General features: G+C 39.7%; 1 protein-coding gene across 1 annotated transcript; it reads right to left on the bottom strand.

Annotated features, from left to right (window-relative positions):
- Positions 1 to 47543: 47543 nt before the first annotated feature.
- On the bottom strand, positions 47544 to 56618 carry SLC35G1 (solute carrier family 35 member G1). Its single transcript, XM_049646441.1, has 3 exons — positions 56409 to 56618; positions 51514 to 51694; positions 47544 to 49514 (listed from the first exon to the last, which is right to left on the bottom strand). The coding sequence occupies exons 1-3, from the start codon at positions 56578 to 56580 to the stop codon at positions 48776 to 48778; spliced, it is 1092 nt and encodes a 363-aa protein (XP_049502398.1). The 5' UTR covers positions 56581 to 56618; the 3' UTR covers positions 47544 to 48775.
- Positions 56619 to 72089: the final 15471 nt, after the last annotated feature.

Here is a 72089-nt window from a genome sequence, read left to right as displayed (position 1 = left end):
AGGAAACCTGTTTTACTCTGTTCATTGGTTAAACTAACAAACTTAATTTTTTTAGCACAACTAGTAACACGTCATCCTCCCCAATATTTTCATCTTAACATCAATTTGGGTAGCTCCAAGGTAGTGCACAGGTGAACCAAAGTATTTATGGAATTTCACTTTTTCTTGTCGGGGCAGCTGAAATTTAAATTCCATTCAAATACAATTTTCTTTCTTTGCTAATAACATACTGAGTTTTAAATGTGCAAAGCAGTAATTCCCAAGGTGTGGTCCTGGGGCCATCAGCATCAGCATGACTTGGGAACTTGTTAAAAATGCAAATTCCCAGGCCCTACTGTATTGGAAACTCTGGGGGTGGGGCCCAGCAATATGTGTTTTAATAAGCCCTCCAGGTGCTCCTGATGTAGACTACCTGGTGAGAGCTGCTGCAGAGACTCCTCAGTGGCTGTGCTGGATCATACTGAACCCAAACAGGCCTCTTAACAGCCCTGAATCCTAGAGCAAAACAGTTGGCTGGGAGTGACCAGCCATTCTGACACTAATAAATTTTTTAGGATGCAGATCTTTCAGCTAAAACTGAGTAGTCCTGGACAAGCTGGTATGGCTGATCACCCTCTTCCCCTCTGTATCTCCCATTTTATAGATAAGGAAACAGAGGTTAAGGGACTCACCTAAAGTCCTAGAGCTGGTACATTGTAGAGGTAGGACCCCTAAGTAGGAAGTTAGTTCAGAGACTGAGCTCTTATCATCATGTTACACTGCCTGCTAAATGGCTCAGAACCACAGCTGCTTGCTGCTCTGTGGCATAGTGGTGGCTGGCTGGAGCTTTTCAGACCCCAGATCCTGAGTCGGCCTCCATCTGAGGATACCTTCTTGGGGTCGAAAAGAAGTTCTATTCATGGAGATCAGAAAAAGACAACCCCTCTCTCATCTCCCACTGATTATAATATAGTATAGCATAGTATACTATAGTATAGTGGCAATGGCTTGGCCTTGAATTCTAGCTGCACTTACTAACTAGCCTTGTGACCTTGGACAAACAACATCCTCTACACCTCAGTTTCCTTATTTATAGAATGGGGATAAAGATAGTACCAAAGGATTAAGTGTGCAAATGCACATGAACTGTCGTATGCACAGTGCTTGGCATACAGTGAGCAGTCAATACATGCAAACAAGAATAGTGAAGGAGACCACTCTTGTCCTTTCCATTCATGCCTTCATATCCAACCCACCTGGCAAGCTGTCTTTCCCACTGCACTGCAAAAGATGGCAAAGAACCAAAGGATGGGAGACTATTCATTCAACAAGCTGTATGCTGATTGGCTGAAGCACCCCACACAGTACTAGCACACAGTAGGTATCCAAAACATATTTTTGAATGAATGAAATGCCTGCTATAAGCAGAGTGTGATATCAGGTCTTGAGGATACAGAGGTAAGCATGATAAGCCAGACCCTGTAGACACAATCTAATAGGGGATATTTTTAAAGAAAAGGTAATAACAGAGTACAACAGTGATCATAATAGGAGGATGCAGAAAGGGACTGGGTGGATACTAAAGGAACACTGAGGGAGGACCTAACTGGGATTCCAGACAAGGGGGATTGGGAAAGTCTTCCCAGGAGGACAGCCCAAGTCGGGTCTAGGAGTACAAGTGGGGAGACTGTCTTGAGAGAAGCGAGGTGTGGATATTCCAGTACAGTGACAGTACGGACCAAGAACAAAGATGTGAAACCACCATGGCTTTGTGAAACAAATAGAAGGTGAACATCTCTGTGTTTATTGAAGTATAGTTGACATACAATGTCATATTAGTTTCAGGTGTGCATTCCCGTGAGGGGTCCCTTTGCTCCACATCCTCACCAACACTTGTTATTGCTTGTCTTTTTGATACTATCCATTCTGACAGGTATGAGGGGATATCTTTTTGTGGTTTTGATTTGCATTTCCCTGGTGATTAGTGAGGTTGAGCATATTTTCATGTGTCTCTTGGAGATGGTGAATGTCTTTTAACTGTTGGTTGTGAGAGAAGCCATTAAGCTCTGCATGTCCAGGATGGAGTGAGAAGGACTGTATGTTTTCCCTCCTCCCAGCATGTATGTGCACTGGGTTTTCTGATACAGATGTGGCTGCGTGGCCAGAAAAATTAGACAGGAGTGTGAAGGCCCCTGTTCTCAGCTTCAGGGAAAATTTATTCTTTATTCATTTTTGTTCTCTAGAGCCAAGTTCAAGCTTATGCAAAGACTGGGTGTTCCCCAAATGCTTCAACAGACTGGCAGAGCAGTGACACAGGCAGCCAAAACTGAACAGGCTCCCCAATTGTTCTGGGGACTTGGTGTTCTCCAGCCCTTTACCCTGAGGGGCCCTGGAGGCTGGGATGCGCAGGCCTGGTGTTATCCCCATTGACAGAAATAGACTCCAATGAATGAAAAGCAAGCACACAAAGGGAGATACATACCCGGCTCTATGGGTGTGTACCCCTAGATGTGTTTTTACCCCTAAAGTAGAGATTGGATATTTCTGAATCTTTTCTACAAAGCTGAACTTGGACAAAATTGCATGTAAACACATTCATTTCTCCAAATCACTGTCTTTCATCATTTCCCAATTAGATTGGAGTTTATTGGTTTCTAGAATTAGATTAAAGCAGCCGGTAGGCAAAACTCTTATTAGCATAATATCTGCCAGAAAGAAAGGCTCCAAGTTGGTTTGAACTCCAAATGAATCAGAATATAATATCCACATCTTCCTCCTGACGTTTCTTTTCTAATCCTATTGAACTCTGAATTTTGTATAAGGTTTATTTGTCCTGTTCAGAAGCTTAGTAGACTAAAATTGAATTACTGTACTTAAGACATATGGGTCTGAAGGGGACTAAAACTAGTTTTTTCCTTAGATTTATAAGAAGGTCAATTTCAGCTCAATTGACTTAACTTCAGTAACCATTTTTTCCTTCCTGGGGAGGTCAAGCAGGTTTCAGTTGCAAAGAAGTATACTGATCTCTTTCATTAAGAAAGCATAATGTTAACAAAATTAAAGCAAGCCATGTCCAAGTGAACTGACCTCTCAGAACAAACCAACGCTCTTTGTAAATGACTACAGCAATTTGAAAGGGTTTTTTAAACCCCTCTCCCATCTACAGTAGCAAACAAATATAATAACTTGAGGAAATAAACTGGGTATGAATATGTCCACAAAAGTGAGTCAGAAAGTTTTAACAGGTTCTAATTTTGGCTCTAGCATCTCCAGAAAACCTTAAGAAAGCCAGTAGAATCTCTAGACCTCCTTGTATGGGGAATGAAAGACCTGAAAGTAGATTCGTGATTGCTAAGGGCTGCGACCAGGAGGAAATGGGGAGAGACTTCTAATGGGGATGGAGTTGCCCTTTTTGGATCATGAAATGTTCTGGAACTAGATAGTGGTGATGGTTGTACACCTTGTGAATATACTAAAAACCACTGAGCTGTACACTTTAAAATGGTGAATTTTATGGTATGTCTACTATATCTCAATTCTTGGAGAAAATATGCATACTATTTCATGGGGCTATCATTAGGAAGCAGAGACAAAGTATATAAAAAGCCTCCATAAAACTATAAAGCGCCATTTTTAGTAAGAACCAGTTGCATTAGTTGGGAGTTTTTTGTTGTCGCTTGTTTGTTTTGGTTGTGATTGATAGAAACCTAACTTGAGACTTTACTGATGTCATGTAAGTGAACTGCAGGATGCCACAGGTCCTGAAACCAGAGATTCCAAGTGGACCACATTCTCTCCACCTCTCATCTTGGTTTCCTGAAAATCACCTTCATTCCTTCGGTTGTGACAGGGGAGTAGGTATCTCTGGCTACCGGACAGGCAACTTCCATTTCGTCACCGGAAAATTCTCAGCGTCTCTTGTTCTCTGGTCTGAAGTTCAAAACTACTGCACAATTGCTCCTGTTGATTCAGTCTGGGTAAAATATGCAACCTTAGACCAGTCACAGTGGCCCGGGAGATGACTTCTACAGGAAGATTGGCAGCTCCCGTTAGAATCGCACAGTAGAGGTGAACTTCCCAAAAAAGGTTCACAGAAGGCTGTCTTCAGCAGACAAAACAGCAAATGTCCCACAGTAGACCAATGACCCAGGTTTCCCCATGTTGGAGACAGAAGGGTCTCAGAGTGCATCTCATCCAACCTCCTTATTTCACTCAGGCAGGAGCTCTGTTCAGAGAACTAGTTACCAGAACCAAGACTAGATCTTTTAACTGCCAACTTAGTGAATGAACATAGTGAATGGAATGATTCTCAAATCCATACCATAGCATAAACTGGGGAACTTCTTATTAAAAAAACAGACTTCAAGGCTCTCACCTCAGACCTAAAATAAAGAAGAACTGGGGGACTGGGGTGTATGTGAGTCTGGATTCAATTACAAGGGCTCCAGGTGATTCTGATGCTTGGGATTCACCACTTAGGAAAGAAATACTGGTACCTAGATCTCCACTCAGAGATGCTCATGTGCTGAACTGAGCTGTGAGGGTCTCTTGTGTGCAAGAGTGTGCAAATTTGAGAACCACTAACTTAACATAACACATGTTAGAATGACTGGGGAAGCTTTATTAATACTTCAAGTGGCTGGACCCAACCCTTAGAGATTCCAATTTAGTTGGTCTGGGTCTCAGGGCACAGATACTTTTTTTTTTTTTTAATTTTTAAATTTTGTTTAAATCCAAGTTAAACACATAGTGCAATAATGATTTCAGAAGTAGAATTTAGTTATTCATCATTTACATATAACACCCAGTGCTCATCCCAAAAAGTGCCCTCCTTGATGCCCATCACCTATTTAGCCCATTCCCCCCAATCAACCCCCTCCAGAAACTCTGTTTGTTCTTTGTATTTAAGAGCCTCTTATGGTTTGTCTCCCTCTCTGCTTTTAGCTTATTTTTGCTTCCCTTCCCCTGTGTTCATCTGTTTTGTATCTTAAATTCCACATATGAGTGAAATCATATATTTATCTTTCTCTGACTGACTTATTTTGCTTAGCATAATACCCTCTAGTTCCATCCACGTAGTTGGAAATGGCAAGGTTTCATTCTTTTTGATTGCCCAGTAATACTCCATTGTATATGTATACCACATCTTCTTTATCCATTTGTCAATTGATGGACATTTTGGGCTCTTTCCATAATTTGGCTCTTGTTGATAGTGCTGTTATAAACATTGGGGTGAATGTGCCCTTTTGAATCAGACACCTGTATCCTTTGGATAAATACCTAGTAGTGCAATTGCTGGGTCATAGGGTAGTTCTATTTTTAATTTTTGAGGAACCTTCATACTGTATTCTAGAGTGGCTGCACAAGTTTGCATTCCACCAGGGAAAAAGGGTTCTCCTTTCTCCACATCTTTGCCAACACCTGTTGTTTCCTTAGTTGTTAATTTTAGCCATTCTGACAGGTGTGAGGTGGTATCTCATTGTGGTTTTGATTTGTGTTTCCCTGATGAATGAGTGATATTGAGCATCTTTTCATTTGTCTGTTGGCCATCTGGATGTCTTCTTTGGAAAATTATTTGTTCATGTTTTTTGCCCATTTCTTCACTGGATTATTTGTTTTTTGGATGCTAAGTTTGATAAGTTCTTTATAGATTTTGGATACTAACCCTTTATCCAATATGTCATTTGCAGATATCTTCTCCCAGTCTGTCAGTTGCGTCTTAATTTTGTTGATCGTTTCCTTTGCCGTGCAGAAGCTCTTCACCAAGATAAAAAGGGGACTGATATTTTTCAAAATCTCACCAGGTAATTCTGAGGTTTTGTCAAGGTTGAGAACCATCACCTCAGATCTCACTGCCTTCCTTGCCCAGAGGTTGTGAGATATGGTTATGGAAAGTTCTTGTCAACGAATGTGTCACAAAGTGTGATGATGACAATGAAGAAGATATTTCTTGAATGCTTACTATGTACCAGGGACTATGCTAAGCATTTTATGAGCATAATCTCATTTAATCTTCATTAAATTAATATTAATAACATTAGTGTTAATAATATTCATGTTAGGGGCGCCTGGGTGGCTCAGTCGGTTGAGCGGCCAACTTCGGCTCAGGTCATGATCTCTTGGTCCGTGAGTTCGAGCCCCGCGTTGGGCTCTGGGCTGACAGCTCAGAGCCTGGAGCCTGTTTCAGATTCTGTGTCTCCCTCTCTCTGACCCTCCCCCGTTCATGCTCTGTCTCTCTGTCTCGAAAATAAATAAATGTTAAAAAATTTTTTTAAAAATATATTCATGTTAATTAATTAATAACATTAGCCCACTAGTGTTATTTTCCCTTTCCCTTGATCATGACATGCCACCAGTGGGAGACTACACATTTCTTAACAGTTGTTAGAGAGTGTCTGTTGTTACCTAACAAGAAAATATGGAGATTTCATCAGCCCTCCAGTGACAAAGGTTTGCTTTACTTAGAATAAATGTAAATGCAGAGTTATGTAAGACGAAATACAAATTAAACACAGGTGGTGCTATCAAATGCAAATAAGTCATCTAAAGTGAGATGAACTGAACAGATACCTTATATGGAGCCTGAGAAGTTCTCCTACACTCACAAATGGCATTTATACCCCTTACTGGGGCATCCATGGTGGGTCTGGAAGCTGGAAAATTTATTTAGACACGTCCCACTTCAGGGATAATAAAATGTGGGGGGAAATGTATATCTTAGAGTCATGGAAATGTGGTTTTATCTCTATTTTCAAATGATATTCTAAAAGACTGAGTAACCCAAAGTAACATAGCTCATTATATGGCCAAACCAGAAATACAATTCAGCTAGAGTTCTCCAGAAACTCCCCTACTAACAAACTTGCCACTTACAAACTTTCCTTGACAACGACAAAACCATTTGCCAGAACAAAATCTTGTCAGCTCTGCCTACAGCCAGCAGTCAGAATTAGGAGCCTGGAGCCTGTTTCAGATTCTGTGTCTGCCTCTGTCTCTGCCCCTCCACTACTTGTGCTCTCTCTTTCAAGAATAAATAAATATTTTTTAAAAATGAAAAAAAAAAAAAAAAAGAATTAGGAGTCCCCTGGGGCTTGCTAACGGACACAGTGGTGGGCTTTTAAGACCTCACTAGCCAGGAGGGTAGAGTTGGTGTGTCTTCCAGTGGAATGAAGGAACTAATTTTAAAGTATTTTAAAGTAGGTACAGTTTGTAAAGTATTTTAAATGAAAATTTGGAGCCCAACAAGATAGAAATGCATTTATCTTTGAAAACATTAATTTAAAAAGTCAAGACAGGGGCGCCTGGGTGGCTCCATCGGTTAAGCGTCCGACTTCAGCTCAGGTCACGATCTCACGGTCCGTGAGTTCAAGCCCTACGTCGGGCTCTGGGCCGATGGCTCAGAGCCTGGAGCCTGCTTCCAATTCTGTGTCTCCCTCTCTCTCTGCCCCTCCCCCGTTCATGCTCTGTCTCTCTCTGTCTCAAAAATAAATAAATGTTAAAAAAAAAAAAAGTCAAGACAATTAAAAAAGGAAAATAGAATGAGACTATTAGAATGAGGAGGGCAATGGTAAGTTGGATCGGTTTTACGTTTTGAACAGATCACTGTCAAATTGTCAGCGTGGCCAAATTTATCTGACATTGTTTGGTTCTTTTCTTTCTTTTAAAATTACTATTTAGTTATAAAGAAATTTAATGCCCATTAAAAAAAGAAAGCAACAAAGAACTATTCAGAGATAAAACGGATAAACATTAATCTTCCTCCCCACTGTTGTAAGACATAACCATATGTTCCCAGAATATACATGTCTACAATGATTTTTCTTGGATCATATGTGTGTAGTTTATAACCTACTTTTTTCCACTTAACAATATATAGTGACCATCTTACATTATTTTAACTAGAAAGTAAACTAAACAACTCACTATAAGCACATTGAATTGCTTGTGTAGCACCAAATGTTTGTTTGACATTACAGAAATGTCCCTAAAGGAAGTCCAACTCTCTCAGCTTTATTAAAATTCTATTTATAAATCAAGCCCAAAGTCACTGGACAAGATGGCACATTCTTTGTTCTTTGCTGATACAGAGAAGACTCAGTTTGTGACTTCCAACATTTGTAGGGTACCAAACAGTAACCCCCCTCCCTAATTCCTCACACCTCCTGTCAGCAGTGTGTGAAAAACGGGTTGCGGTGGGGGGCAATCTGATTTGTAGCAGTTTATTGATTTCCATGTTGTAAATACTCCCACTATAGCCAGTTTGAAATACCAAAAGTTTAACAATTGGCTCCCAAATGTCCTGAATATTTAACATTCAGCTCTGAGCTGCTGGAGCGCACCAGTGTCCAGCTACTCAATGATTAATTTGGGCACCTATAGGACACTTTTATCTTGATATAACACTATTGCAGGCAGATTTCCTATATATAGTCACTACACCGAAAAGAAAGGTGGGCATAATGGAACAAATGACCAAAGACCAAAAATGGGAGGAAAAAAATGAATTAGGGGACCACCTCTCTTGTATTTCCTTATTCTCTTGGACTTTCTAGAATTATAATGGACTTTCTAGAATTACTAGAACTATAATGAGGTTCTTCTGTAGATGTATTATTATTATAAATATTATTTTAACATGTTTTTAAATTAATATAATTATTCTAACATGTTTTTCTTTTCCCAGATAGAAAGTAGCCCACAAGTCTGGTTTTAGTGCCATTAGAGATTCTTTGTAATTTTCCCTTTCACAGATGTTAAATAGCTTTTTCCTCCAGTATTTTTTCCTGCATAATGATTTTTATGGAAGCGAATATAGTAAGCATTTCAAAGTCTTGCCAATTGTGACAATAAAATGGTGGGACTTTTAAAATCTAACCATGTACTTGGAAAGATAGGAAAACCATACATTTATTTCTTAGGAAAACACACGCTAATCCTAATGAGGATGCCATTGCTCAAAATGTTTTTGGAAATCCTCTTTTTGAATCGTCTTTAGCACAAGATTATGAAGTGTGAATTAAAATTAGTTAGGTTGCGGGGTGCCTGGGTGGCTCAGTCTCTTTAAGTGTCAGATTTTGGCTCAGGTCATGATCTCATGGTTCGTGATTTCAAGCCCCATGTCAGGCTCTGTGCTGACAGCTCAGAGCCTGGAGCCTGCTTCAGATTCTGTGTCTCCCTCTCTCTCTGCCCCTTCCCCCCTCACGCTCTTTCTCTCAAAAATAAATAAACATTAAAATTAGTTAGGCTGCCCCATAGTACTGCTTCACATGTTTTAAATTAAAAATAGAGCCTCTGATATGGAGTAAAAAGCAATGGATTTGGAATCAGATCTGGATTCAAGTCCAATTCCTGTTTTATAATTCTGCACATCCCTTAACTTCTCAACCTCACTTTCCTCCACTGCAACTTGAGAAGAATCAGGGGTTGTCCTCAAGATTAAATGAAGCAAGGCATTGTTACAGCACCTTGTGAATTGAAAAGCATTATCCAAACATAAGTTATTATTGGCCCAGCTTGATTATAACTGAATGGACTCGACTAGTTCCAAAATTCAGATGTAACCACTGAAAGCATAAATGTTCCATATTAAAAAAAATATTCAAATGAACATGGAAAAGGCTCTGATGCCTCAGGTCAGTTCTTTGAACCCAAATGAGAACTCAGCTGGGGTCCAGAGACATTATATCCTGTGCAAAAGCCCTCCTCACTCTCATTCGTATTGCTTCTGGATTCTTCAGCACCTACTCCATTGGATGAAAGTAGGCGATGCTGCTAAGTGCAGGGCATTTATAACAATGAAATTTGAAACGATCCTGGCTGGGCTTTTGACAAGAACATCGTCATCTCTCTCACACCCAGCAGCCTGAGCCAGCCAGCCCTCCTCCTTTTAAATGGCTGGCTCCAGTACTGCTGCTAATCTTGCCATTTTAAGATAGCCTCGACCTGAGGGAGGGACCACAAGTTCCACCATAAGCAGGATGTTCTGTACAGTCTGAAGCAATGAGTGAGAAATTAACCCCGAACCCGGCCAAGCCTCAGTCACCAGCAATGCTAAGCAATCCCAACCATCCACCCCCCAACCTGCTCGGTCACACGAGTGAAATATTTCACCAGGTTACCCCAAGTTTCTTGCTGTAAAACTAATCTTTTGTGGTCTGCTGTAGCAATTACTGAAGTTTGTCATCTGCAATACTCCTTTCAATACTCTGAAAGTATCTTCTCTTTTCATATTTCATGTTAATCAAAAACAATAAACAGCCATCACTTAGGTATTCCAACAATGTTTCACCACAGATAGTCTGCAAAATAGAACAACAGACAAAATATCAGTTTACTGTATTCTGTATCACTTTAAAAAAATTAGTTTTTAAAGTGTGCTTTCTTTACAAGAAAATAAGAGGGGAAACTGCTTAACATTCTGAGGGGGGAAAGAAACCCAAAACCTCTTACATGCGGCTATAAAGTTTTCATTTATAGTCATGAATTGTCCTGTATCATAACAACTTTATTAACGGAGGTTTACTGCAGTCACCTTATGTATATTCCACTGTCTCAGTGCAGAGTTTTGTAGTTAGTACAACTAGAGTATGAAGTGCCTTTAAAAAAAGAAGAATTTTTTTTAAACAGGCAAACACAAATTTAATAATGTTTGAAATAGTTTACAAGATACAACTGCTCCAGTAACAGATTAAACACAAAGAATACTCTGACTCAAAGTTTAGTTATCCTTGATTAGAGCCACTTCAAAACAAAACTCAGCTTTTTTTAAGGAATCCTTTGTGGTGGAGGAATCTTAATGTGACACCTCTATTAGTATTCTGTAACCATCAACTTAGAAACTGAGTATTTGATGTTTGAATGTAAATTAGATATTGAAGAAGCAAACCAAAGGTTCCCATGTTCTCATCCAGCAGTAATCAGCACCTCAGACCTATTTGGTAAAGCATTTAGTTATATGTGTCCTCAGTTCCTGTTGCTGCCTACAAAAATTTGCAAAATGTTCATAATTGCTCCTGTCGCTTAGTCTCATGAATGATTAGTTTCTCACACTCAAACTGAACCTTCGTGGTCTTGGTATGAATGTTAAACTACTTAATTGGGAAATATTTAAACAATGATGACATTAAGCATTCCTTTTTTTTTTTTTTTCCCTAATGGAGACTGAATAGTCCTTCCCAATGAGTATTTTAAAAAGATGTATTTTTTAACTTTAAAAGTAATTCATGTTCACTGTTGAAAGTACAAAAATGGAGATAAAAAATGAAAAAATTAAAGTCACCTATAGTCTCACTACCAAAAGAACAACTTAACATTTTGTTGTGTACCCTTTGAGAAATATTATGTTTGAACTGGAAATACATTTTATTGAGTGTTTAATATGTGCCCATCACTGTTTTGGGTGCTGAGAGAAAAAGAGATGAATGAGGCATGGTTCTTCATTCCCAAGGACTCACAAAAAGGGCATTTGAGTTACTGATCAGGAGCTAGTTTGTTGTTAGAAGGGTTAGTTGACATTTCAGTTTTCCAAGTTTTGAATATTTATGATTTTAAGCCTAATAAAAAACAGGACTAAACCCTAAAGTCCAGACTGCATCCCAAACTAGACTCTATTGGTGGAGCCGGAATCAACCTATTCAAGATTTCAGGTGATTCCAATGTGCAGCCATGGTTGAGAACCACTGTCTTACAGAAACAGCACCTTTTTTTTTTTTTTTTTTAAGCTAATGCACTTGCCCAATTAGAAATGGTTCACATTTAATAAACATCACTACCAAGTCTAAGGACGTGTTGTTTTCACCTGGAGAGTACTGCTGGAAGCAGAAGTCTGTTTACTGGCCAGTGCCCATTTTTTTTTTTTTTTTTTTTTTTTTTTTACCTCTGGGACTCTGGCTTCCAGCCTTAGACCCCCAGTTCCTGCCCATTCTGGATCAGGTGCCCATGGCCACCTCTTGTATTTGCCAATTTTCCTTTAGCCTAGCTCTACGTTACTAAATGATTCTAATTGGTTGCTAGACCCCCTGTCATGTGACCAGCACCCAATGAGAACAGGCTTTGGCTCTTGGGCTGTGTAGTCTAAATCCTGAACTTTTTCAAACCATCCCGCTTCCCACTGTGTTTCCAGGCCTTTTAAAATCTCAGTCCCTGGTCTCTTCTCTCATTCTTGACCACAGTCTCAAACTGACCTCTTGGATCTGGCAGCTGATATTGCTCCTTTGGTTCCAGTCCTTGGCTCCAAAGGCTACTGCACCCTATGCATCTATCATAGCAGTATCCTCCACCCCTGGGGTACCAGCACCTTCCAAACCAAACCAGGACCCCTCTCTGCTACCAGCTGTGTGAGCCTCAGCTTAACAATGGAAAGAGGGCAGTTTTTCCCTGCCTCAGCTAAGGTCCCTGGTCTCACCTAAATGTGTAGTTTGGGCGTGACCACTCTCACTTGGCTGGTCTGACCCTTTGACCCAGCCTGGCCATCTTTATTTTCTTGGACACCACAAAGAATTGCAATTAAATGAGAGAAAATGCCCGGATGTGCATTAGGCTGAAGGCATTGTATCACATTTCTGTGCTTTGGAGGGGTCGGTGTCTGCCCTGCATTCCATTCCACTGACCATGTGGTGCATTCTCGGTGCAGGCGGCTGGATGAAGTGCGTATCAGAAAATACAGCTGCTCACCCCTCAGAGCTCCAAGTGCCCTCTCCTATCATCCGCCTTTCCCAGCTCTGGCCTGCCCCTTCCTGGCCTGGACCATAGCTTTGATCCAGGGTTTATCCTCATGTCTATTCATGGCTTGTATTTGTCCCTAGCCCCAAACCCATGTCACAGATCCCTCCAAGGGGACAGAGAGGCCAAATTCCTGACATCAGGTTCATGGACATTTGTTGTTTTTGCCTGCCCAGCCTCCTCTTTCTTCTTCTGGTAACAGCACCCAACTTTTGCTTGGGGGAATCTGAGGTCATCTCTAATCAGAAATAACATAGATCCACCATGCACAAGAAGTGTCCCTCCCTTGGCCAAACCAGGGCAGAAGTCGCAAACTAAATCATTCAGGTGTGCTCTCTCTGAAACTTTACACTGGCCCCAAACAGTCAAACCTACTGAACAAGAAGGTGATGCCTTTTTGTTTCTACCACCTGAAGCCTCTGACCTTTCTAGTTCGTTCCCTTTTCTAAGCTTCATTCTATTGCTTTAACTTCAATTCCCAGAGTTTCTCTATTTTATTATTTGTTTTACAATAGCAAGAGCTGGTTCTGTTATTTGAAACCAGCAGATACAACTCGTTTACAGCCCACTTTTTTCTTTTTTTACAATTTTACAGAATTATTTTGAAAATGAAATTTATATCCCAGGATCGTGTTAAAGGGCTGTAGTGCAGAACTAGATTGCAGAGCCTCATACCCATACAGCCCTCACATCATGCAGAAGAGGAAACTGACATTTTAAGAATTGAAGTAACATGCAGTGTCCTGGTCGTCTAATTACTGAGCTCACATTACAGGAGGTGTCTTTTAATCAGTTCTGCCGGGTGGGGAGGGAAGTCCCCCCTGCCCATAGAAAAGGTGAACCTAAATCACAGTGTGCCAGTGATGCCTATCTCATGGAGACCCAATGCAGGTTGGGTGAGAAAAGCTAAATGAGAAATGAGAAAATGTTAACCACCTCCTGCTTGCAGGCTGAGACATCATAGGCAAATAAACATTTGTTGAATGAAGCATTTGTGTATTACTTTCCTAGTCCACTTTGTTCTCCCAAAATGCTTTCTTAAAATTACACAGTAGGCAGATGATGAAAAATTGTCCCTGGGACTTAATCATAGAAAATATCCCTGACAAAGTACATTTTGGGGTATTTGGTCCAGGAACATAGCCAGTGATCTTGCAAGTATATCTCTCCAGCAAAAACAAAGCCTTTGAACAATAGGACATCTTATTACTCTGGATTGCTCTCCTCCTGCAGATAGTCGTGTTCAAACTGAAAGAGACTGAGGTCTCAACTTTAAATCCACAATCTTACCATTGAGGAGGAAACCGAGGTTCAAGGGAGACAAAACATGTGGCTTACTCATTGATACAATGTCAATAGGAGTAGAAAAAGGCTTTTTGACTTCGTTACTCTCTCTGCCTCCTGACATTTGAGGGATTATGCTGTGTCAAGGAATACATGCCTAGAGAAGAAATTATCTCATTTCCAGTCTGACAGAGCTTTTTTCCCACCCCACCCTATTTACCCCCTCTCTGTTTCTGATAATGGATGCATTTTGTATCTGTGTGAAACTGGAAGACACTAAAATAAATAATAATAAACTTACGTTGATACTGATTTTTTCAGACTTCCAATTTCTGCCTATGTCTTCTTTAGAAACTTAAAATAGTTAAGAGATGGGGTTCATTTTTTAAAGCCCAATTCAGCTATATTTGTTGTTTAAACAAAATGAAAAAATGAAATCAGCAATGTTGTAATCATTGTCCATATAGATTATGAGTGTCGATATGCCAAATTAGGTACCTGCATTCTGTCTGACTCACGAAGGCACTTAATAAATATTTGTTGGATGGATGAATAAATGAAAGAGAAACACTTGTATGGGCAAATAAAGTCACTTGTTAATTTTTATGTTAGATTATGGAATATGGAGCTGCAAGCAGTCAGGAATACTGGTCCAGTCCTGACATTTCACACAGAAGGAACTGAGGCCACCGAGAGGTCATTTGATGAAGGCTGATGACAATTCTGAAAATGTTCTTGCTTCCTTGCAAGCTGTCATTCCAAACCTCGTCCAACAAATTGATTTATAATGTGTACACAGTTAGTTTACTGATTTAATAGATTTTCCTCCCTCAATTTGCCCTAATGATACTAGCTTTCTTTCATCCATGCAATGAACATGTATTGCATGTTGTGATGTGCCAGTACTAGTCTAAGCAGTGAACAAAACAGACCAAAATCTCATCTTCAGGCAGCTTATATTCTAGCGGGAAAAGAGCAGGCAATGAAAAGAAGTGAATAAATATATCATATATCATATGGTAATAAGTGCGCAAAATAAAGCAGGATAAAAATAAATAAATAATGGGGATCTACTACAAGGTATATACTCAAAAGAAATGATAACATACGTCTGCACAAAAACTTGTCCACAAATGTTCTTAACAGTGTTACTCTTAATAGTCAAAAAGTGGAAAGAACCCAAATATCCATCAACTGATGAAAGGAGCAATAAAATGGGATATTATCCAGCAATAAAAAGGAATGAGTTACTGATACATGGTACACCATGGATGAACCTTGAAAACATAACACTAAGGGGCACCTGGGTGGCTCAGTTGGTTGAGCATCCAACTCTTGGCTTAGATGCAGGTCATGATCTCACAGTTGGTGAGTTTGAGCCCTACATCAGGGTCTGTGCTGACAGTGTGGAGACTGCTTGGGATTCTCTCTTTCCCTCTCTCTCTACCCCCCCCCCCCCACTTGCATGTGTGTGCACATGCCCACGTGCATGCTCTCTCAAAATAAATAAACTTAAAAAAAAAAGAAAACATAACACTAAGAAGCCAATCACAAAGGACTACATATTGTACAGTTCCATCTATATGAAAAGTCCAGAACAGACAAATATATGGAGACAGAAAGCAGATTAGTGATTGCCTAGGGCTGGGGAGTTGGAGTGATTGGGACTAATGGCTAAAAGGTGCAGTATTTCTTTTTGGGGCAATTAAAATGTTTTCGAATTGATAAGGGGATGGTTGCACAATTCTGTGAATACACTAAAAGTTATGGAATTGTACACTTTAAATGGGTGAACTGCATGGCATGTGAACTATTCTCAATAAAGCCATTTAAAAAATAATGATGGATACTGAGGTAGGAATGGGCTGCTGCTATTTAGAAGGCTGGTCAAGGAAGGCCTTGTGGTTAATGTGATGTTTGAGCAGAAACCTCAAGGAATTGAGAGAGTGAGCCTATGGATATCTGAGGGAAGAATATTCTAGGCAGAAGCCACAGCAAAGGCAAAGGCCCTGTGGTGAATAAAAGATTGAGATAGCTAAAGGAACAGCAAGATCGTATGGATGGTGAAGTGGGCATGGGGGAGGAAGTAGAAAAGGAGGATGGACTGTTAACAAGATAGGGTAGGGACATGTTGACAGAACTTGTTGGCCCCTGAAGAATTGTGGCTTCTCTCTGAGTGAGATGGGCAACAACCAGAGGGTTTTGAGCAGAGGCATGACATGGTTTTTGGACAAATCACTCTGCTACCCTTATAGTAGATCAGAAAATTAACTGATTTCATAATAGTATTCAAATGAACTTCTGGCTTCACTCCGGACTTAACATAAATTCAGAACATAAGTGGAACAAGGTCAGGGATCTCCCATACCCAGGCCTGCTGAGAACATTGCTCAGTCTTCATTGTTGGAACCAGAGACTAGGGAGGAGCTTGGAGATCTGAGGCTAGATCTGACACATTTTCATCTGGTTTTATAAGGACTTTCTTTAGGAGAGGAGATAGCTATCAGATTAACCAGCAATTGTATTTGACAATAAGAATGCCAGGCCTTAAAAGAATTATCTGATATAACCGGAAGGCCAGTGATAAGGATGAGCAGTGGAAGCTGAGTTGTTGCCTAAATCAAAGGATAAGCTAAGAGAAGATACATTACTGAGTTCACAGACTTTAGAATCCATTTATCTTTCTTAACTTCCTCTTTCTATGTGCTTTTTACCAAGAGACACTACAGAATCAATGGGGCTAGAAGGGTGGCGGGAGGAAGTGATGAAATTTATTTACTTTACTGATGACTTATAATTCCTTATTGTTTTTCAGAACTATTTTTAAAATACTTTTTCTTCCTCTACATTTTAAATCAAACAGTTTTTTTAATGTGCATATTTTAAGCATCTTACTTCTGTGGGTGAAGTTTAAGGAATAGATTTTTTTCCTCTTAAGATGTTTACCCTGCTTGGCTAACTTCACTATTGGCAACTTGCATTTACTTGAATAAAAGAAATAATAGGGCTGCATATAAGATATTTGACAGAATGGCTAGTGGTGTGGATTCTAGATAATTATGTCTTAGGAGATGAGAAATGCCCTCTTGAGTTAGTTATTCTCAATATCTTAGATGGCGCTGAACAGGAAATCAGAAAATGCTAGTTAAGTGGATGATTTTATAAAGAGCTAGGTGTGTGTGTTTTTTCTCGACTCCTAAAAATGAGCTATCCAAAATGTAGTCAATAAACCACGCACACTCTCAGAAAAGATCTGGATAATGTAAGATGACTAACCTATCATTGGGATATTTCTACTCTGAGTGTGCTAGTTATTCTTGAGGGGATTCAGACATGTTTGGGGGAAAGAAGATGCTGTGGCTGGTTTTATCAGGGTGCCCCAGAGGCTGGATCCAAGGCATGAGGGACCAAACTGAATAGACTAGATAGGAGTGCTGGAGGCTCGTGGAGACAGGCCGAGGAGATACAGCATTTGCACAGTGAGGATGTAAGATGAATTTAGGGACTAACGTTGGGAGCCTGGAGAGTGGTCTGAACAAGGAGTCAGCTTTAGGCTTTTCCCTGCCCATTTCTGAGGACACTCGTCTCTCTCATTACCTCTGTGTTTCTCATTCTCTCTTGTCCTTTTCCTGCCATCCCATTTTCTCTGTCTCCCACCATGTGTATTATTACACCACACTGAAGGCTGTTTATGGCTTGTATTTACTGAATAAAGTTTTATGTTCCTGTGTTTATTCTTTCATTCATCCTGTTGCAGGTTGCCTGAGAAAGGAAAACAAAAGAACAACTGTAAGCTGTATGCTTCCTATTATTTATCTTTTTTGTATGCTTCCTTTGAAAAGTGGACAACTTAAAAATTTTTTCCTTAATAAGAGGATGTCTTCTTTTTAGTGGGTCAATGGCTTTTCATAAGAAACAAACAAACAAACCTCCCCCTTTGACTCCAAATCTACACAAAAGTGTTCAAACAGATTCCTTTGGTCAAGCAGAAAAGTGGTGAATTAGAAAGTGGGGCAGGGGGCGGGGGAGCTCATCCTATTTCTGTATGTTACATAGTAGACAGAAATTGATTTTCAATAAGGAAGTAAAGCAGCTGCAGATACTGAAGTTCAGCTTTCGTGAGAAATGCTTGTTCTATTTTAGGGCTCTAGCCAAAGCTGGAGCAGGTGCTGGCTTTTTTTTTTTTTCTTCTTCTTCTTTTTTTAATCACTCATAGCTCACAGGGGTTTAGCTGGCTAGGAGGCCCCCACTCAGTGGACCTATGCCCAAATGGGATGCTGTTCAGGCAGCACAGTGCTCCAACTAGCTTGATGCTCTGATACAATTCCCAAAGCCCTTCTCGAATAGTTGGCTGGGTCGACTCCCACCCATATTAAAATTAGAATCGCACCTGCCGCGTCCAGCATGTGTTTAGTTTCTGAAAATACTAGAGAAGGAAGATGGCAAAAATATTCATACCAATGTCCTTAAAGAGACTGTAGCTCAGGGACTTTACAGGAAGGGAGTAGGAATAATCAATGGCTTTGCTTCTTGGTCTTTCAATTAACGCAGGACTATGGGAACGCTTTGAGGCAAATTGCGTTGAGACATTTGTTTATGCCTCTTGGTTTCACAGTTTTCAAGCACTAGCTTGGTTTTGCCAAACTTCTGAGTGCCTCTTACTTATTTTAAAAATATTGTGAAATGTCACTGAGAACAGAATACAACACAGAAAGGTGCAAAGAGGAAGATGAAGGTGCTTAAGTGGGTTATCAGAGGTAACTGAGGACGGTTCGCAGTCCACCCACACTGCCACAAGCTCAAATGCCTGTGGAGCCTGCAAGTCACATAAAGGAGAGACTTGGCCCAGGGGTAACAAAACTGGGAATGGGGTGGAGGGTGGTAAACTGAAGGGGCCGTGAGGGCCGTGAGGCCACTCAGTTCCACCAACTGTGCCCATGAGACAACGTGGCTCACCGGTGCCAGATCTTCTGAGTGTTCAAGAGAGGCCAGAAATCTGGATGCCTTATAAGATTTCCCAAATTTTAAAACACTAAAGAGGTCAAACAAAACACATCTGCTAGCTTATGTAGCCCAGGGACTGCAGATTAGTGACCACTGCCCTGTGGGGCTTGGTACCTCTGTACCATCTGCTGCCCACCAAGCTCCCCTTCTGCACCGGTGTGAGTCATTGGTTCCAGTGTGGCCTGGCTTTGCCTTTTCCTTCCAGCTACCCCATGTTGTCTCAGGCCCTGAGTGTATCCCCATCCCTCCTCATTACGTTTCAGCCTTCACTTTCCCTCCTACTTTCTCTGATGGCCTTTTTGGGCATCCTCAGTCCATTCTTTCATGTAACACATATTTATTGGTGCTTACTATGGGCCAGGCATGGTGCTTACTAGGCACGGGGTCATATCAGTGAATAGGAGAAGCCATACCCTCGTCAATGTCGTATTCTAATCCCTCTTGATCTCTCCTTGTCCTTTTTAAAATTTTAATGTTTATTTATTTTTGAGAGGAAGATACAGCACAAGCATGGGAGGGGCAGAGAAAGAGGGAGACACAGAATCTGAAGCAGGCTCCAGGCTCCAAGCTGTCAGCACAGAGCCCAACGCAGGGCTCGAATTCACAAACTGTGAGATCATGGCCTGAGGCTGAAGTTGGATGCTTAACTAACTGAGCCACATAGGCACCCTAATCTCCCCTTGTCTTTGAACCCACAGAATGTGCAGGGAACTCAAAGTTCCACCAGACCCCTGGCACCTAGGGACTAGATCAGATCCCCAGTGAATGTCTCCAGTGTGTAAATTCTTCCCTGATTGAAGTGAAAGCTTTTTGACAGCAGAGTTCGTGGTTTTTACTTCTTGGAATCTGACAGCACTCCTCCAAATGATCTTAACCCAAGTGTCTAAAAATGTCCACCGTTTGATTGATTGAACTGATTTTATCATAACAGATGGAATGGAGCATATAAGAGTGGTAATCACATCTCATCACTGTTCTTCAAAAAAGAGATTAATAGAACATTCTTTCCTTTAACTTTCAAAAGACAGCATTTTATTTTGAAGCATGGGTTAAGAATAAATAGCTTGGCCTTTGAAGACTCACTTTGGGGACTTTGTAGTGTCTATCAATTTCGTGCCATGAGGCTCAGAGAGAAGCTAATCAAAAGGGGCCGGGGAGAAGGAAGAACCTGACCACACTTCTCTTAGTGATGATGTTCCAAGACTCTGCATGACTTTGTGTTTTGAAAGCTTCAAGGCTTCTCATTTCATGAGGCATATAGATCACACTTGAGAACACAAGTCTTACATCTGCCCATCAGCATTTTTCATCCTCTCTGATTACTCAAGTCAGCTTAGTGAGATTAGTATTGGAAGTGTATGGAACAGTTGGACAGAAATATCTTTATTTCTGCTGAATTAGAGTGCTATGTGGGGCTACCATATGGAGAGTCAGCTTAAGAAAAAGAGTAGAGGAAACTATTTCCAGCATAGGAAAATAGGGTCAAGGGGGAGGGAGAAAGGGAGAAAGGAAGTCCAGATCTTGATGACATTGATTGAACTCCTGGATCTAGCTATCCCTGAAGCAAATATACCCTTTGACTTCACGGTTAAATGTACGGACTTCCTTCATCACTTGAGGATTTTGAACTGCATATCTTACCACTTGCAATTCAAAGGACTTTGGCGTTTAATATAAGCATTTAACTTATTAAATTATGTTGAATTTCTACTATGTTCCAAAGGGTATGCTAGAAAGGGCTGGGGATACAGAATTGAGCAAATGATTTCTTTCCTTTACAAATTAAAATTTTGAAAACTTCACCTTTTATTAGCAATTTGATACATTTGTCTCTCTCTGTCTCTCTCATACACACATTCTTCTTTTTTTTAATTAAACATTTGAGAGTAAGCTGAAGAGATAAAGACCCCTTACTGCTAAACGGGTATCTCCTTCGAATTATAACTATCTCTTTTATTGTTTGTTTGATTATTCATTTGTTTTGTTTTTAAGATTCCACATATGTGTGCAATCATATGTGTTCATCTTTCTTTGACTTATTTCACTTCACACAATACTCTCTAGGTTCACCCATGTCACCTCATCCTTTTTTATGGCTATGTAATATTTCGTGTGTGTGTGTGTGTGTGTGTGTGTGTGTGTGTGTGTACACCACATCTTCTGTATCACTTCATCTGTTGATGGACACTCAGGTTGCTTCCCTGTCTTGCCTGTTGTAAATAATGATGCAATAAACATAGGGGTGCATGTATCTTTTTGAATTAGTGTTTTCATTTTCTTTGAGTAAACACCTAGTCGTGGAATTGTTGGATCATATGGTATTTCTATCTTTAATTTTCTGAGGAAACTTCATGCCATTTTTCACAGTAGCTGTACTAATTTACAGTCCCACTAATCATGCCTGAGGGTTCCTTTTTTGCCACATCTTCACCAACACTTGTTATTTCTTCTTTTTGATACTAGCCATTCTGATAGGTATAAGGTGATATCTCATTGTGGTTTCGATTTGGATTTCTCTGATGATTAATGATGTTGAGCATCTTTTTATGCGTCTGAGGGCCATCTGTATGTCTTCTTTGGAAAAATGTCTCTTTAGGTCCTTTGTCCATGTTTTAATCAGATTGTTTTTTGGGGGGCGGGGTTGAATTGTATAAGTTCTTTTTTTAATTTTATTTTAATTTTTTTTGTATAAGTTCTTTATATATTTTGGATATTAACTCCTTAACAGATATATCATTTGCAAATATCTTCCGCAATTCATTTTGTTGCCTTTTTGTTTTGTTGATGGCTTCTTTCACTGTGCGAAACCTTTTTACTCTGATCTGGTCCTAATAGTTTATTTTTGCCTTTGTTTCCCTTGCCTCAGGAGACATATCTAGAAAAATGTTGCTACAGCTGATGACATTACTACCTGTGTTCTCATCTAAGATTTTTACAGTTTTAGGACTCACATTTAAGTCTCTAATTCATTTTGAGTTTATTTTTGTGTATAGTATTAGAAAGTGGTCCAGTTTCATTCTTTTGCATGTAGCTGTCCAGTTTTACCAGCACCCATTTATTGAAGAGATCTTTTCTGCATTGTATATTCTTGCCTCCTTTGTCATAGAGTAATTGACCATATAAAAGTGTGTTTATTTCTGCACTCTATTCTGTTCTCTTCATCTATGTGTTTATTTTTGTGCCAGTACCGTACTGTTTTATTACAGCTTTGTAGTATATCTTGAAATCTGGAATTGTGATTCCTCCAGCTTTGCCTTCTTTCTCAAGATTCTTTTGGCTATCTGGAGTCATTTGTGGTTCCCTAGGACAGTTTGTTATCAAATTCAGGAAAATTAACATTGATCCAATAAATATTATTATCTAAAATAGTTTATATTCAAATTTTGCTGTCTCAATATTGAATATGAAAATATTTTTCTTCACAAATGTAGGGTATAATCCAGGACAAAACATGCATTCCTTGTAGTTGCCATGTCTCATATCAGTCTGCAGTAGCTTGTCAGTCTTGCACTGTTTTTTATGATGTTAACATTTTGAAAGAGTGCTTACCTATTGTTTTATAGAATGTCCTTCACTTTGGATGTATCTGAGTGCCTTCGTGTGACTTCATCATGGGTGTGCATTCTTGGCAAGAATGCAACACGATGTGCATCTCCTTTAAGTGCATCATAGCAGGAATCATCGCATGTTCCTTCATCCAACCTGGGGTGATGTTAATTTTGATCACTTACCTGCAGTGTTATTTACCATATTTTGGTAAAGGTACCATTTCTTCTTTTATAATTAATAAGCAATCTTTAAGGAGATGCTTTGAGTCATATTCTGGTCCCCAATACATTTTTGACCAATAATTTTAACATCTATTGATGATTCTTGCCTGAATCAATTAATAACATGATGGTTCAAAATGATGATTCAAAAAACTATTATTCCTTATACATTTTTCAGTTGGCATTTTTCTGTAAATAAGAACTTTCTCTTTCTCCCTATTCCTTTATTGGTGTCTGTTTGTTTTTACTAGAAGTGTAGACTTATGGAATCTTTTCTTTTTGAAATGAATTCAAACTTAAATAAAAGTTGAAAATATAGAACAAAGAGTTCCATATCCCCTAACCATCTGAGGAAAAGTTGATGACGTAATTTCCATTACTCCTGAATACTTTAGAATACTTTTTTTTTAAAGTTTATTTATTTTTGACAGAGAGAGAAAGAGACAGAGCACGAGTGGGGTAGGGGCAGAAAGAGGGAGACACAGAATCCGAAGCAGGCTCCAGGCTCTGAGCTGTCAGCACAGAGCCCGATGCGGGGCTCGAACTCATGGACCACGAGATCATGACCTGAGCCAAAGTCGGATGCTCAACCAACTGAGCCACCCAGGTGCCCCTACAATACTTTCAAACAAAGGCATTCTCTTACATAACCACAATACAACCTTTAAAATCAGGAAATTGGGGCACGTGAGTGGTCCAGTTGGTTAAGCATCCAACTCTTGACTTTGGCTCAGGTCATGATCTTGTGATTCATGAGTTCAAGTGCTGCATTGGGCTCTGTGTGATAAAGTATAGCCTACTTAGGATTCTGTTTCCTTTCTCTCTGCCCCTCCCTGACTCGTGCTCACTCTCTCTCTCTCTTCTTCTAAAAAAATAAACTTTAAAAAATAAAGTAATAAAAATAATTTTAAAAAATAAAAAATAAAATTAGGAAATTAACATTGATAATTAGTATATAATCTATAGACCCAATTCATGTTTCTTCATTTGTTGCACAGATATCCTTTGGCACAAAAGGATCCAATGTAGGAATACACATTGCATTTAAACGCCGTTATCTGTTTATCTTTCCTTGACTTTTATGACACTCTCAAAGTTCAGTTGTTTTGTGGAATGTCCTTCAGTTTGACTTTGCCACGTGTTTCCTTGTGATTAGGTTCAGGTTTTGTGTTTTGGGAGGGTATCTCAAAAATGATGCTATGTATCTTCAGTATATCCTATGAGGTAGCATGAAATTTCAATTTGTCCTATCATGGGGATGTTAACCTTCATTACTTGATTAAAGTGGTACCTGCTGCAAGGTTTCCCTGCTATAGTTATTATCACTTAGCATTTTGTATACTTATACTGAGATCATGTAAGCATTCCATTTCTCATTAAACATTCACCCAATAATTTCAACACTCATTGATATTTCCTAGCTGAATTTATTACCATGCTGGTTGCCAAATGGGGACTTTCTAATTCCACTATTCTCTCTACATTCATCAACTGACTTTCCAACATAAGGATGTTTCCTATCTATCTATCTATCTATCTATCATTCTATCTATCTATCTAGCCATCCATCCATTCATCCATCCTGTATGTATTCTTTATCTATTTATATCTGTATGGACTCATGGATTCTTATTTTGTTTAACATGTTATAATATGTTGGTAATAATATTTATTTTATTACTCAAATTGTCCCGGACTTGAGTAGGAAAATTTGTAAACTTTTGACACGTCTTCATAATTCTTTGAACTCTTCTTTGTACAACAAGATGATAATTTTGTGTTTTCCATGGCACAGTGCTAGAATCATTCATTTTTTCCAAGAAGCTCTGGTTTCTATTAGCAGGGAATGGAATTTAGAAACCAAGATCTGGGCACTTAGTGTGCTTATTGCTTCTGGGTTGTTATTGCTTCTAGACCCTTTCAGCCAATATAAATAGTAAATCTATACTATGTATTTTTAAATAATGACTTTATAATGATTCCTGTAATTCCAGTCCAACATCATAGAGTTCTCCATCCCCATGCCCCATTTTATATTTACACATTTGTTTTCCAACAGTGAAAGTTCTGATTTCCAAAAACTTCAATGTAAGGTTAGTCATTTGCTCTATCTTACAATATTCACAAAACACTCTGAGAATACACCCTAACTGCTGGCAATAACAAACTTACTATGCAAAATTCAAGATTCATTCACAGTTCTTTTTGTCTTTAGACTATGTTTATATGTTCACAGTCCTAAATTAGTTTCCTCCATGTGATTATATTATCCATTCGATACATAGCTCAATATATTTGGTTTTGTTTGTATTCAATTTTAGTTTTCCTGCTAACTTGTTGATTTCATTTTTTTGAATATATAAAAACATTGATATAGTTCCAAAAGTCAAAACTGTACACAAAACTTTACTCAGAAAAGTGACACTGTCTCTGCTTTCCCTCCCCCCACTTTTCCGACATTATTGTTAATTTCTGGTTTATTCTTCTTGTGATTCTTTTTGCAAAAATAAACTGTTACATGCATACTTTTATTTACCTTGTTTCTCAGACATATATTATAAATTTGCACAGTGGTTTTTGTTTCTGTACTTTTTTTTTTTGGTTAGCTTTATATCTTAGAAATCATACCTTTCAGTATTAAAGAGCTTTTCCTTTTTTTTTTTTAGTAATAGCCTTATTGAGATATAATTCATGTACCATACAATTCAGCCATTTAAGGTCACCATATACAATTTGGTGACCTTAGGATATTCATAAAGTTGAATGACCATCACCACAATCAATTTTAGTACATTTTCATCACCCCCCAAAGAAACCTGGTACCCATTAGCAGTCACTGACCATTCCCCCCAATTCCACCAATCCTAAGAAACCCCCAATCTATTTTCTGTCTCTCTAGTTTTGCTTATTCTGGACCTTTCATGTAAATGGAATCGTACAGTGTATAGTCCTTCGTGTCTGGTCTCTTTTACCTATCACAAGTTTTCAGGATTCATCTATGTTGTGTCATGTATCAGCACTTTGTTTCTTTTTATTGCCCATTTCTCCATTGTATAGATATGCCACATTTTGTTGGTCCATCCTTCAGATGATGGATACTTGAGTTGTTTCCACATTTTGGACATTATGAATAATACTGCTATGAACATTCATGTACAAGTTTTTGTGTGGACAAATGTTTTCAATTCTCTTGGTTATATGCCTAGGAGTGGAATTGCTGGATCTCATGGTGACTCTATGTTTAATTTTTTGAGGAACTGCCAGACTGTTTTCCACAGTAGCTGCACCATTTTACAATCCCACCAATAATATATGAGGGTTTCAATTTCTCTACATTCTTGCCAACACTTGTTATCTGACTTTTTGACTACAACTGTCTTAGTGGATATGGACTGGTATCTCATTGTGGCTTTGTTTTTCATATCCCTGATAACTGATGTTTCCTTATTCTCTTTGAAGCATGGTACTTCTTTGAGTGATGTAACGTAATGAGTAAGGCAATTTCATGAAGTCTTGTTCCCTCTTGGGAGTTCACTGACCATTAGGAGGGACGGGCTGCCAATTTAATCCTTAAAACACATTTCTAGTACAATTATTTAAGCAAGAACAGGGCACCCCAAAAGTAGAAAAGAGGAAGAAACTCATTTTTTTAATTTAAAATAATTTTTTTAAGTTTATTTATTTGGAGAGAAACAGAGATAGCGTGAGCAGTGGAGGGGCAGAGAGAGAAGGACAGAGAGAGAATCCCAAGGAGGCTCCTCACTGTCAGTGCAGAGCCCAATGCAGGGCTCAAACTCATGAAACTGGGGGATCATGACCTGAGCCAAAATGGGGAGTTGGACGCTTAACCAACTAAGCCACCCAGATGCCCTGAAACTCATTCTAACTGGAAAGTGGAAAGCTTAAATGAGGGGGAGCCTAGAAGGATAATGTGGAGGTGGAGGAAGAGCCTTTGAGAAGGCAGAGAAGATTCAAAGAGCTGTGTGCTTAAGGAGACACCTTTTCTCCTCTAGTTTTACTGATCTTACTACATCACACATAAGCTACTTATGAAGATGAATCTTTTTTTCCCCTTATGCAGCTAATTTAAAATTTTCCCAACAATACAGGAGGTCAGTGAAGTACTGGCAGGAACTTAGCATTTTCTGTGGTCATGTTGGCATGTCAGTAAATAAAGCCATAATGAAACAAAACATTGAATGCCATGATATGTCTAAATTATAATTAAATACTTTGCAATCCATGCCAAGTTGTTCCCTTCATGGGTATAAATACATAATGATAATCTAGATTTATTTTGCTGGCAACTCTCCATAATAAAATGAACTCGGGTTGCTTTCATCTCCTTAATCAGCCTCCAAATTCCTGCTAGCTAAGTCACATGTTGGCTAGCATGTCCTGATATATTCCAATTTGGATGTGGCTGGCTTGGCTAAGAGAATACTGCATCTCACCAGGTGGACTCTCTCCTGTCTTTCTTCTCAAGGGATCTGTCTGGGTGCCAGGACTGGACTATTCAGGGTCGAGTTCATTCTGTCATCATCCTAGGTGCCTGGTTGTGACAGGAAGGGATCTGGTACCTAGTCTAGTTTCCAAGCCTTTCTCTTTGGACCAGCTGTGGGCATTTCTTCAGTTTATGATGGTCCTCTGCTTGGTTCTCCCCAGAAACTCTGGGGATGGGTGAAGTACAAGGTAAATAGGAAAGACAAACCCTATTCCCTCTGGGCCCTGCTGGCCCATTTATTCCAGAATTCCATTTGCAAATTCTGCTAGGAGGATGTCTGCTAATTCCTAGTGCTGACCCTGGCCTTAACCAGAAGGACACAGAATCCTTTTGTTTCCTTTGGTTCAGTATCTCCTGACCTCAGACTTTACAAATGCTTGAATAAGATTGTTCTATTCAAACCACTTCCAATGGAGGTGACCCTAAAAGACCCCAAAACCATTAGATAAAATGAAGCAAGTGACCAGGACTGCAGGTGTTTGGGGATAGGAAATGTAATGCTTCATTTCTCTGTAGTATCTAATTTTTTTCCCCTTACCAAGTATACGTATTACTTTCATGAAAAAGAAGACAAAATAAACCCACTGTGAATTCTAGTCTGGAAGCAATTTTCCCCTTCAGATCAGGTTGGCATCAAAGTGCCTCTGGTTGGCTTTCCTCAGAGGCCAACAGTAAGAGTCTTTTCTCTGACTGTTAATGTTTGCCTTTTCTTGTACTTAACTTCAACACTTTCCATTTCCCATAAAGATGTCAGAAAAGAAGAAAAATAGGTATAACAAAGGGCATCACCTTGCTAAAAATGGACACTCACCGTGAAATCATGCAACGAAGTGGTTAAGAGTACCATGTGGGTGTTAGGCAGATGAGACAAGGAAGTCCTGACAAACTACTTGTGGCTCAGCAAGACCTCAAAGAAGAGCATGCTGGGGCGCCTGGGTGGCTCGGTCGGTTGAGCATCCGACTTCGGCTCAGGTCATAATCTCACGGTCCATGAGTTCGAGCCCCGCGTCAGGCTCTGTGCTGACAGCTCAGAGCCTGGAGCCTGTTTCGGATTCTGTGTCTCCCTCTCTCTCTGCCCCTCCCCTGTTCATGCTCTGTCTCTCTCTGTCTCAAAAATAAATAAATGTTAAAAAAAAAAAAAAGAAAGAAAAAGAAGAGCATGCTTCACTTGGCTGTTGGTGGCTTTTGCTTCTCCTTTGAAACAGTAATAATCCTTAATGGTTATTCAGCATTAGTCATTGTGCTAGACTCTTTATTGTCGCAAGCTCATGTAATTCTTGCAACATCCCTGTTATTTGGGGATTAATAAACCCCTTACACAGATGAAATTCAGGAAGGTGATGTTACTTGCTTAAGATCATCCAGTTAGTGATAAAGCTGGATTCACACTCAGGTTCATCAGACTCCAGAGCTGGAACCATTAGCCACCATGCTATACTGTTCTTTTGGTATAAGACACTTTTCAGGTATATACTGTAACATGAGAGGTTCAACAAAGTCATTTTGAAAATATCCAGATATTCAGTTCCTGTGTCAATCAAGCATTTACTTTAAATGTTTATTTATTTTTGAGAAAGAGAGAGAGAGAGAGAGAGAGAGAGAGAGAATCCCAAGCGAGCTCCACACTGTCAGTACAGAGCCCCACGTGAGGCTTGATCTCACTAACCATGAGACCATGACCTGAGCCAAAATCAAGAGTGGACACTTAACCGACTGAGCCACCTAGACGCCCCAGTCAATCATTTACTTTAAGTTTCAAAACCATCACATTTTGATTGCATGAAAGAATGTTGTGTTTAAGTTTTCACCCCTGGAATTTTGTCTGCATCATAAGATAGGTACAATTGCATTTCTGCGTTGCCAAATTGAGCTTAGATAGCTCAATTTGAAGCTATTTGAATTTCCTGTTTTGAGTAAGATTTGTTAAATAATTATACGTCTATACTCTATCTATCTATCTATCTATCTATCTAACATTTGGATTTTAGTTCTTAGGTTACTTATTTCAAAATATAATAACATTTATAAAATTAAAAGCTAAACTACAGGGCACCTGGGTAGCTCAGCTGGTAAGTGCCCAACTTTGGCTCAGGTCATGATCTCATGGCTTGTGAGTTTGAGCCCCACGTCAGGCTCTGTGCTGACAGCTCAGAAACTGGAGCCTACTTTGGATTCTGTGCCTTCCTCCCTCTGCCCCTCCCCAACTTGCTCACACATGCTCTTTCTCTCCCTCCCTCTCTCTCTCTCAAAAATAAATAAACATTAAAAAAAATTTTTTAATTAAAAGCTAAACCATAAAAGTCCAAAACTTGTAAAAATCCTATTACAAGTATAGTTGGTTAGACAGGCAGGATACCAAAATTGTAAGAGCTAAAACTATGTATAATACAGTATAATCATGATAAAGCAGCTGATTTGTTCTCTTGCTATTACACAGTTTATAATTATGATGTGATGAGCATCTGAACACTGCAGATGGACCTGAACTCTTTCTGACATTTAAATAGAGGGTAGCTCCCTAGGGCTGTGGGTGCATGCTTCCTTGGGCAGCTTCACATGAGTGGTCCTGAATAGTTTCTGAGTTTTTCTGAACAGTGAAGACCTTTGGCTTCCATAAGTAATTTATGAGAATTTCAAATAATTTCTCCATGGTAAAAGCTTCATTGTTCACAATTTAACCTGGAGATTCAAATGAACATCTTTAATGAAGATCTTTAATACATGTAAGTTGTTTTAGATACAGTTTTCAAAGGAATGAGGTGCATCTTCATGTTCTGACATGAAAAATGCTTGTAATATACTGTCTGGACAGAAGTTGCAGGACTGGGTGTATAATATAATTGAATTTTTGTAAAAATCAATCAAATAAATCTATGTATATAAAAAAGAATTGCTATACTACATAAATTGGGGATTTTAGCCTTCCCCTTATATTTTACACATCTGTGTTGCTGAATTTCTGAAGTATCATTTTTAAGAAAGTGGGGACGAAAAAGTATATATATTTTTTTAAATAAAAATTCTTCACAGTATTTTCCCCCCGACATTTGAAAGCCACTGGATTCCACAAGTCTTTGCCATCCTGGACCTAAACCACAAGAGGGTGCTGTTGGACTTTGGATAAGTTGCTTCCCAGGCACCTCAGTTTCTTCTTCTGTAAAATGAAGATAATATCCACCTCTCACAGGGCTTGGGGGCATCAAAAATGTAGCCTTGAAAGTTATTTGATGTGTCTTGGGAGCCTGCATTTAATTTTCCTAAATCTGAATGGGAGTAGAGAGAAAGTGAGAACAAAGAATCCTTCTGTTAATCTAAGATATTTATAAAACCAGGACAAAGAATGCAAGGTTTGATTTCTTCTTTTGACCTAAGTGTCTTCTCATTCCCATAATTAGAGTGCTGGAGTGGAAGGAAGTTTGGAAGTCAGCTGAAAGTCTCCTTAAAGAATCTGATGAAAGTTAGGTACCCTAATCCCCAAAAATTGCATGGAATGCTGAATTTTGGATACAATTCATGGGGATTTCTAGGCTCAGATTAAGGATGCTTTATTGATTTAATTCGATTACTTTATTGTACCCAGCAGGAAAATAAAGTCCAGAGAAATCGCTACCTACCAGATAGGGAGGGTCAACCCCATCTCCTCACTCCTGCCCCACCCCCAACACTTGTCATTATCTACAACCAATAGGGAAACAGTGGGTGGTGCCCATGCCAGGGGAAGGGACACTCTCTAAACTGAGTTTCCCTGTTGCATAATTAAATGTGGGTGTGGTCTTTGAAAGTCAGTAGCTAGTTAACATTAAGAGAATAAAAAGCTGGGTTCCTTGATGGTTCTCATATGGCCACACAGTGACCTCACTAAATCTGCACAAGGGACCTAGATGGCTTAGTTGACACAACAGGACCAGTGCAGATCCCCTCTGCAGTTGCAGCCTGAGCCCTGCTGCTCTGAACTTGGCTCACAGACTCCACCCTTCTCTCCCCACCGCGCACCTTCATAACTGCTCTGGGAGTGGGAATCACCAATAATGTTATGGTATGATTTATGCTTCAGAGCATCCCAGGATCAGACTAGGACTAGACTTTACCCGAAACCACATCCTTGCTTCTTTCTCTTCCTAGTCTGTTTCCCTCAGCTTTCACCGGCTTTTTCTTAAGAGCACATCCTTGATAAATCATATAAACCTAAAACCCTGTCTCAAGCTCTGCTTCTAGGAGTCTGAGCTAATACAAGTGGTCACTGACATCATTTTATAGTTTCCAGAGAGTAATGACATGTGTGACGACAATACATTGGTAAGGTACTGAACTGCTTTCTTCACTTTACAGAATCATACTTGGAACCTCAAAGATCCTCTGGTTATTTTACAAGAGGATGTTTTATACACACACACACACACACACACACACACACACACATACTTTATAGTATAGATTTTTTCCTAAAAATCTATAGAATTTATAGATGTTATATACACACACACACACACACACACACATACACTTTATAGATGTTATTTATATATTTGCTTATGCATCTTTATTCTGCTTTTCCCATTTACCGTCATTTCACAATTATTTTCCTTCTATCTTTATAAATACAGTTGTACACGGATGCTTAAGATCCTCTTATCTATGGATGTAGGTTAAAAAAACTAATATACTTGACGAGGGGAATAGTTCTTTACATTTTATTATTATAAATTATAAAAAAGATTATGTAAGTTTTTTTTTTCTGTGTTCAGACTGTTGTCTTAGGAGAAAGTCCTAGAAATGGAGTTACTGGGACACAAGGTATGACATATATTGCAAATTTATTTTGAGAAAGATTTTACAGTTTATACTGCCAACCATAGTGCCATCTGGCAATTTGTACTCTCTTGCCAATATTGAGTATTATTAAAACAAAAACAAAGACTCTTACTTAAAATGAAAAGAAAGCATTGCTGTGTTAATGTACTTTTCTTTATTTGTAGAAAAGTTTAATTTTTTTCATATACTTATTAGCCATTTGTGTATCTTGTTTGGGGAGTTTTCCCTTGTTTAGGGCTTTAAAAACCAACATACACCTTTTGAAGGCTACTCTGGAAATGTATACTGGTTACAGACTTGGTTATTAAGCCCTTGGTTTAGAGATTTTTATCTTGTAATTTCTTCAGAGCAACATTTTCTATCTGCTCTGAAGCAAAGTGCATGAGGGTAGATTTGAGTCTGAAGAAATTCCTTTAGTAATTAACACTCAACCAGATTTACCTCCCCTGCTGGAAGCAAGATGGAATGTCTCAAAGAGAAGATTTCTAAACATAAAATGCAATGAGATAACAAACTATTTTAAGTGGGATAGAGGCAGAAATGAAAACATCCTGGTGGAGCCAGAAAATGTGTACACATTTAGAAAGAAACACAAAGCAGGCAGATGATGTTGTTCCAAACATAAGGATTAGGGTAATACAACCCATGTACCTTGAAGATACTAACAAGCACAGATGTCCCTAAATATTAGGTTTGTGTTACGATTTCAACTTGCGGTTTTAAGACTGTTTCTTACCTGGTTGTTTCCTTATTCCAGAAGTGAGGTGACACTAAGAAAAAAAAAAAGTTGAATAGATAATCAACAGTGAAAGCCAAGTAAGCATTTCAAGGAAGCCTTCTCCTTAATGTAGTACTATCAATGATCTACTTTTGTGATAAAAAATGTTAAGTGCTGGGATGCCTGGGTGGTTCAGTCCTGGGTGGTTGAGTGTCTGACTCTTGATTTCGGTTCAGGTTGTGATCTCACGGTTTGTGAGATCGGTTTGTGAGATCGAGCCCTGCATCAGGCTCTGCGCTCTCCCTCCCTTCCTCTCTCCCTCCCACCCTCTCAAAATAAATAAAACTTAAAAAAAAAAAGTCTTAAAACTAATAGGGGCTTAATGAAAAAAATTAAGTGCTGACAAATTTTCAAGAGACAAGACTAAATTCATACTGAAATTCTTTGAACTGGTGCTCTAGACAGAGGTGAACCTTATTTTGGAAAATTGGAGAAAATAAGCTCAACTAATTCTAAGAAGTGGAAAGAAAGATCCTGAAATACCCTTCTTTTCTCCAGACATACTATTTAACCTAACACATTCCTCACAGCAGCTGCTCTAAATCTTCTCAACTTTCCCCAAAACTTCCTAAGCTGTGTGGAGAAGGCAGGCTGGGTAACCTTCCTCATGCAAGTCCATCCAAATCTCCACACCTTCCCCCTCCCCACTGCCACTCAATTATAAGTTCTAAGGGCCTTTTGCTTCTTGCCTTTATATTTCCCTTCTTCTAGCACAAAGCAGAGTGCCTTCTTCATAGGCATGGTTCAATAATTAAGATTTTTTAAATGAACTTAACATAGAGTTCAGATTTTATCTGTGGTCAGACCCTTACTAGAGCCTGGTGCCTGGGAATAATGACCTAAGAGGGCATGGCAGAGTGCTTCACCCAGTCTGGCTTTGAATCTGGTTCTACCACTAACTGGGTGGTCCTGGACAGGCTGTTTAACCCCTCACTCCCCACTTGCTATTTTTAGATATTTCATCACTAAAAGCTAGGACGATAAAAATTCCTGCCTTACAGAGCCTTGGGGAGGATTAAATCAGGTAAGGGTCTTGGCACAGAATGTGCTACTTAGCAAGAGTTCAAAGTGGATATAACGCATATTCTCATATGGAATCAGTAGCAAACCTCTGAATAATTTGCCAGCTTTGCAAACTGTTTCCCTAATCTCTTTGTTTTATGCAGGCAAACCTCAATTTAAAAAATGATATTGGGTGTTGAAGGAGAATTAGTGGGAATTGTTTCTTGGCTTCTTCTCTCAGACTTTAGAACTTGTCTGTGTCTGGTGTTAGGAAGATCTGCCCCTTCCCCATCTCACGGATGGATAACAGAACAGGTGGCCTGTGCTTCACTTTCCCAAGGTGCTCTATGTTACCACGTCTCTCTCTTTAGAACTGAGTGAACACGGGGTGGGTGCATTTAATGTCTGTGAAATAAAATTGCTTAAGTTCTCAAGCTCCTTCTCATGAATGGACTCTAGACAAATTGTTTTCTTCTAAATATATCTGCTCGTATCTTCCAGAACAGTTTTATTCTGCAAATTCCAAAGCTTTCCCCTGGACATTTCTAGGTAGGGGTAGAAAAGCTTTCCTTTCAAACAGTGTGGAGGTTCCTCAAAAAATTAAAAATAGAACTACCCTATGACTCAGCAATAGCACTGCTAGGAATTTACCAAAGGGATACAGGAGTGCTGATGCATAGGGGCACTTGTACCCCAATGTTTATAGCAGCACTCTCAACAATAGCCAAACTATGAAAAGAGCCTAAATGTCCATCAACTGATGAATGGATAAAGAAGATGTGGTTTATATATATACAATGGAATACTACTTGGCAACGAGAAAGAATGAAATCTGGCCATTTGCAACAACGTGGATGGAACTGGAGTGAATAAATGGAGCTAAGTGATTAAGTCAGTCAGCGAAAGATAGATACCATATGTTTTCACTCATATGTGGATCTTGAGAAACTTAACAGAAGACCACGGGGGAGGGGAAGGGGGGAAAAAGTTAGAGAGAGGGAGAGAGGCAAACCATAAGAGACTCTTAAATACTGAAAACAAACTGAGGGTTGATGGGGGTGGGGGAGAGGAAAATGTGGGTGATGGGCATCGAGGAGGGCACTTGTTGGGATGAGCACTGGGTGTTGTATGGAAACCAATTTGACAATAAATTATATTTTAAAAAAAGAAAAGTTTTCTTCTGTTAAAAGAATTCAACTGAGTATATATAAAGATCTAACTGGCTTTATTCAATGATTCATGAATCAGCAAAATCTTCTCTAGCAAGTAAAAAGAATTGTTCCATCCTGAATTGTTCAAGATGGAAGGTTTTTATAGGCGGAAGGAGAGTGTGACAAGGAAGTTATAAGACTGGGTTATTTCAGGGCAAGGTTACCTTCCCTTAGGGAAAGTCCAGAGGTCTTATCATGCAGATGACCTCACTAGTGGGATCAGGAAATTGCAGACTGGTTGGTTTAAAATTGTACTCCTGCCAGAGGCTGAAACTGCAGTTAGGTTAGCTATCTTGATGGGGTTTAGCATAAGTGACTCCATTTTTGGTCTGTTTCTTTTTAACGCTTCCTTTAGGTTTTTTGACTGCTCAAATAATTAAGAAGATACAGATTAACAGGAGAAAAACAAATTTAATTTAAAATTTAAGGTACCTATGGGAGCCCTATAAAAATATGATACTCAAAGGGCAGCCAGGTAAATGAAACTTATATAACATCTTGAGCTAAGGAAAGGGGTAGAAGTTTGAGGGTACAGAGAGAAGGAAGGCCATTCACAGGGAGGGCAGGGGATGTTTGGAGAACAGAGGTTGCCCTGTCAGATAAATTTCTTAGGTAAAAAGATATCTCTGGTAATAGATCTCTTCTTAGTACAAGTCCATTTTCCAGTGTAAATTTAGGCAGTTGAAAGGAAGGTAAAGAGGTTTTCCTGAATCTGCAGTTTCTTAAAAATGATCAGTCTAAAATAATCCTTCTACCAAAGATGCACATCTTGGGGTGACAAATTCTGCTCCCCTAACCTATCAGAGCATAACTCAAATCACAAAAATTTCAAGGCGGAATAATTAATATGCATTGATTGTTCGTTAATTCACTCATTAAATGACTATTAGATGGCTACTGTGTTTTCTTAAAAAGAAGAACACATGTTTAGATATAGGAGAGTTTGTTTGTCCCTCCAGCTCCATATCCTTTAAACACTAGAGGTCACTTTGTGGTTTCTAAAATAATGTCTGACTCTAGTGACATCTACTGGTAAAATTGAACTCTAAACCAAGGGCATCCTGAGCCTAAAGCCTCTAAGGTATTTTGAGAATTCTTTTTTCACCTAAAGTGTAGTCCAGGCACATGTCCAAATCAACATACTGTGGTAATGAGAACTACTAATCCACTTCATTAAAGTCACTTTCCTGGAAGTGATTTCTGAATTTTAAAAGCTTCTCCGTTTGAAATACTATTGCTATCTTTGCTGAAAAATCATAGCACAGGCTCCTGGGCAGCCTTTGAAAGGACCCCTGGAAAGGGGTGTGATGTTTGATTTAATGTATCAACTTGGCTAAACTGTCATGCCCAGTTGTTTGGTCAAACACTGTATGGATGTTGGTGTGAAGATATTTTTAAGATGTGATTAGCATTTAAATCAATAGACTTTGAGTAAACAAAATTATCATCCATGATGTGGAAGGGCCTCACCCAATCAGTTGAAGATCTTGGCAGCAAAGATTTAGGTTTCCCAGAGAAGAAGGAATTCTCCTTAAGATTGCAACCTAGAAAATCTGTCTAAATTTTCAGCCTGCTCCCCTGAGGAATTCAGACTCAGGACAACATCAACATCAATTCTTACCTAAATTTTTCAGCCTGCCAGCCTACTCTATAAATTTTAGACTTGCCAGTCCCCACAACTGCAGGAACCAATTCCTTAAAATAATTCTCTCTCTTAAGATTTTTATGTATATCTCCTATTGGTTTGTTTCTCTGGAGAACCTTGAGTAATGCAAGGCCTAAATGGCATCATGCCTGTAACTTACACTTGAATATTCACTCTTGAGGAACTTGGGTGAAAGGCTATGGGAATTTGTACAATTCTTGCAGTGCTTTTGTAATTCTGTAATTTATGTCAAAATAAAAAAGATTAAAAAAAAACAATGCTTACTTGAAAACCAGTTTAGAACATGGCTTTTTTACGTTTATCATGTAACATAGCTGAAATACTGGACCCTCCCAAAGTGATTAAACAGGAAGAAGGCAGTACTATTTTAATAGTGATTCAACCAGAAGGGAAAACTTTAAAATTGAAAAATAGATTTTAATTAATCTTTATTTTGGTGGAGAAACTATTGCATCATTGTTCAGTATTCAATTGCCAGTGTGAAAAACTGGGGGTAAAAACACTTGAAGGATTGAGGAAAAGAATGGTAGTTCAAGAAGAAACAGGTGCCAGGATTTATCTAGAGGGGAGGAGAGGAGAGTTTAAGGAAGGTTTCATTTAAGTTGATTTAATTGGAAGAAATTTGAGCATATTTATGTGCTAAGGGCATGGAGCTAAGGTAGAGGGAGTAGTTAAAACCATAACAAGGAGAAGCAAAATCCAGTATGTATGAGACAACGAGAGATGAAGGAATCTTAACTGGTGATTTTTTAAATTTTATATACCACTAAATTAAAATAATAATAATAATAAAACTGGAGGACCAATATAAGGTTGTCAACTTCTATACTTGCCAAGTGTAGACATTAAAAAAAAAAAAAAAGGACCACAAACAATGGCCATCCAAACAATGGCCATCCACTATTACCATCATTTCCTACATAAAAGGCATTTAAATTCTAAATGTAGAAAAGGTATAATGTAAGCATGTGCTAAATTTAGCGTGATGTTCTCATTTCATTGAAGCCTGTTTATATGGACTCTAGATTTTGGGGCTAGTCTGAGCTGAGCACGTATAAGCAGGTGTGACTGCCCTGGTTGCCCGCATGGATCCTGCCACAACGGGAGATTCTCGAAGCACACCTTGGATGGTTGCACATTCCTGTCTCCTCTGTTGTGACTTTGGCTCTTCCTCTGACTTGCTTCCAAGTTGACCTAGGTGACCACCGACTCCAGGCTCCTCTTCCCACGGGTAACCTTACAGTTGAGACCTGTGGTACCTACTTCCACTCACTTTATTGAAAATGCATGTTTATCTGCCAAGGTTATGACTGTTTTATATCATCAACTCTGCCCTTTGTTAATGTTCAAACTCAACTATCTCTTTCTGATTAGTGTAGCATTCCTTTTGTTTTCACCTTGTTTACTTCCTCCCCTTTGCTTCTCATATAATTTTTTGGGGGTGGGGAAACTGATGAGCACCTTGTTTCTTCTTCTTTCATTTGCCTTCCCAGAGAATGGCTGGTTTGTTGCACATCTTACTGGTGATATTAGTGTTCCTCTGAGCTTTTGTTTAGGCCCTGCCCTGCTTCACAACCTTTGGGGTAAAGTCCAAACCAAGTCAGCTCCTTGTATCTGTAAAGAGAAAGCATGAGATCAATTAGAAAGTGGGTCAGGGGCACCTGGGCGGCTCAGTGGGTTAATATCCTGACTCTTGATTTCAGCTCAGGTCATGATCCCAGGGTCTTGGGCTCTGCACTGAACATGGAGCCTATTTAAGATTCTCTCTCTCTCTCTCTCTCTCTCTCTCTCTCTCTCTCTCTTTCCACCCCTCCCCCACTCACACACTTTCTCTCAAATAATAAAAAAAACTTTTTTTTAAAAGAAAGTGCTTTGGGTCAAATAGACCTGTGTGTGCCTGCTCCATCCTCTGTCCTTTGCTGGCTGTGTGACTTTAGACAAGTCTTTTAAACATTCTGAGTCTTATCTTATCTGTAAACTAGGGAAAAGAACATCAATCTCATAAAGTTATTCCAAGGAAGAACTGAGAGGAATATGTAATAGCTTTGACATGTGCCGGCACATGGCAGGGCTACAGAAGGGGTGGCTGTTATTATAACCCTCCTTTACTCCCAGCACTTTCCAGAACTGGGCTGTCAAACATGGTAACTACTAGCAGCATATGTCCATTGAGCATCTGAAATGTGCTGGTCTCAGCTGAGATGTGCTGACACTATAAAATATACAAAATATACAAAATATTCAAAATATACAAATATATACAAAATACTCAAAGGCTTTGTTTGACAAAAAGAATGTATAATATCTCACTAATACTTTTATATTGCTTACATGTTGAAATGATAGTATTTTGGATATATTGGGTTAAATCAAATATATTGTCAAAAATTAATTTCACCTATTTCTTTTTATTGTTTAATAAGTCCATCAGAAATTTCAGAATTTTATATTGTCTAAACAAAGGTTTCTATGACAAAATACCATTGACTGGGTGGCTTAAACAACTGATGCTTATTTCTCACAGTTCTGGAAGCTAAGAAATCCATGATCAAGGTGCTGCCAGAGCACCATCCAGAGTGGAGACAGAGAGAGGCTCTGGTCTCTTCCTATTCTTATAAGGACACTAATCCCATTATAGGGACCCTATCTTCATGACCTCATCTAAACCCAATTGCCTCCCAAAGTCCTCCTTCTTAATACCATCACATTGGGGGTTAGGGCTTCAACATAAATTTTGGAAGGACAGTCCTTAACACATATGTAGCTTGCATTACATTTCTACTGGATTGCACTGTTGTAGAATCTTGATTTTTGTCTGTGAAATAGAAAAGACTGATAAACTATTGTCTAGGATCTTTCTTTAGAAATCACTCCTGGATATGATTCTCTTGCCCACTTGATATCCCTGTTGAGGATGTTATGTTGTCTTTATTGCTTATTTGGCCTTAAGCATCTGCTTTGTATTGTTAATTGTTTTTTTCATGTTCATAGAAGATCAAAGACAGCATGTAATGAGATAGAGTGGCATCACCTGGAAAAGATTGGTCAGACACCCCATCAGATCCCCAAGGGGAGGCACCACCTCAGTGAAATTATTACAGTTCAGGGCTGAGTCATGAAGGAATGAGAATCTGGTTGGTCAGCATATATGTAGGAAATACTGTGTACTTGGTATTTTGGGTACAAGTAATAGAAACTGATTCTACTTTAGTTATGAATAGGGGATTAATTGGAATGGTAGTAGTGAGCTCACAGATTTGGCAAGAGAGCTGGACAACTCTTAGCAGCCAGCACCCAAGGCCCACCTCACTGGGCACTGCAGGCAGACAACACAAGCTATGTGGCTTCTGCTCTTGTGAGTCTGCTCAGTGTTCAAACGATCAGGAGAGAGAAACTTGACTTTGTTGCATTCAGGTCATGGGCCCACCCACTCCTTAGGCCATTGGCGGTGGGATTCTGTATTGCCAGATCCACTAGAAGTATATGGGATTAGGTTTAGGTGGCTCTCTGAAGGGATGGTGTTTTGGCAGAGACAATGTTATGTGTTCACCAAATGCTGTTTTCTTTTCCTCTTCCTGGAACCAAATGAAAACCTCATTGCCTACCTTCCTTTTAAGCTAGATTAAGGTCAATAAAATGTAAGTGGAAGTGATATTCTGCATATGCAAGTCTATATGGTCATAAAATCTGCAACAAGCTTGGAGGATACATGTTTAAGAGGCTAGGACTTTAGGATGGAAGGAGTCTGGAAGCCTGAGTCACCACTTAAAGGAGAGACTATAGAGAGCTTATAACTTACAACTTAATCAGACTGTGATATAATTAAGAAATAAAACTTTATTGGTACATCTCTGAGATTTGGGGATTGTTTGTTATGTTAGCTAGCATAATTACTCTGAGTAATGCAGGATTATTATCTTAGAAGAAAGGAGATGAAGAACACTGGGAATGCAATACATCTCTCTGGAAGAGTCACAACAACCAAGTACATGGAGACTGATATGTGGAACAATGCCAATGTTACTATTATACAGTGAGAATATAATAGTTTAGGGAACCAAGAGCTTAATCTTTTGCATATTCCATTATCTTCTTCATTTAGAGTATATGAGAAGCCAAACTATAATTGCACAGACACTGATAACATGGAAATACACAGAGTAAGGAGTGTGATTTATAGTTTTCAGTAGTATGAGGACTTGACTGCTTAATCATTGGTCATGTTTCTTAAAATGGACCTGAAGAATCTCTTGGGTTACACTGCAGTGTGCCAGAGAGCACATAAAACCCAGGATTTTTTTTAAAACATGGCTTTAGACCTAGGGTGAGCAGAATTGTGGAGTCCAGAGTGTAAGCTTGGAGTTTGACAGACCAAGGTTTTAAGATCCAAGTTCTGACACTTATTAGCAAGTAGAAAAGTCACTTGGCAGTTAACTGCACAAAAAGCAATTAGGACAGTGGCTGATACATGAAGGACACAATAAAGATCAGTGGTTATTGTGTTGTGATTATAGCTCCAGATTGTGGCAATGCCTCTGTGATTATGCCTCTAGACTCTACTTATGAATGCTAGGAGTACTTTAGAGAGAAAAACTGGGAACTCACTATCTTGGTGCACCACGTCTCTACAATGGGAACGTGCCTGACACAACCACACTCCTTTCCTGCTCCCAAGGCTGGCCAACCCTTCTTATGATTGGTACATTGCACCCTTAGAAATGTTCTTAGCACATCTAGGGAAGTTATGGCTAAATGTGGCTGGCTGAGAATTCAATTCTGTATATTTAGGTGACCTTGCATAGCTTTGTTCTTCCTTGGTTTGTGACTTCAGGAGGCTGTCTCATTTCAAGGTTCTTGTTGTAGCCCATGTGTACTGATTATGCAGTGTGTGTATGTCATGTTCACATCTAGTTTTGACCATTTTGAGAATGATATTTGACAATATTTGATATTTGATGTTTCCCTGCATTGATTGTGATTGTATATGGCCACTGCTCAACAAATACTGATTAACAAGATGAAAGAAATAAAGCTAAAGTATAAGCAGTATTGTCATCTTCTATTCTTTCACATCCAGCTCTTGCTACACCAGCAAGAAGGAGAGAGGAAGAGGGCATACATACCTTCAAATCCTAAAGTCAAGAAACAATCTTTTCACTACAGTGACAAATACCAAGTGACTCCCTATTGTGCATTCTACCCCAGCTAAGGAGGTGACATGGGGTATTGAAAAGTCAAGTCTTAGTGGTCAGGCAGATGTAGGGTAGGAGCCAGCTTCATCATTTACTAGTGAGGGTACTAGAATTTATTAGGTAGGTGACCCTATTCAACCTCTGCAAACTTCAGTTTCCTATTCAATCCATCTCCCATGTTTGGCAAGGACTGAATGAGACAATGATCAAGAAGCTCCTGGCCTGGATGGGACATATTCAGTCAATGTTATTTTCCTTTCCAAGCAAAAATGGTTTTGGTGCTGTGGAAAGGCAAATGTTTGGCTCAGGGCTGGGCAATGCTTCTGGGATCTTGGAGAATATATTTCTATTAAAAAGCTGAAATTCAGGTTTTCCTTTTGCATTTTCTTCAGTCATGGAGCATGTGGGCATTTAAGTCCGATTTGTGGGCTGGATGAGGTCAGTGATGGTGAGCCAGGGTGATGGCAGTAAACATTTCTCTATGTATGTATATATGTATATCTCTCTTTTACCCCTCTCTTTCTTTTCTCCCTTCCTCTCTGTCAAGTCTTCTTCTTGGTTTTGTTCCATCAGTTTATTTTTTATTTATTTATTTATTTATTTATTTATTTATTTATTTGACAAGGTTACAACGTTCAAAATTTAAAAGGTATAAAAGGGAATTTAGTGAAAAATCTCCTTCCTACCCTGTCTTTCAGCTATCAAATTCTTCTCCCTCCAGGCAACCAATGTCATCAGTTCCTTGTGTATCCTCTTGGAATATTCTGTTTACCTTCTTTTTATATAAATTAATACCTACTATGCTGTACTGCTATCTGAATCTTGCTTTTTCACTTAATAATCTTAAAGATTATGGGGCACCTGGGTGGCTCAGTTGGTTAAGCAGCCGACTTTGGCTCAGGTCATGATCTCACACTCTGTAAGTTCGAGCCCCGCATTGGACTCTGTGATGACAGCTCGGAGCCTGGAGCCTGCTTCCGATTCTGTGTCTCCCTCTCTCTCTGCTCATCCCCTGTTCATACTCTGTCTCTCTCAAAAACAAACAAACATTAAAAAAATTCAATAATCTTGAAGATTATTCCACATTCATGTGTGGAAAGCTCCCTTCCTCTTCCTTAGTTTAGTTTTATTGTATTATATTTTATTTTATGTATGTATTATAAGGCCCAAGGGCAGGCCACCCCAAATATACCACTTTGGCATATTGAGTATTTTCAGTAATAGTTACTTAAGAGATGGCCTTGCAAGAAGGACATTCAAACCCTCTTCTGTCCCCCTGAAAGCAGGAAGTAAATATCCCACATGAAATGTACCCTCCTAGTACCAAGAAGTAGAGGTATCTTTATCACCAGAGATAGGAAATTTAGAGCCAAAAAGACTTGTTACTTTTTACTAATTTACTAACCCAACCCAAATACTGTTTAGAATTCCTTACTAACCGAAGCTCCCAAAGTTTTCTTTGTCCTGTCAATTCCTCATAGATTTATTGTCTCTATTTCTAAAAAGTATAAAAAATTCCTGCCTTGGTTATTTCTTTAGGTCTGTTTCATTATTGGGCCTCTGTGCACATGTAATAAAACTTTGTGGGTTTTTTCCTTCTGTTAATCTGTCTTATGTAAGCTTAATTATTAGTCCAGCTAGAAGAAACTTGGACAGAGGAAATTTCTTCCTCCCTTTCAGTACCAGCATTTATTTAACCCATTATCAATACCATTATTTATTTAACATCAGACTTTCTTTCTTTGTTTCTTTTTTCTTTCTTTGTTTCTTTCTTCCTCTTTCTTTTTCTTTCTTTCTTTCTCTCTTTGTTTCTTATCTTGCTATTACAAGTAATGTTGCAATGAATAAACTTTTACATGTTATTTTGCAATAAGCAAATATATCTATAAGATAAATTCCTGAAATAGAATTTCTGGGTGAAAAAGTATATTCATTTGTAAATTGATAGATGCTGCCAAATTGTCCTTCATAGAGGTTGTGCCAATGTACCTACTTACCTGCAAAGTGTCAAAGTCTTCTGACTTTTTAAAAATGCACATATGAAGGAACTAAAACACATACATAGGAAGTATCAGAGACAACTTTATATGATCCTATGAGCATAGGCCAATTGGATTGCTTATTGTTCCTTTCTTTGCTCTCTCTCGGGTAGATAATTTGGATCTCTTATATAGATTAAAGTTGTTTAACTCACAATTCTAAAATGGGACATCACATTAAAGATGCTTCTAATTTACAAACTGTTATTTAGCTGCATTTCAAACTATCAGAACCTCATGAATAAGTTGGTAGATTTGGTGGTTGGCTTACTCATTGTTTTTTAAAGTTTCAAGTTTGATAACTCTATATGTTAATTCTGCAGCTTGGGAACTTTTTGGTCTTGTACTGCTTTACTTTCCTAAACATTATTGAGAACTCCAAAGAGCTTCTGTTATGTGAGTTATATATGAGAGATATTTACCATATTTGAAAGCAAAACTGAAAAAAATTGAAATATTTATTTAAATGATTCCATTATGTTAACATAAATAATATTCTTATGAAAAATAAATATTTAGGAAACTAGTGAGAAGAATAGCATTGTTTTATATTGTTGCAAATCTGGCTTGATAGATGATAGCTGGCATGGTACCTTGTGCAACCCAGTGGAACATTTTCTATGGACTGGACTTCTATGATGCAACATTTCCTGCCCTGCCTTGACAATAGACATGTCTTCTCCTTACCCCTTTCTATAAAGCTCCACCCCAATTTCTAGGAAATGATATAGGCAACACCAAGTTTCACGGGCTCTCTATGAATTGTTTTTCCAAGTCCAGCTCCAAACCTAGCATTCCAATAGGCTAAAACTTGGATGGGTCTTTGTGGATCACAAAGTTCCTATGAGGGCATCTTACAGAATTCTAAGTGAATATAATAGCTGTATTAGACTTCATATAAGACACCAAATGGACTATATGATGGCGTGCTTGGGGTAGTGTCCGGGCTTCATGTGCCCAACCTACACCCTAAGAATCAAATTCTAATGCCCAGTACTGAACATGGCTCCATACACCTACATTAGAAGTCAACATGTTACATAAAGATATATGGCTCTCTTACCACTAGATTACTGTCAAGAGACTAATTGTGCTAACTGAGTGAATAGATAAGGGGCTAAAAGAGCCATGCTAAATATAGAGTAGTGCATGGGAAACACATAGAAAATCAGGCTCATTCCCCAGCCAGAGCCAAGTGTAATTCTCACAGAGGATCAGAACTAAAGCCAGAACTGGAAAGGTAGCAACACTATGCGTAAGATAAAGACTGGTGACCCTTGGCCACCTACGTGGGCAGGTCAGCCAGGCAATTGAGAACTGTCCAACAGTAGGATTATATGCTGGCAGGAGGGAGTCAAATGAGGTTTGAAATCCATTAGACTGTTCCTACAGTTCCTAGTGAAACTGCTCAGAAGTAAGGACCCTGAGCTGGGCATCATTTTGAAGAGAAGGGGAGACAATATTCAACTCTATGGTATTAAGAACAGTTTGATACTTAGTGTTTTTATCCCCCTTTATGGTTTCCAAGTCCTCCAACTGCACTGCTTTGTAACATGGGCTGGACAAGTAATGATATTCTATTTAGCAAATGAGGCATACAGGCTGAGTACGTTACATGCCTGGCTCAGCTAGAAAATGATATGGCCACACTCCTATTCCAGTGCTTTATCCACTCTTTCAAAGTGGGCTAGTGTGGGCGGGAGAAGCTGGAGGGAGTGGAAGAATCAAAAGCTCAAGCTGAACTGTTGGAGGCTAAGAGGGTTTAGAGGACAAAGAAGAGAAGGCAAAGGAAGCAGGAGAGACACAGGAAGGAATCCCTTGGCAAATGTGGGAGTTGATGGGGATATGGATCAGGGTATCAACTCACGTTGGGACACGCAGAATCAGGTTGGAAAAGTGGGAATAGGGCCAAATAATTTGAATGAGATGTGGTATGCAATACAGCATCATTGTGGTTTTATGAGAACCAAAGTAACAATGAAAGCAGGGCTTTAGGAAGGTCACAGTCTGGCAGTGAGACAAGGATCTGGGTGGAAGAGAGTCAAGAAGTGGGTAACTCATTAGGATACTGTTGTAATTCAGCTTGAGATTATTGATGTTGGACTAAAATGGTAGCAGTGGAAATGGTGACAAAAGAGTGGATCCACAAGACAATAAGACAGACACTCCAGGACTTGGTAATAGATTAGCTATGGGAACAAAAAGTATGGAATTTGAAGCTGCTCCAAGCTCTGGGTCTAGAACAATGAAGGCCTCCCTGGAACAGAAGATTAGGACCTTTATTTTAGAGATACTAGATTTGATGTGACAGTATCAGAGGGGCAAACAGTTTGAAACTTGTGATTATATCACAGCTGAATGACCAGGGTCAATATCCTTTATAAAATAAATTTTGAAGCACATGGATGAAAAAGGAAATGTTAGATTAGCGAGCACATTTGCTATAACCATAAAAACCAAAATATAGCCTTCTTTCATATTAACTTTATTAGTACTTATAAAATAAAAACAATTTATGAAAATATTTTCAGGATATAGAAACTACAGTCTTTGCAAAATATACACACCTATAATTGTTACAATACATACATATCCTTGTATATACCTCAGACATTATAAAAGTGTTTAAGAATGACACCCTGTAAAAGTTGAGAGAAGAAACATTTTCTCCAACCTTGGCCATATATTGTGACATTCAAGTACTTAAACCACACTTCTGAAATAAAACACATCTCTAGTGTACAGGCTGAAAGGGATTTAACTCTCAAAGTCCCATAAGTTGTTTTATTGTGCAAGGTAAAGAACCAAGAGAGGGTTCCCTGAGTTAATTTACCTTAGGTAACTCAAGCAGTGGTTTACTTTCTATACTTTATCATGGAAATAAGGGAGAAGGCCATGGGAACCCATCTCGGGCAGATCCTCCTCCCCAGTATTCCTATCTGTGCAGCATGGCTCCTCCTACAAGAGGATTTCTAACCTTTGAGCTCTAAAATGCTGATTCTGTAACTATCTATTTGCAAGATAATGCTCCTGCAACTCAAAATTCCAACACTGTGGATGAGGCTAAAGTTATAATGATAGTATGACTCCCCAAAGTAGACTTCATTTAAGATTTGTCAGGTGGAAAGCATTTAGGAAGATCAGCAAGCCAAAAATTCCCTCTTGAAACTATTGGAAAAGATCCTTTCTCACCAAGGCATAAACCTCAGAAGCCAAGTTCTTTCTTTCTTTGGAAGAATTGTGATGAAGGGGAGAGAAAGAGCCTATAATCTTTCAGATATGCAGGCTTAAGATAGTAACAGATGCTAGGTTGGACAGTAAGAGTTGGAGACCATTATAGCCTCGCCAATAAAGGATTCATTATGATGATCATTCCCATGTACTCTCTACTTTCCAATTAACCTTCCAAGCTTTCCTAAATATTACATTCTCTCTTTAACTGCAGAGTATTGGCTGATGAAGTTCCAGATATAAAATGTTTGAATTCATGATGTTAGTATCATGGGGCAGCATTGATATTTAATACCATACTGATATACTAAAATTTAACAGTGATTTTTTTTTTTATTATTCAAGACACTATATTATACAAGACACTACAGAAGTCAATCAACCATGGATTCACAGGTCTTTACATTTAACATATAACATGAAGCATTATTACATATAATTCCATAAGGGGAAAACACTATAAAAATAAGTTTAATAAGATTACTGCATTTTAAAAAGTTGTTTTAAAAAAATATATGCCAAAGTCCTCTAAATATTTGGTGTAGAGAGGGTAAGGGAGGTATCTATTAGGATGAACCATAATGAACTCTGGTTTTTATAAGTTAAAAAGGTAAAATCTTGGCAATTTCATATGGTTCAACCTAATAAAATCCTGAGAAAATTGTATTTGGCATCACACTATAAATTCAAAAAGAATTTATAGAAAATCACATTTCTAGTGAGGGGGAAATACTTCAGGATGGAAATGTGCACACTGGTTTTGCCAAGATTTCTCTCTTGCGGCTTAAAGACCTGAAATCTCAGAAAGTTAAGAAAAACGTAGTGCAGTTTCACACACACACAAAAAAACCAAAACCAGAGGACAATTAAAATTACAGAATGATAGCTACAGTTGTGAATGCCACCAAAACAGAAAACTTTTGCCAAACCTGGTGATTAAAAACTTTTTAAACTTTACATATAAAAATTCTGGCATCAAAATGAAAAGGCACTCGTGTGTTAAAAGAATAATAACCATGTATAAAAGCCTTGGAAATAAGGCTAATTCATTTGTATTATTAACACCATTAAGTAGGCACCTTTTCCAAGTTTCAGCTTTGGCCTCCTAAATGGAATTAGGTTCCAAACAAATTACCGACATAATCTAATCATAGCAGCATTATTATCAATAAGTTTCTTAGCTTTTACACTGCTAAAAGAACATCTAAAGTTTCCTCCCCACCTATATCCCCTCAGTACCAAAAATACACTTTAAAAAATTACATTTATACCAGAGTCATAAAACATTTTGCAGTTTTTCTTCAACTAAAGACCTGATCTCCTACCATCACCACCCCAACAACAGCAAGTAAGAAACCAAACCAAAACCAAAACATAATTGAGAAAAAAGTAATTGCTAGACCACACTGGCTAACTCTTAGCTAATTAAAGACATAGCATATTCAAAAATGGTACTTTAATTATGAAATTTATTAAATATAATCAGTGAAGGAAATGCAGGCTTTCCAGGCGTGTGCGTGCGCGGTGTGTCCGCACTGAGGGATGGTACCCAGAGAAACCAAGAACGCACTTCTGCCACAGCCTCATTTGGAGCTCTGGCACCATTTCCGAATGGCCGCGCCGGTACTACTGGCTACAACGCACAGGGCCCCGCCCACCGTCCACCACGTGGGCATATCGTTAAAGAAAATAATCTGGAAGATGAAAGCAAAGACCACATCCATCGTCCTCATTATTGCCACTGGGCCTGCTTTTTCTATTTGGAGGGCTTTCGTGAGAAACACCTGACCCCCCAAACCAAACAGGCCGATGAGGATGAGAAACAGCCTGTCCAGCCCGCAGTATGGCAGACTCCACTCCCCTATGATGAAGAGGACGATGACGCTCTCTAGGAGGCCGAGTACGACATAATACCAAATGCTCAGAAAGTAGTCCACGGACTTCCCCATCTTTCTGATGATGACCATGGTCACGGCGGCAAAGATAGCGTGCGCCACTGCTGCGAACGTGCCCTTCAGGTGAACGGAGTAGCTCTCGTCCGTGCCCGCAGCGCTGGCTCCGAACAGAAACGGGGGCCTCACGATGAGGATCACGCCGGTGATCGTGAAGGCGGTGAAGAGGGCATCCCAGGGGCTGTACTTCTCCTTGAGAAATATCCAAGCAAATATGGACGTGAACACTGGCGAACTAAACGTGATGACGGTGGCGTCGGCCAGGGACGTCGCCTGGAAAGCGTAGTACAAAAGGATCATGGCGGTGGAGCCCAGGACTCCTCTGAGGAGGAGGAAAATGCGTTGACCTTTGGGGCCTATGAACCCGCTTCTGTAAATTCAAATGAAAGAGCGCACATTAAACCAAGGTGGTTTTTTTAAATTGCAGTTCTTAATTAGATGTTATTTTTACAGTCCTAACTGGCAAAAAATAAGGAAATAGTAAGTGAATTTTAAGGCCCACAACTGAATGTTATACGCCTTCAAAAAAATGGTTTCTACGTATAGCTAAAGCACGTAAGTGTTCACAGAATAAGCAAAATTGATAAAAGAGAACTCCATAAATAGTATAATTACAATTCAACAAATATAACTTTTCCCATGTCTATACATGCTTACAAAAAAGACAAAGGGAAATGTTCATAGTGGTTAAACCTTAATAGGTGGTCTCCTAGGTGATTTTTCCTTATTTTCCCCAAATTTTCTACAGTGACAATGTATGATTTTTATGATAAATACAATTTCAAGATTAAGCTGCCCTATATAAGAAAACTTGGTCATGGCTAGTATGCATTGCCAATCTTAACGAGTTTTTCTATAAAAGCTGAGGCAATGCTAAAGTGTAATTTAGCCACTGGATGTCAGACAACTTTTCATTATTCTCTGCAAGAAGAGTTAAGATACACTGAAAAAGAACAAGTAGCATTTGGATAAGTATAACAACTGATACTCAATTTTTTTTTTTTTAATTAATACTTACCAAGCAGAATGCTGGGTACATTTCAGGCTAGGCGCAGCTTGCTGACCTGTGCCAGCACTGAACATCTTTAGGGTAGCCTATAAGCCTGACATGAGGACCCACATTTCATTTAGAAATGAAACTGTGGTCACCTTTGACTCATACTTTGAGAAGCTAAGAGTCTTCCATGATAATGAAACATAAAATAGGTCAAAACAGATTGGTGCTAAGGATTTCAAAAATTCTTCTAGTGCCTTCCCCTGCCAATTGTTCTGTTGCAAAATGAGGAAGATAATTGTGTTAGCACCAGTTGCCACCCTTGAAAATTTCTGAACTCTTACCATCATTTCCTAAAATATTGTGACTTGCCCACACTTATACAGGAATTTCTGACAATATTAATCTTAGTAGCTTTTCACCATTTTTCACCAGATCTTCAGGATACGGGGTGAAACTATTCTAAATGAATCTGTACTATGTTATAGATACAAGGAGAATTTGGGGGCAAGTGACTGAAACTTTTAGTTTAGGGTTTAAGCATTTTTGCCCAAAGAGAGAAAGAGCCAGACAGCCACCAGGAACCAAACTGGCCTATCCTCCAATGGTTCTAAGTACACAGGGATGTGTAGAAGGCATAATTTTAATCTGGGAAAGGGTGGGGAGGGTGTTCTATATGGAAGGGGAAGACACGTTGGGTAGGGAGGGAACAGTAAGGATGGGGAAAAAAGACAGTTTTCATATACTGTTAGATTCTACACAAGTGCTCTGATCTATAATTAATTTTATTTGGCCCTTGCCACCAAGGTGCAGGGTAGAGGACAAAGATTATCATTCCCTACAGTTCATAGATGAGGACACTATAAACATGAAAGTATTTTAAAAGGTCTTGTTCAAGACTACCTTTTCTCTTTCCCACATCACCCTAGGGGCAAGACCCTGATATTATTACTTTAACATTCTGTCTGCCCTGGTAACAGAGCAGTCCATTCTACTGAAAGAAACTTGATATTAGGAGACACCACCACTTCCTCTCATTTACTTTTTTCTTCTAAATACTAGTTATGCAGAGGGAAAGAAGGGAGGGTGGTACAAGATGGAGGAATTGTACAAGGAAAGCTTTGTTCTCAAAATGAGGAGTGGAGAATAACTGAATCTACCCCCCCCCCCTTCCTGAGTATGTGGTTTGTGCTTATGAGAGCATCTTTTGTAGGTGAATCCTTATGACTTTTTATTAATCAGAGACAAACAATGTAGTAACTGGTAAATCTACGGGAGGGATAAAGCAGACACTGTAGAATAAATAATTTAAGCAGGTCAAAAGATTTACATACATTTGTTAATACCTTCCACTTCGCAGGTAAGAAATACTTACTTTCTGTATATTAAGCAAGGGATAACGACTAGCATTTGGAACACACATCGGAATGCACTAATTTCTACAGCATGGACGTCTTGCACTTTTTTAACAAATAAAGAGCCCACTGAGAAAAGGAAGGCAGATAATAATGTATAAAACAAGCCAAGTCCAGGACAGCGTGCTTTCTTCTTGGCTTCTGAAAAAGATTAAGTTCTGGTTAGTCCTTGCTTCCAAGTGTATGTTTTAATATTTTCACTTAGGAATTGAGAAAAATGGAACAGTGTTAATGGCTAACAGGCTACAAATACTGTCTCCTAAGCATATCCATTCTCTGGACCTGAACCATTTTCCCCACCAAGAATGAGGAATCACTGATGTAGGCAACAATTTAAACCCATAATTTTTAAATGCAGTTTTACCCTATAAAATGGATTTCCTTTGGCTTACTGAAGAATCATTACTCACTTATAAGTCAAAAAGAAGTAAAAAAGCTTGCCAAGACAGTGAGAGAAATCTTTAAGAAACGCTTGTCAAGATGGCTAGAGAAAAATGCTTCCAAGTGATATTTTATATCATCTCACTGGTGAACCTGGCTTTATGAAGAAAGTGTTTTTTTTCTAGACAACAGTTTACAGCTGTGTCCTATGGCTACTTGTTGATTATCTTACTTCTCCCAGTAGCCTGTGAACCCTTCCAGGCTGGGACCTCAGCTGTCTTGTTTGTGCCTGCCACATGCAAGACCCCGATTAAATATTTGCTAAATGAAAGTATATGAGAGAACTCCATAGAAAGATGCACAGTCTAACACCACTGGTAACAGCCTAATCTGGGAAAGCTGTTTTGTTATTTTGAACCATTAATCAAATCTTTTGCTTTTCATGGTTTTACAACTTCTCTCCCATTTAGAGCATAAACTCTTTGAGGACAGAGGGTAGGTCTACCCCTCTGACCTCAAAGTGTTTTAAAATAAAATTTTTGAAAAATTACAACTGCCATTTAATACCAACTTCTTGGCTTGATCTGAACCAAGAAACTTCTGCTTTCTCTAGGGCATCAAGTATTCAATCCATTAGTGACTATGAGCATTCAACTTTTGTTTAGCCACTTCTGTCTTAGTTACCGAACACAGGATTAAAATCTGTTTTCAATCTCATACTCACCCCAAACCCATCATTCAGAGGGGAGCAAAATGGGACAGGGTAAGCAGAGAACTCCCTAAAAGACAGGTGACACACTGAGGAACGTACTAGTATTTTTTTCTTTATTGAAACTAATACAAAACAAGAAGAGAATATGAAGGAAATGCTACTGGCCCTCATCGGTTAAGAACATAGCAAAATGGAAGGGTGTGTCGGTACTTGCAATTTCTAGTAAAACTAGGATTATCATTCCAATCTAGGAATTTATAATGTGTTACTTAGCTAGAGAACAGTTTTGCATAATAATGTTTTTAAAAAATGTCCTTCTCTGATAAATGCAAACACCCAGTAATACATTTCAATATCCTCATGTTAGCTGGATACCTTTGCCCACAAGTGACAGACACTTTGTGACTCAGGACCAAAGTATGATGGTGCACAATCTTTCCAGGGGCACTGTGCAGCCTGACCTTTGTAGTAAGAGATACCATTGTGATCAGAGGCCTTTACCTCTTCCTGTTCCAGGTGCACAGTCGAAGAGAATCATTTGGAGCTACCAGTCATCGTGTCACAGATTATGTATTGTAAGTACCAGAATCCTCCACATTCTGTTCAACACCTATGTGCCTCAGATACCACAGAAACAAACTGCACATACTTACTCAGCCCATGAGAAGGAAACTTTAGACGACTTCCAAGTTAAACACCACAAAATACATGTCTTGGCTGTGGTCAGCCTCAGTGTTCAGCTTCTGAAATTTCAGGGTTCAGGTCCAAATAAAATAGTTTTTCTTAAAAGAAACCCAACCCATGCATAGAACCAACACCCTCACACAGAACAGAACAGGAAGATCAAGGACAGAAAACATCTCCCCGGTCTGTATTTCAAGGATCTTCCCCAACCTAAACTTTTAAATTTTTCTCCAAAAAATTTTAACTTAACATGATATTTTAACTGTTTTATTTATTTATTTAATTTTAACTCTTTTAAAACTCAATTTTATACCCCTGGTTCTGATTATCTTGTCTCTTAAAACACTCACATATTTTCTTGCCTATAAACACCCTATGACCCATGATTGCTGACTGCAACAGGGCAGTTGTTACAAGGCCTGGCTGAACTTGATTATTTCTTATGAGGGTGAGGCTTGGTTCTACTCATGCAGACCTCTCTTACTGAATAATAATTTCCATTCTGCCAAGGGAGATGAACAAGAGAGTAGCATCATCCAAAGATGCATTTGCTTATGTACTGTGCTTCTATGATCATATTCCACTACAAGCATAGCTAAATAATTCAAATTAAGTGGCCACGGTGTAATTTCTTGAGTTAGAAGAAAACTGAAAAGTTGCTCCGTTTCTCTATCCTTTAAAGTGGTGATTCACAACCCTGGCTGGGAATCAGAATCAACTGAGTAATTTTTTAAACTTCAGTTCCCGAGCCCCACCCCAGACCCACTGCTACAGGATCTCTGTGACCGTAAAAGCCCTGCCAGCTAGAGAACCACTGCTACACTAGAGAACTCCCTCCAGGGGCATGTGAGGCACACATCTAAGACAGTTTCTTGCTTCAGGCTAAGATCCACACTGTCCCTCAAGAAAATAAATAGATATCTTAGGATAGCTGTATGCTGTCTGTGAAGGTTATCCAAGAATGTAGAAAAATGGGTAACAGTTTCACCCTGAACTTGAAAATGAGCTTTCTTGAGATAACCAGTTGGATCAAGCGGTTAAAGTGATACTGTCACAAAGTTCAATGACAACAAACAGTACAGTGGTTTAAAGTGTTTCTATGGCAGTCCTGTTTTCAGAATATTATCTGGTCACCTTACAATAACTATTACTAAGTCTCACTGTTAGCAATTTTCTTTGAAGTTAAAAGACGCCACAAGATTCTTAGGTGCAGTCGCTTATAATGTTTATCATTTTGCCATGTGCTGCCTGAGTGTACAGTATTCCTCTTTGGTTTACAAACAGCAGAAACATTTAAGAGTTTACAAGGACTGACTCAGCATTCCACCAAAATGACATTCAACCATAATAACTGATAAGGTGAGAAATTCACCTCTTTACAAGCTACACATCTGGTCTACACAGCTTGGAGTAGCCCCTTCTCTGGAGGCACCAGCCCATGCATAAATAATCAGAAGTCTGATCATTTTGGGGGCGCCTGGGTGGCTCAGTCGGTTGAGCATCCAGCTCTTGATTTCGGCTCAGGTCATGATCCCAGGGTCGTGGGATCAAGCCCCGTGTGTGGCTTTGCACTGAGCTTGGGGCCTGCTTGGGCTTCTTCCCCTCTCTCCTTCTCCCTCTGCCTCTCTCCCCTCTCTTCCCTGCGTGCTCTCTCTAAAATTATTTAAAAAAAAATTTTTTTTAATTAAAAAAAAAAAGAAGTCTGACCACTGTTAGCATTTAAGACAAAAATGGAGCAAGAATCATCTGGGTTTCATCTCTCTAAATTAGGGGAAAGTTCCTAATAGGGAGAAGGGGGAATGGGGTGGGGATAAGAGGCATAGAAATCAGGGTCACACTTAGAGGAGGCCACCCAGAGGATGAGATGGTGCAGGCTGTGTAACTTTGTCTTCAAGGGAGATCTACCTATTTCCTCTGTTTCCAGGAAAATGACCTAGGTGGGTGGTGGAGTTAAGGAGGAATGTGCTTAAAGTAGCACTGTGGTCAGTAGAAAAGGCCTAGCGTGGGACTCTGGCATGCTGGGATCCTTAACTTTGGTGCTGCAGGGACTTGTGCCATGTCTCACCCACACAGGCCAGATCTAGGGAAAAACAAAGCAACCCCCACCGCCAAGCCCTCACCTTCCAGGGCTTCACTTCCCTCATTTGTGGAAAGAAGAGGTTGAACAAGATCAAGGTGTTTTTACAAAGGGTCTCTGGCTTTGGACACAGGTCTGTGAACCTCTTAACAATGTATATAAGATTGTGCCTCTGCCTTGTTTAGGATTAGTTGCCAAGAAAGTCCTCCTATATTTTAGGTATACAATACAGTGGTTCAAATTTTTAAAAACGGAAAAAAAAGAATATATTACAAAATACTCATTATATTAACAATGGACATTTGGTTTAGTTCAGTGAGTCGTTATGAATAAAGATATTGTAAAAATTTACAACAACAAAAAAGTCCTCCTAACCCCAAAAGCTTAAGAACCTGTGGTCCCACTCAACTCTACCTTCCCAAGATTCTAAGACTCTGAGGCAAACATTTTCTAGACTCTATGCTTTTCAACTTCCTCTTCAGGGAACACGGCTTCCCACTGTGATCAGTGTTCACGGTTAGCTCTCCACCCCCAACCTCACCTGTCTGCGGGATGGCCTCTCTTACTGACCCCCCAGCCTCACTCGCCTGAGGGATGGCCTCTCTTACTGACCCCCCCCCCAACCTCACCAGCCTAAGGGATGGCCTCTCTGACTGACCCCCCAACCTCCAGCAGGGCTCACGGAACTGCAATCTGACTCCGCGGTAGTGCCCGCAACACTTTAATTACAGGAACAGTTTCAGAATCCCAAAAGGGTTCCAAACACAATCAGAAACTTTCCTAGTCTTCGCGCCCGCGGGGACGAAAAGGGCTTATGCTTTGCAGACCCCCAGGTGAGGGCTCGAGGGTTTTCCCCGAGCTCTGGGCAAGGTAGGGATGGGGGCGCGGTCCTCGCTGCGCCCCCGGCCCAGAGTTGCGGGGACCCTAGCCCATTGGCACCCGCACCCCCTCCACCCAACCCCAGAGGCGAAACCCGCGCCGGGTCTGCACCCCACACTCACCCTGCGACGCACCCGATCCGCACGGCGAGTTGCCGCACACCCAGCACCTGCAGGGGCCGGGCGTCCCCGCTGCCGCCGCCGGCTCCTCACTGGCGCCCTGCGGCGCGTCGTCCGTCAGCGGAAGCCCGGGCTCTGGCACCTCCGCCGCCCCGTCACTGTCCACGGGCCGCATCGCGCGGCCAGCGGTCTCCCCAGCGCCGCGGCGACTAGCGCGGGGACTAGCGGCTCCGCTGCCCGGCTCTTCCGGCCGGCAGCGGCGGCGGCGGGGCGCATGCGCGCGGGGCCCTCCTCCCCTTGCTGGGGACCGCGCTTGTCCTCCGCTGCCCTCTTACCTTCAGTTCCTGGAGCCTCCTGCGCAGGGGGAGGTCGGCCACCTCTCTGGGCTGCGGCGGTGCACACAGCTGGACCAAAGGCGTCCACCCCTCTGCTGCAGTCTAGCTAAACTGGCCAGCAGCTTGGAGTCATCCTTCCCCAGGCTCAGTGGACCCTTTTCTGTCGTTGCAGAGAGAGCGACGCCCAAGGGTCTTGTGGCCTTCTTTTGGGGCGGGTCATCGGAGGTTAGGAGAGTATATATTTATTTATTTATTGACGTGGCGCTGCATTCAGCCCCTCTGGAATACCCTGGAGACCTTGCCAAACACTGTGCCTGTCTTTGTCTCCTTGCCAGTTATCCAAGGAAGGTAGAATTTTAGGTTAAAAAAAAAAAAAAAAAAAAAAAAAGGAGTAGCACATAACCACAGGGAAAATATATTTAAAAGACTGGGACAGAACCCTTATGTTCTTTGTAACAGTAGACATTCATTATTGATCTTTTTTTTTTTTCCTCTTTTTCTGTTGTTGTTGTTAACTGAAACATACTAATTTGGTTAGATATAAGATTACAATAATCTGACATAATTGCACCCCGTAAAGTAAACAATGTATGTCATCTGGCCCCAGGGTCCCTCGGATTCACTAATAGGCTCTTTATGTTTAAGTAATTCTTCTTTCATCTCTGCTTGCTTTAAATGTGAAAGGACAGTGTCTGGGCAAGGATGAACCTGTCTAAACTATTCTAGGCCCAAGTGCAAGCAAATTACCAACCAAGAGAGTAAAGTTTGTCTTTACTCAGATATTTGCACGAAGTGATTGACAACTGAAAAACACTGGACTTGAAGTCAGGAATCCTGGGTTCTGGCTCTGATTCTATCCCTGAGTATGTGACCTCAAACAGTCACCACCTACAGCTTGAAACCTTGGTTACTTCATTTAATTAACAGAAATAAAAGATTTCCCTTCCTATTTTGCAGAGTTGTGCAAATGAAGTCCAATGAGGTGTGCAACAGCAGTCACCTGGAAAGCACTTTACTAGAAAATCCAGGTGTATTTTTAAGTAAGGTGAGCATATAATTGATCTTCTAAAACTGGGAATGCCTTTTTTAGAGTAAAAGAAGGAGCTTTTTCAGAAATTATGCAGGCCAATAGGCTGAAACTGGGATTGTCGTAGACAAACTGGGACAAATGGCCACCTGAATTCTGACTTGGTTAGCATATAACTTTGCCTTGTCTTAAAAAGAATTTAAGGCTGCTTATAAAAATATATGAAACTGATTTTGTTGCTGGTGGTGGTGGTGGTATTTTAGTGGAGAGAAAGTGTAGGGAAGGGTGGTGAGGGTGGTAGATCATGATTATGAATGAAGTGAGAACCAAAACGCTTCTCCAAACATCTAGAAATCAGGTGCAGTTTCACAACTGCATTTATTTGTAAGATTTAGATGTGCAGAATGTTTGAGGAATCCCTGTAATACTGTGATTTACAAGGAGTATATATTTGGTCATTCAGATATTTATTTGCTCTTCATCCATAGTTCTTGGCTCACAGCTGTCAAAACCCTTGGAATTTCCTGAGTGATAAGAGCCATGAGAGCAGCTTTTGTTATAATATTTGGTCTTTTGTCCTTAGTTCCTAAAATGGCTTCAGGGCCATAAAGGTGAAATGGGCATCTTGTTATTCATAACAAACCTCCTGCCACAACTGAATTTATGTTAATGAGGTGACTTTCTGGAAGCACCTAAGGATGGGGGCTCATTGCCAGGTGAATTAACCATGTGATTAGAGGGTTGGAACTTTCAGTCCCACCCTCCACCCATGGGGAGGGGGAAGGGCAGGGATTGAGTTCAGTCCCCAGCTGCCAGTGATTTAATCAATCATGCCTATGTAATGAATCCTCCATAAAAACCTCCAAAGAATGGAGTCTGGAGAGCTTACTGTTGGTGAAAGCATGGAGATGTGGGGAGAATGGCTCTCTTGGAGAGCTCACAGAAGGCCTGCATTCTTTCCCCATAACTTACTTGCCTTGTGGGTCTCTTCCATCTGGCTATTCCTGAGTTAGATCCTTTTACAATAAACTGGTGATCTAGTGAGTAAAACCCTTCTCTTAGTTCTGTGAGTGGCTCTAGCAAATTCATCAAACCCGAAGAGAGGGTCTTGGGACCCTCCAATCTATAGCTGGTGGGTCAGATGCACAGGTGATAACCTGGACTTACAATTGGCATCTGAAGGGGTGAGGGACAGCCTTGTAGGACTGAGTCCTTAAGCTGTGGGGTCTGAGGCTATCTCCAGGTAAATGGTGTCAGAATTGAGTTGAATTATAGAACACCCAGCTGGTGTTTGAAGAACTGTTGTTGGTGTGGGGAAATCTCCTTCTGCCCACCCCCCTCCGCAGTAGAATTATGTCCAGCAACCCTATTAGTTTCCCTCTTCAAATAGTGAAGACAGTGGTTAGGAAGTCTAAAGAAGAAAGAATCAGATGATTTGAGCAAGAAGTACCTAGAAGAGAAAGAGAAGAAAATGGATACCACACCAGTATAGACTGGGGTGACTAAAGGGTGCCAGGATGATTTGGGTCTTGCACTTTATTCCCTCTACCCTCCTTCCCCTCTGCTGCTGGCATTGATGTATGAAAGGTATCTCACCATCGTTTTTCTTGTTTGCTAAACAAACAAGAGCCCTGGAAACATAAAATCAATTGGTAAGAACAGTATGGACCAGACTAAGAGTCAGAAGACATGGCTCCAAGTTGCAGCTCTGCCCAACAGAAGCATGGGATGGCTAAGTTTTTCCTTGAGCATTTCTAGGCTCTGGTGACAATGACTTAGAGCTGGTGAGAGGTGGGTTCCCCTACAGTGTGAAGGGTGGGGCAGAAATCCTGACTGGGGGATGAGGGGACCAGCTCCAAGCCCATTACTAGTTTAAGTGAGGTTCTGCCTTCAAGGCAGAGGAGGCAAGGAGGAAGGATTGCTTTTGAGGTAGCTGGCAGCTAGAATGGACAAGATTTGTGGACTTAGTATGAAGGAACATTGTTTCTGCAGGCGAAATCATACAGTGTTCCAGTTGAAATTCTGCTTCTGAAGGAATTCAATCCTCTAGTGAGAACAGGGACTTTCACTATAATGCCAGGTAACCACAGTGGGGTGGCACTCCCACAGTTCCAGGGTTAGGAAGGAAGAAGGAGGCTGGAAGTAGGAGAGTGGTATGTTCTAGTTGTCCCATGGACAAGGAAAAGTGCAAGATCCTCATCATCCCGGTGGGTGTAGATGGAGACCTCCAGCTACTGCAGGGGAGAGGGTGGACTCCTGATTTCTGCCTCCATTTATATGCAGGGATGTTCCTATGCAAGACACTTGTGAATCGGGAGCTCTCTTCTCCTGGTATAGCTACCTGATTCCTATCGGACTGGTATCTTGGTACTGATTTGAAAGACTGCTCCCCCCATTCCTCCTAAAAAGTTCATTTCTTACTCTTCACTAATGCATCTCATGATTTGGAAAATGGCAGTTTGTTCCAAGAAGTGAGGTGCAATTGTGTTTGGGGGGAAATCAGTGCTGTGGAACAGAAGATCATAATTCTAAATACCCTGATAAGTGAAAGAGGGAACAAGCAAAAAAGAGAGGTAGTTTAGCATTTATGTAGAGTAGTGTATTGGAGAGGTAAAAGAAACTTTTTGAATAGATGATAAAAACTGATTCTGGAAATAGAAGAGGAAAAAAAATGCCAGGATCGGTTCCTCAAAAAAGAATTCAACCTCATGATCCAGTAATTTACCTCATGATGTAGTAATTCCACTTCTGGTTATATTTTACCTAGAATAATTGGAAAGTATGAAATCTAACAGATATTTGTACAACAATGTTCATAGCAGCATTATTCACAATAACCAAAAGGTGGAAACAGTCCAAATGTCTACCAAGAGATAGATGATAAACAAAATGTGGTGTATACGTACAATGGAATATTATTCAGCCTTAAAAAGAAATTCTGGGGTTGCCTGGGTGGCTCAGTCGGATGAGCAACTGACTTTGGCTCAGGTCATGATCTCACGGTTTGTGAGTTCGAGCCCCACATCGGGCTCTGTGCTGACAGCTTAGAGCCTGGAGCCTGCTTTGGATTCTGTGTCTCCCTCTCTCTCTGACCCTCCCCCACTCATGCTCTGTCTCTTTCTGTCTCAGAAATAAGTAAACATTAAAAAAAATTAAAAAAAAGAAATTCTGACACCTGGATGAACCTTGAAAACATTAACTAAGTGAGATAAGCGAAACTTAAAAGGGCAAATACTGTATGATTCCACTTATAGGAGGGACCTAGAATAGTCAAATGCATAGAGACAGAAGATAGAATGGTGGTTATCAGGAGCTGAGAGGAGGAGGGAAAGGGGTGTTAGTGTTTAATGGGAGTATCTGGGAGGATGAAAGTTCTGTGGGGGGATAGTGGTGATGGTTGTACAGCAATGTGAACTCACTTAGTGTCTCTGAACTGTGCACTTAAAAATGGTTAAATTGGTGGGGTGCCTGGGTGGCCCAGTCAGTTAAGCATCCAACTCTTGGTCTTGGCTCAGGTCATGATCTTGCAGTTGGTGTGTTTAAGCCTCACATGGGGCTGTGTGCTGACAGTTTGGAGCCCGCTTGGGATTCTCTCTCTCTCTCTCTCTCTCTCTCTCTCTCTCTCTGTCTCTCTCTCTCTCTCTCTGTCTCTCTCTCTGCCCCTTCCCTGCTCATGCTCTCTCTTTCTAGGGAAAAAAACCAGTTAAACTGGTAAATTTTATGTTATTTATATTTTACCACAATAAAAAAAAGTTTTAGAAAAAAAAGCCAGGGGAAAACTTTTCTGAGGGTGTGCAACAGACAGCTAATAAACCAACAATGTAGATCCAAAGTTGAAGTAAACCTGGGTCTGCAAACAAACTGAAGAGTGCAAGATACTTTCCCCTGTACTAGCCATGTTCTCCTTTCTTCAGTTTTGATTCATAATTATAGAGAGATGATAATATATTTTAAAAATTCCAGGGGCTCCTCGGTGGCTCATTCAGTTGGGCATCCAACTTCGGCTCAGGTAATGATCTCACGTTTCTTGGATTTGAGCCCTGCATTGGGCTCTGTGCCTGGAGCCTGGAGCCTGCTTCGGATTCTGTGTCTCCCTCTCTTTCTGTCCCTCCCCAGCTCACACTCTGTCTCTCTCCCTCTCTCTCAAAAATAAATAAACATTAATAAAAAATCCATAGTAGGATGGGGCGTCTGGGTGGCTCAGTTGGTTGAGCGTCTGACTTCGGCTCAGGTCATGATCTCACAGCTTGTGAGTTCAAGCTCCACGATGGGCTCTGTGCTGACAGCTCAGAGCCTGGAGCCTGCTCTGGATTCTGTGTCTCCCTCTCTCTCTGCCCCTAACCCACTCGCATTCTGTCTCTGTCTCTCTCAAAAATAAATAAACATTAAAAAAATTTTTTAAAAATCCATACATAGTAGGAGGAAAAGAGGTAGCATGATATAGTGTGCTGTGTACTTCTGAAATTTTTCCATCCAAGTATCGCTAATAGCTAAAAAAGTATGAACCTGGAACTATAAACTTTAATTTCTGGAGACAGAGTTTAAAGCCCCCATGAGAAATGGGAAGTTTCTTTTTTTCTTTTTTTCTTATTTTTATTTTTTAATGTTCATTTATTTTTGAAGGAGAGAGAGAGCATGAGCAGGTGAGGGGCAGAGAGAGAGGGAGAGACAGAGTCTGAAGTAGGCTCCAGGCTCTGGGCTGTCAGCACAGAGCCCAATGTGGGGCTCGAACCCACAAGCTGTTATTAGATCATGACCTGAGCCGAAGTCAGACGCCCAACCGACTGAATCACCCAGGTGCCCCCCTTTTTTTAATGTTTATTTATTTTTGAGAGAGAAAGAGAGTCAGAGTGTGAGTGGGGGAGGGGCAGAGAGAGAGGGAGACACAGAATCCAGCAGGCTCCAGGCTCTGAGCTGTCAGCACACAGCCAGACATGGGGCTCGAACCCACGAACTGTGAGATCATGACCTGAGCTGAAGTCAGACCATTAACCGACTGAGCCCCCCAGGTGCCCCAGAAATAGGAAGTTTCTTTAAAGTCCCCTGTCCCATCTTAGACATGTATGCAAATTTTCCATTCTACTCCCTAATATATTTATGTTTCTCTTAATGCCATTTTTCATGTAACTCATTCAACTAATGTTTGAGTGCCTGCACGGGACCACTTCCAGTTCCTAGCAAGGTAGCGGGGAACCGAACAGACAAGGCTGTAGTCCTCTCTAGCATGGCGTGAGGGATGATGCAGAAACAAAAGAGGATGCGACCATTACCTAGCATGCAGAAGCCATGCCTCATCGGTGTGTATCTTGCCTAGCTTCCTGTCCCTCCCAGTTTGACCCCTTGGCCTGGGAATCAGGACACTGGGTTCAGTGCAGTTGTGCAGGTCTGGACACATCTGCTTGGCCCTCTCCATCTCCATTTCCTCAGCTTGGAAGTCACACGACTGGATCTCAAGCAGTCACCATTGGACAAGGGAGTGCCCCGCAGGCCTTGACACTGTAGGGACTTTCTCCTGCAGCTTCTTGCTTTCCTACTCTCATCTGTTCCCACGGTGCGAAAGGTAGCTCCAGTAAAAATGATTTCTGGCCCCTGCCACAGCCCTGAGGAACCTGTATCCTCCTGTGGGAACTTGCTGTTGGCTTACAGATTTCTTGGGAGTGAGGATGCCTGTGCTTTAAGACTTTGCCCTAGATGATAAAAGTACAACACAATCCACTTTAACCCCAAATTTGGATTCTACCCAGCTCTTATTATAATAATTGCTCTTTATCAAATGATCAGTATGCCAACCGCTATTAAACGCATGTCATTTAATCCTTAGATGAACTTTACCAGGCGTTTTTTAGCATAATGGTTAATACCAGGGCTCTTGGGGTCCACTGGTGGGGTACCCTTCTGGCTGCTTCAGTTACCAGTTGTGTGACTTCAGACTAGCGACTTAGCCTCTCTGTGAGCCTCCATTTCTACATCTATTAAAAATGGGATAATAAAATGTATCCAGCTGCTGTGAGAATGAAATGAGGTAATACGTGTAGAACTTCAGATAGTAAGTACTTTAAGAAATTGTGCCTTTTATTATCCCCATTTTACAGAGAAGAAAATTGAGGCTCAGAGATGATAACTTGCCAAAGGCATGCTGATAGGGAAGAGCAGAAGTAGGTTCAAAACCCAGGACTGTCAGGAGTCAAAGTCCATTGTCCCAATGACTTTACTCATCCAAAGGTCTTAATTGCCAGGATTGCTGGTTTCTGAGAGGATCTCATTAGGGCACGATCCCTTTTATGTTATATCCTGGCTTGGACCTTGAGGCTGTTAATGTGGCAACATCCCATGACTATGTTCCATACTATAGTGAAGCTGTGTGGTTTGTGTTAGGCTTATGGTGTCTGTCTAGCATCTAAACTTTCTTGGAGTAAAATGTTATGGAATGAAGAAAAGCAATTTTAATAATAATGATAATGATGATGATAATGATAATAGACAACCTATTTCCTTATCAGCTTTGAGAACAGTCATGCTCCACTGGCCACAACTTCGATCTCTTCCTAACTCACTTCTGTTGTCCAAAGCTGGGTTCTTAGCTAGGGCCCTCAGGGATGGGGTGGGGTGAGAGCTCACAGGCAATTTGCAAAGTGAATAGGTACCCACCAGCAATGCAGACCTGATTTTAGTTTTTTCCTGCATCCTTTGACTATCCAGGGCACTCTCCTATTTTCCCTGCATCCTGGGTCTGCTCTATTTTTATTTTCCCATTACTGGATCTTCTTCCAACTTTTCATGTTGCCAACAAAAAGGGCAAATATTAGTTTTTAGTAATATGAGGGCCAAGGAGGGAGAAGGCCTAAGCAAAGTGTCAGTGGGAATTCCAGTATTAAAGCATAAAGCATTTACTTTCAGACAAACAAGAGGTGCATACATTTGCATGCATGTGCATGCACACACGCATACACACGCATGCACACACACACACACGGTTCTTGGTTGCCACAGCCTACTCGAGGCCAGTACCAGTTTTCTGAAGCAGCAAGCGGTTTCACCCTCAGTGCTGGTGAGGATGGGAAGCACTCCAGAAGTTCCATCTTTATACAGATTCCGGTTTATTTGTTTAACCTTTCTACTTGCTCCAGCTGTACTTTATAAATTATAGAACTAGGTTTTGAAGTTCTATGCAATATTTAAAGCATGATAAAATTTTTAACAGTATAAAAGGGTATACTATGAATAATAAAATCTTTTCTCTCTTCCCCCAATCCCACTTCTCAGAGGCAATCACCGTAAACAATTTCTGTCTTTAACTCTTCTAGTGGTTGCTGTTAAACTCTTACACATTCCGGAGTCTCTAATTACTGATATGCCACTGTTAGATGATTTCTTTTTTTCTTCTTTGGAAGATGGAGAATTTTAGTTTTACTTGCCACTTCCTGCTTTCCCTAGTTCCTGTCATAACTTCTTGGTCAACCGGTGTCTGAACAAGTTGATATCTGGCAAGGTGAGGACATGTTTGACTTTCAGATAGTTGTCCTTTGTCAAGTCCTTATTATTGTCAGGCAGGCAATATTTATGATAATATCAATATCAATATTTATGATAATTTAATTAGTCTCACACCCATGCTAGTAAATAGAGATTACTCACATTATACAGATAAGGAAATTGAGGTTTTGGCTAGTTATGTAACTTGCTCAGAGTCAGTTAATAACTGGTGGAGCTAAACTTAACCTGTACTCTCCAATACCTAAACTTTAATTCTTAACCATCATTACCCTCGAAAAACAAATGCTCTGAGGCCAGTCTAGTTCTGCCAAGGTGAATATTTCCTTCATCCTGTGAGTTGTCTGTATGTGTGTGTGTGTGTGTGTGTGTGTGCGTGTGCACATGTACGTGTATGTATCCACATTTATAGTATGTAAAAATAAAGTGTATGACAATTGTGACAGTGATATCTTAACAAACAGGAGAGAGGAAGTGGAGTGTTATAAGGTTCTTCACATATACATTTGTTTTCATTTTGTTCAAAAATGAAATTCAAAAATGTTCTTCAAAAATATCTTTTAAAGAGATTAAAAATTAGGAGAAAAATCTTTTAGATGTACTCGAGTACCATTTCTAGCACTCTTCATTTCTTTGTTCCAATCTAAGTTTTTATATGCTATCATTTTCCCTCAGCCTGAGGAACTTTTAAAAATATTTCTTGTAAAGAAGATGTGATGGGACATAATTCTGTCTTTGTCTGAAACATGTCTTTATTTCCATTTTATGTTTAAGAGATGTTTTTGTTGGATGTACAATTATAGGTTGACAGTTTTTTCTTTCAATCCTTTAAAGATCTTGTTCTATTTTCTTCTGGCTTGAATTGAATATTCTTATCTCTGTTCTCCTGTTTTCTCTAGAAAATTTTTAAAAATGTTTATTTATTTATTTATTTTGAGAGAGAGAGAGCAGAGGAGGGGCAGAGAGAGAGACAGAGAATCCAAAGTAGGCTCTGTCCTGTCAGAGCAGAGCCTGTCACAGGGCTCGAACTCACAAACTGAACCATGAGATGATGACCTGAGCCAAAGTCAGATGCTTAACTGACTGAGCCACCTAAGTGCCCCTTCTCTGGCAACTTTTTGTCAGTGATTTTTGTCAATATGCATTGATCTAATTTCTAGTTTTCTCTGTCTTCATACTGCTTGAGGATCATTGAGCTTCTTGTCTCTCTGGGTTAATATTTTTCATTAAATATGGAAAATTAACAGCCATTATTTCATCAAGTATTTTCTCTGTTGCCCCACCCTATCACCCTAATTTTTGAGGTTCTGATTATACAAATCTTAGACTGTTTGGTTTTGTTTCACAGATCACAGAGACCATTCCATTTTTAATCCTTTGTTCCCTCTGGTTTGAATAATTTCTACTTCCTGTTTTCAAGTTCGCTTGTCTTTCTTCTGTAGTGTCTAAATTTATGTCAGACCTATCCAATTAATTTTTCATTTCAGGTATTATATTTTTCAACTCCAGAAGTTCCACTTGATTCTTTTTAATAATTTTCATTTCTTGCCTCATTGTGTTTTTGTCTTCCTCTAAGTCCTTGGACATATTTACAATAATAGTTTTCAAGTCCTTACCTGCTAATTCCATCATCTCTGTCATTTCTGGGTCTCCATGTTGAGATTGGCTTTTCTAACTAACTTTTCTCCTAGTTATAGGTTACATTTTCCTACTTCTTTGCAGGTCTAATGGTTTTTTTGTTTGTTTTGTTTTTATTGGGTGATAGAGTCTAGATTTTATTGTCTTCCTTTGAGAAGTGTTGAGCTTTGTCCTGGTCTGCAGTTAATTTACTTGTGGATCAGCCGTATACTTTCAAAGCTTGACGTTAAGCTCTGCTAGAATGGATTTATAGTAGCTTTAACTCTATGGCTAGATTACTTTTATTCATAAGACCTGGACTTTCTGGCATCTCAAATGAATGTCTTAGATGTTTAATGAGATCTCTCCGCTGTGGTTGATCGGAATGGAAAGGTCTCCCCAAATTTTGTGAGCTTTAGAATTGTTCAGCTCATAGCTCTCTGAAGTTGTTCTTTCCCCCATAGTTTTTTTTTTTTCTCCTAGACTGTGTGCAGATTTTTGGAGTTTTCCCTCTGCATAGTATCCTCCTTTCACATACTTCTCTGCAAATTCCAGCTCTCTTCATCTCACCAAACTAAAATCTCTGTCTCCTCAACGAAGGAAGGCTGTTATTCTTTGGGTTCCTCTTCTCTGTGCCAGAATCTGAGTGCCTTTAAGCCTAAAGCCAAGACAATTTTAAGGACTTACCTCATTTGTTCCCTTTCTCTTAGAGATTATACTCTTGTATAGCCTGTTGTTCAGTGTCTAAAATAGATGTGTTTCATATTTTGTCCATATTTCTCTATACTTTATTTATGGTGGGGGGGGGCTAGGATAATACCAGTTACTCCATCAGAGCATGAGTAGAAGTCCTTTATTCTCAAGAGTTTTGATCTAATGAAATGAAGCTTCCTTTGGTGATAGTTGTGCTGAATGCTCAGAAATTTGAGATGGTCCTATCAGATAGCAAGGCCACTTTGGATAATGATTGCATGCAGATATGTAGTTATTAGCAACTACTTGTGTCTTCAGCCAATAAACCAACCAAGTCTCTCATACCTTCTGAAACCCACTGACTTCTTCCTTTTATTCTTTTTTCTTATTAGTTGATTAGCATAGGTTCAAATACTTGCTTTAAGGCTATACTTCTACTTTACTTGAAGACCTTATTCTTTAATGTTATTAGTTATCATGTAATATCACGTATCAGAATTATTTGTGTAAAGTAATAGTCTACTGGAGTCTAGCCATCATACAGAAAAAGACACAAATAATGAGTGTACAATTCAATCAATGATCACAAATTTAATGTGCTCATGAAAAGAACACCCAGATCATGAAATAGAACATACCAGTTCTGCAAATGTCCTTCTTGTGCCCTTCCCTATCACTACACCCCCTCCAAAGATAACTACTCTTCAGACTTCTAAAACTTATACATTAGATTTGTTTTTAAACTTCATATGATAACAATTTTACATATGCACTTGTTTCTGTGTGGTATCTTTCACTCAATATCATATTTGTGAAAGTCATCCTTGTTACTATATGTAGTTTTAGTTGATTTACTCTCTTTACTATATTACATTATATGGATATATCATGTACCATTATCCATGTTGACTATTTTGAGGGGCATGGCCACATTTAGAACTATAGTATCTCTTGCCAATTTAACATATTTCCATTGGAAAGACTACTGGAACTGAGTTATCATACTCTGTATATATTCAACTTTAAAACTCAAATCCATAGTAATTCACAAATATTTATCAACTGTGTATTATGTGCCAGGTACCAGGCTAGACACCAACACTGGGACCTTAGAGGATTTTACAGTCTAGTGACAGGGGACAGATGTAAAAGTAGATAATCACAATATATTGTAGTAATATGTTAACAAGAGCCATAACTATGACTTTGTTAAAATTACTTCAAATGATTCACTTTTTTAAACCTTCATCTTTCACAAAAGGTATCAGCCTGTATTAGGGGACCAATCTTCTGGAGTTCCCAGAGGTGCCTTTATAGATAATTCAGACAGATTTAGAGAGATTAAAAAGAGAGTCATTCTTTTCAAAGGGTATCTGTTCAGTCAGTTGAGAAGATCCTATTATGCATCAAAGAAATGCCAATGCTATTCCCACAGGCTTTCCTTCCTCTGTGTTCCCCTTAAATGACCCTGGACCTTTGCATTTCTTATGTCCTCTCTCAACCAGTTCATCCATTCCCTGGACTTTAACTACTGCTTGTATCTGTCCATGACCCCCCCATCTTTAACTCTACTCCAGTCTTCTCTTTGAACCTGTATTTAATTCCCCTGGTTTTTAACTACCTTTCAGGTACCTCTCAGGTCCCTGAGAACTGACTCCTGTCTTCCTAGTACTCTTCTCTCTCTCTTATCCTAGTGGAACCACTAACATTCACTCAGGCTGGAAGCCATTTTTGTCTCTCTCTCCCCCTTCTCCTCCACCTCCAGTCAGTCAGTAAAGCTTGTTAATTCTTTTTTCGTTAATGTTTATTATTTATTTTTGAGAGCAAGAGAGACAGAGCACAAGCAGGGGAGGGGCAGAGAGAGAGGGAGACACAGAATCCAAAGCAGGCTCCAGTCTCTGAGCTGTCAGCACAGAGCCTGACACGGGGCTCAAACCCACAAACCGTGAGATCATGACCTGAGCTGGAGTTGGAGGCTTAACTGACCCAGCCACCCAGGCGGTCCTAAAGCTTGTTAATTCTACTTTGTAACTATATCTTGGATCTGTCCACTTTCTTTATTTCCATGGCCACCATTATGATTTAAACTCCTGCTATTTCTTTTTGGATTGTTGCCATAGCCTCCTTCTAGATACTTCTGATTTCAATCTAATTCTTCATATTCCTTTATTTTCCAAACTATGGTTTATTTGCCAAATCTTATCATTAAAGATCTTCAGTGTTACTCCATTACCCATAGTAGAGCTTCCCAAAACATGTGCAACAATTGTGTGTTACAGCAGATTAACAAATACAAATGGTGGCCAGGGTTGGGCCAAGTGTGTTGTCAGTCACAAGAAACCTCCACTTTTTACCCCAGTGTGCCATATGTGTTTTAATTTTCCATGTATGGCATGAATGGAAAGATTAGAAAGGGTGGGCTATAAGATTAGGTCAAAACTCCAGACACTTGTTGACTTCTCTAGTCCCCTCTCCAGCGCTCATCACCTTACCAATAATTGCCATTTCCTGCCACATGCCAAGCTATTTCATACCTATATCATTGCATAGAGGACAAGCTCTTCCATCAACCTGGAATGAATCTATTCCTTTCACTAACTGGCAAACTTTTATACATCTTTTAAAATGTAATTCAATCTTTGCTGTCTTGGGCAGCCTTCTCTGAGTTTCCAGGATGGAGTTGGCCATTGCAGCCTTTGTGCTTCCACCATAGCTCATAATCTACCTCCATTATGGCATCATCACACAGAAGAACCTCTTTTGGTTAACATGTTTTTCTCCCTTGCTAGTCTGTAAATTGCTTGAGTCTTGTCATCTTTGTGTCCTCAGCATATGGCACAGAGGAGGCTTAAGAAAAGATTAGGTGAACTAAATGCAACATAATAGTTTATATCAGCTAGGATGGGGTAGGTTATGTTGCTGCAACAAATGACCATCAAATGACCATATAGTAGAACTTTATTTCTCAGTCATGCTGTAATTATTCAGATTGATAGATATTCCTTATCAACTCTGGGTCACCCTGGAGGATTATACATGCCCTTCATACACACACACACACACACTCATTTTTTTAAAAACTGTGGCAATAACACATATTATATATATTTACCATATTAACAGATGTGTACAATTCAGTGGTATTAAGTATATTCACAATGTTTTGAAACCATCACTACCATCCATAACATTTTTATCACCCCAAATGGAAATCCCACATCTATTAAACAGTTAAGCTCTATTCCCCACCCCTAGTCTTACCCCTCACTCCCAAGCCCTGGCAATTGCTAATCTGCTTTCTTTATTTGCCTATTCTGGATATTACATATAAATGAAATCATACAATTTGTGACTTTTTGCATATGGTTTCTTTCACATAGCATGTTTTCAAGCTTCGTTCATGTTGTAGCATGTATCAGTACCTCATTCCTATTTTTGGCTGAGTAATATCCCATTATGTGTGTATACCACATTTTGTTTATCTATTTATCAATTTATGGACATTTGTTTCCACCTTTGACAATTTTCAAAAATTTTTATTTAATTTATTTTTTTAATTTACATCCAAGTTGGTTAGCATATAGTGCAACAATGATTTCAGGAGTAGATTCCTTAATGCGCCTTACCCACTTAGCCCATCCCCCCTCCCACAACCCCTCCAGTAACCCTCTGTTTGTTCTCCATATTTAGGAGTCTCTTATGTTTTTGTCCCCCTCCCTGTTTTTATATGATTTTTGCTTCCCTTCCCTTATGTTCATCTGTTTTGTATCTTAGAGTCCTCATATGAATGAAGTCATATGATATTTGTCTTTCTCTGACTGACTAATTTTGCTTAGCATAATACCCTCCAGTTCCATCCACATAGTTGCAATTGGCAAGATTTCATTCTTTTTGATTGCTGAGTAATACTCCATTGTGTGTGTGTGTGTGTATATATATATATATATATATATATATATATATACCACTTCTTCTTTATCCATTCATCTGTCAATGGACATTTGGGCTCTTTCCATACTTTGGGGATTGTTGATAGTGCTGCTATAAACATTGGGGTGCATGTACCCCTTCAAAACAGCATACCTGTATCCCTTGGATAAGTACCTAGTAGTACAATTACTGGGTCGTAGGGTAGTTCTATTTTTAATTTTTTGAGGAACCTCCATACTGTTTTCCAGAGTGGCTGCACCAGTTTACATTCCCACCAGCAGCACAAAAGAGATCCTCTTTCTCCGCATCCTCGCCAACATCTGTTGTTGCCTAAATTGTTAATGTTAGCCATTCTGACAGGTGTGAGGTGGTATCTCATTGTGGTTTTGATTTGTATTTCCCTGATGATGAGTGATTGTTCGGCATTTTTTCATGTGTCAGTTGGCCATCTGGATGTCACTTTTGGAGAAGTGTCTATTCATGTCTTGCCCATTTCTTCCCTGGATCATTTGGTTTTTTTTGATACTTTATAGATTTTGGATACTAACCCTTTATCTGATATGTCATTTGCAAATATCTTCTCCCATTCTG

This window comes from Panthera uncia, chromosome D2 (genome assembly GCF_023721935.1).
Source record: "Panthera uncia isolate 11264 chromosome D2, Puncia_PCG_1.0, whole genome shotgun sequence".
NCBI lineage: Eukaryota > Metazoa > Chordata > Mammalia > Carnivora > Felidae > Panthera > Panthera uncia.
Note: the sequence above shows the minus strand (reverse complement) of the source record. Positions and strands in the feature narration are given on the sequence as shown.

Excerpts from the sequence above, each read along its gene's own strand:
- SLC35G1 (XM_049646441.1), bottom strand. The coding sequence starts at position 56,580 with ATGCGGCCCGTGGACAGTGACGGGGCGGCGGAGGTGCCAGAGCCCGGG. Across the intron at positions 51,695-56,408 it reads CGGATCGGGTGCGTCGCAGG|AAGCCAAGAAGAAAGCACGC; the intron begins GTGAGTGTGGGG and ends AATCTTTTTCAG. Across the intron at positions 49,515-51,513 it reads CCTTGCTTAATATACAGAAA|AAGCGGGTTCATAGGCCCCA; the intron begins GTAAGTATTTCT and ends TTGAATTTACAG.